This window comes from Arachis hypogaea, chromosome 20 (genome assembly GCF_003086295.3).
Source record: "Arachis hypogaea cultivar Tifrunner chromosome 20, arahy.Tifrunner.gnm2.J5K5, whole genome shotgun sequence".
Taxonomy (NCBI): Eukaryota; Viridiplantae; Streptophyta; class Magnoliopsida; order Fabales; family Fabaceae; genus Arachis; species Arachis hypogaea.
This window is the reverse complement of record NC_092055.1, coordinates 111219508-111291596: the sequence shown is the minus strand read 5'-3', so window position 1 is coordinate 111291596 and position 72089 is coordinate 111219508. Positions and strand designations below refer to the sequence as shown.

Genomic DNA, 72089 nt, shown 5'->3' with positions numbered 1-72089 from the left:
GAGGTGAGCGAACAGCCACCAAGGTCTTCCAATGTAGCTTCTATTGGCCCACACTCTATAAAGATTCCCGAGAGTTTGTACATAACTGTGACAGTTGCCAAAGAGCTGGCAATCTGCCTCATGGTTACGCCATGCCTCAACAAGGAATCTTAGAGATTGAGTTGTTTGACGTATGGGGAATTGACTTCATGGGACCTTTCCTACCATCATACTCAAACACTTATATTCTGGTGGCAGTTGATTATGTATCAAAATGGGTTGAGGCCATTGCCACACCCACCAATGATACTAAGACAGTGCTGAAGTTCCTTCAAAAACATATCTTTAGCAGATTTGGTGTCCCTAGAGTACTAATCAGTGATGGGGGCACTCACTTCTGCAATAAATAGCTTTACTCTGCCATGGTTCGGTATGGAATTCGCCACAAGGTGGTTACTCCATATCATCCACAAACTAATGGGCAAGCTGAAGTCTCTAACAGAGAATTAAAGAGAATCCTAGAACGGACAGTAAATACCCGTAGAAAGGATTGGGCACGGAGCTTGGATGATGCTCTGTGGGCTTACAGAACAACATTCAAGACCCCTATAGGGACCTCTCCATACCAACTGGTGTATAGTAAGGCATGTCACCTGCCCGTGGAACTGGAACATAAGGCCTACTGGGCAACCAGATTTCTAAACTTTGATGCCAAATTAGCAGGAGAAAAAAGATTGCTCCAGCTAAATGAGCTAGAGGAGTTCAGATTCACAGCTTTTGAAAATGCCAAGCTTTATAAAGAGAAATAAAAAAAGTGGCATGACAGAAAGCTGTCATCTAGAATCTTTGAACCAGGACAGAAGGTTCTGCTGTTCAACTCTAGACTCAGGCTATTCCCCAGGAAATTGAAATCCCGGTGGAGGGGACCATACGTGATTACAAGCGTATCACCATATGGTTATGTAGAGCTTCAAGATATTGACTCTGACAAGAATTTCATTGTTAATGGACAGAGAATCAAGCACTATCTTGAAGGCAATGTTGAGCAAGAGTGCTCAAGGTTGAAGCTAGATTAAAAGCTCAGCAAGGTCCAGCTAAGGACATTAAAGAAGCGCTTGTTGGGAGGCAACCCAATTTTTATTTATTTTCATGGTTTTTCATGTTTTATTAGGTTCATGATCATGTGGAGTCACAAAATAAATATTAAAAATTGAAAACAGAATAAAAAATAGCAGAAGAAAAATCACACCCTAGAGGAAGCACCTGTCTGGCGTTCAACGCCAGAACAGAGCATGGTTCTGGCGCTGAACGCCCAAAATGGGCAACATCCTGGCGCTGAACGCCCAGAACAAGCATGGTTCTGGCGTTCAACGCCAGAAATGGCTAGTAAATGGGCGTTGAACGCCCAAAATGGGCACCAACCTGGCGATGAACGCCCAGAGTTGTGTGCAAGGGCATTTTGCATGCCTAAATTGGTGCAGGGATGTAAATGCCTTGACACCTCAAGATCTGTGGACCTCACAGGATCATTTCAAGATCTGTGGACCCCACAGGATCCCCACCTTCCCTCCTCATAATCCTAGTTTTTTTTTCCACATCTTCTTCTTCATCTATTCCTTCTTCTTTTGCTCGAGGGCGAGCAACATTCTAAGTTTGGTGTGGTAAAACAATTATGTGAAGGATCTATAGCTCAGTGGTAGAACATGTGGCTGCAAATCAAGAGATCTCTGAGATACCTTAGGGGATGCACTTCCCTCCACATAATTATTGGAAGCAACTGAGGATAGAAATACCAAAAATCACTAGGAATCAAGCCACAAAGGCAAGGAAGAGACATAAAAGAGCTCAAGAACATCATTGGTTCCTCAAGAAGGAAATGCCATCATCACTAAGCTGGACTCGTTCCTTGTTCTTACTTTCTCTGTTTTTTGTTTTCTCTATGTTAAGTGCTTATCTATGTTTGTGTCTTCATTACATGATCATTAGTAGTAATTAGTGTCTATTTTGATTTTATCCCCAATTAAGTTATAGTCTATTTTTCTCATCATCAGCAAACATGAATAAAATAGTAGATCTTTTGAATAAGAGGCAATAAAATTTTGAGTTTTTAATAAGAAAAATTCTAATTAGTAACATGTGGTGGCAATGCTTTCTGTCTTCTGAATGAATGCTTGAACAGTGCATATGTCTTTTGAATTTGTTGTTTAAGACTGTTAAATATGTTGGCTCTTGAAAGAATGATGAACATGAGACATGTTATTGATAATCTGAAAAATCATAAAAATGATTCTTGAAGCAAGAAAAAGCAGCAAAGAACAAAGCTTGCAGAAAAAAAAAATATATATATATATATAATAAAATAGGCGAAAAAAAAAATAGAAAGAAAAAGAAAAAGCAAGAAGAAAAAGCCAAAAGCTCTTAAAACCAAAAGGCAAGAGCAAAAAGCCAATAACCCTTAAAACCAAAAGGCAAGGGCAAATAAAAAGGATCCCAAGGCTTTGAGCATCAGTGGATAGGAGGGCCTAAAGGAATAAAATCCTGGTCTAAGCGGCTAAACCAAGCTGTCCCTAACCATGTGCTTGTGGCGTGTAGGTGTCAAGTGAGAACTTGAGACTGAGCGGTTAAAGTCAAGGTCCAAAGCAAAAAGAAGAGTGTGCTTAAGAACCCTGGACACCTCTAATTGGGGGCTTTAGCAAAGCTGAGCCACAATATGAAAAGGTTCACCCAATTATGTGTCTGTGGCATTTATGTATCCGGTGGTAATACTGGAAAACAAAGTGCTTAGGGCCACGGCCAAGACTCATAAAATAGCTGTGTTCAAGAATCATCATACTGAAATAGGAGAATCAATAACACTATCTGAATTCTAAGTTCTTATATATGCCAATCACTCTGAGCTTCAATGGATAAAGTGAGATGCCAAAACTGTTCAGAAGTAAAAAGCTGCTAGTCCCGCTCATCTAATTAGAATCTGAGCTTCACTCAAAAACTCTGAGATATTATTGCTTCTCAACCTATTAGTCTTCTATTTTATTTGTCTAGTTGCTTGAGGACAAGCAACAGTTTAAGTTTGGTGTTGTGATGAGCGGATATTTTATACGCTTTTTGGAGTTAATTTCATATAGTTTTTAGTATGTTTTAGTTAGTTTTTAGTTTATTTTCATTAGTTTTTAGGAAAAATTCATATTTCTGGATTTTACTATGAGTTGTGTGTTTTTTGTAATTTCAGGTATTTTTCTGGCTGAAATTGAAGGAGCTGAGCAAAAATCTGATTCAGGCTGAAAAAGGACTGATGATGCTGTTGGATTCTGACCTCCCTGCACTCAAAGTGGATTTTCTGGAGCTACAGAACTCGAAATGGCGTGCTTCCAATTGCGTTGGAAAATAGACATCCAGGGCTTTCCAGCAATATATAATAGTCCATATTTTGCTCAAGGATAGACGACATAAACTGGCGTTCAACGCCAGTTCTCTGCCCAATTCTGGCGTCCAGCGCCAGAAAAGGATTAAAAGTTGGAGTTCAACGCCAGAAATGGATCCAAACCTGGCGTTGAACGCCCAAAATGGCCTTATGCATGTGAATTACTTAAATCTCAGCCCCAGCACACACCAAGTGGGCCCCAGAAGTGGATCTCTATACCATCTGCTATAGTTTACTCATTCTCTGTAAACCTAGGCTACTAGTTTAGTATTTAAACAACTTTTAGAGACTTATTTTATATCTCATGACATTTTTAGATCTGAACTTTGTACTCTTTGACGGCATGAGTCTCTAAACTCCATTGTTGGGGGTGAGGGGGGCTCTGCTGTGCCTCGATGAATTAATGCAAGTATTTCTATTTTCTATTCAACATGCGTGTTCCTATCTAAGATATTCATTTGCACTTCAACCTGAATGTGATGAACGTGACAATCATCATCGTTCCCTATGAACGCGTGCCTGACAACCACTTCCGTTCTACTTTAGATTGAATGAGTATCTCTTAGATCTCTTAACCAGAATCTTTGTGGTATAAGCTAGATTGATGGCGGCATTCATGAGAGTCCGGAAAGTCTAAACCTTGTCTGTGGTATTCCTAGTAGGACTCTGGGATTGAATGACTGTGACGTGCTTCAAACTCGTGAGTGCTGGGCGTAGTGACAGACGCAAAAGGATAGTAAATCCTATTCCGGTACGATTGAGAACCTGCAGATGATTAGCCGTGCGGTGACAGCGCACCCGGACCATTTTCACTGGAAGGATGGATGGTAGCCATTGACAATGGTGATCCACCAATACACAGCTTGCCATAGGAGGACGTGCATGCGTGAATAAGAAGACAGAGGAAAGCAGAGATTCAGAAAACAAAGCATCTCCAAAACTCCAACATATTATCCATTACTGCATAACAAGTAACCTTTAATTTATGCTCCCTTGGTTATTCGCAATTCAACTGATAAACATAATTGACTTCCTGACTAAGATTTACAAGATAACTATAGATTGCTTCAAACCAACAATCTCCGTGGGATTCGACCCTTACTCACGTGAGGTATTACTTGGACGACCCAGTGCACTTGCTGGTTAGTGGTACGAGTTGTGAAAAGTGTGATTCACAATTCGTGCACCAGCTCACTTATCCCAAATAAGCCTACCCTTTCAATCACCTTTGTTAGCCACTTTGAGCCTTTTTATCCCCATTTATTCTATAACCACATCACTAACCTTAAGCAGAAAAACAATTAAATATCCCAATTGAATCTTTAGTTAGCTTAAGATAGGAATTGTGTAACAATTAAGTGTGGAAAAACTGTGGGAACATGGGTTAATAAGGGAATGTGTTATGTTTTTACAATTGATAAAATATTCAGAATTTGGGTACCTACTCATGTGAGACTAGAAAAATTAAAAATTCATGTGCATTGATAAGTTATGTTTATTTTTTTATTTAAAAAAAATCCAAAAAAAATATTCAATAATTAAGTAAATAAATAAGGGGACAAAATTACCCCAATATTAAGTTTAATAAAAGATTAATGCATTTGTGATAAAATTAAAGAAAAGTTGATACATAAGTATGTGAAATATACAAAAGTGGGAATTTTGGGTAGCCAAGCATGATTTTAGAGTTATATAGACTATGTGTGTATGTTAGGTGAAAGCTTAGGTTAATTAAAGATTCATATTTCAGCTCACTTGGCCATATATATATCCTCATCCTTACCTTGGCCCCATTACAACCTTGAAAAGACCTCATGATGTTTGCATTGGTATACTAAATATTTGTTGATTGGTTAGATGAAGAACAAAGTTTAGAAAGCATGATTAGAGAAGAGTAGAGAGATTAACCCTAGACACTTGAGAGTTAGAGTGATATACACCATCAGTGAGGGTTCAATGCTTGATTCTATGTTCCCTGCTTTCATGAGCTGTCTTCTTGCAAGTTTACTTGTACTTTATTTTGTGATTTGAATTAGTGAAATTCAGTTCATATTTGTTCTTAAAATATTTATTTACTTTTAACCAAGTAGGTAGAAATATTTTTGCATTTAGTTGCATTCACATAGATAGGTTGCATTTCATACATTCTATCATTCCTCTTCACTCTCTTATAACTTCTCTTGAGCTTAGCATGAGGACATGCTAATGTTTAAGTGTGGGGAGGTTGATAAACCACTATTTTATGGTTTATCTTGTGTTCAATTGAGTGGTTTTTATCAACTCTTTACTCACTTATTCATATTAATTGCATGGTTTTATATTTTCCTTCCTGATTTTGTGCTATGATTGAAAACATGTTTCTTTGGTCTTAAAATTACTAATTAATAATCATCTCTTATTACCATTCGATACATTGATATGTGTGTTAAGTGATTTCAGGATTTACAGGACAGGAATGGCTCAGAGGATGGAAAGGAAGCATGCAAAAATAGAAAGAATACAAGAAGTTGAAGAAATTGCTAAGCTGTCCAACCTGACCCTCTCGCACTAAAACGATCATAACTTGAGCTATAAAGGTCCAAATGAGACGGTTCCAGTTGCGTTGGAAAGCTAACATCCGGGGCTTCGATTTGATATATAATTTGCTATAGTGGCCATATAGCTAGGTGACGCGAACGCGTGCTTGTTCGCGTCTCCTCGCGGACGCGTCGTAGTGACGAAAATCAGCGTGTTTGAATTCGCAACCAGCGAATTCTGGGCTGTTTCTGACCCAGTTCTCGGTCCAGAAAACCCAGATTAGAGGCTATAAAGTTGGAGAATGCATCCGAACAACACACCATACATTCGTAATACATAATTTTAGGATTAGATGTAGTTTTTAGAGAGAGAGGTTCTCTCCTCTCTCTTAGGATTATGATTAGGATTTCTCTCAATTTTAGGACTGCTTATCTTCATTACAGGTTCAATGTTCCTTTTATTTATTTTATCAATATAGTTTATGAACTCTTTATGTTTAGATTGATTTTCTATTATTAATGCAATTGAGGTATTTCAGATTTATGATTTTTATTTAGCCTTTTATATTCTTGGCTTTAATTGATTAATTGGAGACTCTTGAGTTATCAAACTCATCGTGATTGGTAGTTGTTATTTTTGCTAATTGATTTGAATTCCAATAACTCTAGTCTTTCCTTAGGAATTGACTAGGACCTGAGGATCAAATTGATTAGTCCACTTGACCTTCCTTTGTTTAGCAAAGGTTAACTAAGTGGGATTAAAACCCAATTCTCATCACCGTTGATAAGGATAACTAGGATAGGACTTCTAATTCTCATACCTTGCCAAGAGTTTACTTTATAATTATTTATTTATTTTTCTTGCCATTCAAATTACTTGTTCCCTATTTTAAAAAACCCAAAACACATCTTTTTACATAACCAATAATAAATCATACCTCCTTGCAATTCCTTGAGAAGACGACTGGAGGTTTGAATACTTCGGTTATTTATTTTTATTGGTTTGCTTTAGTGACAAACAAAACTTTTGTACGAAGGGATTTTTGTTGGTTTAGAAACTATATCTACAACGCGATTATTTTTATAAAATTCTTTACCGATAGAAAATCCGATCGTCACAACTTCAACAAGTCAACGAGGAACTCCCAAGTTGTCTCATCTCTAGTGGCCCCTTCCCAATCCACCAATACTTGAACTCAATTTCCCTCCGGAGCTGAAATAGAGCGGCGACCCAAGATTGCCAATGGCCGTGGCTGCAAGGATGGAGGCAGCTCGGGAGATGCAGGAATGGTGAGGGGTGGCTCCCCATTGAATGGCTTCAGCACAGAAACATGAAAGATGGGATGTAAGGCGCACGAAGGGGGCAGATGCAAACGGTGTTCCACTTCTCCCACTCTCTGAGTAATCTGATATGGCCCATAAAAACGCTTCTGCAGTTTATTGTTTGAGTTGTGTGTGAGGGAACGCTGCCGATAAGGATGTATCTTAAGAAGGACCCAATCCTCCACCTGAAACTGCCGTTCACGGCGATGCAAATCTGCTTGTTTTTTCATCTTCTTCTGAGCTTGTTGTAGTAAAAAATGCAACTCTCTATGCAAAGCTTCTCTTACCTTCAAAAATTCATCCACAACAATAACCATAGTCATTCCGGGTTGATAACCAGGTAGGGTGCGCATTGCGAACCCATAGAGAGCCTCATGAGGTGACATTTTTAGGGAGGAATGATAGGAACTATTGTAACATAGTTCTGCCCAGGACAAATAACAAGACCAGTTTTGTGGGTAGGAATGGGTGAAAACACGAAGGTATTGTTCCAAAGTCCTGTTCACCACCTCAGTTTGGCCATCACTCTGAGGATGGTAGGCCGTGCTATAATGCAATTTAGTGCCACTAAGTTCAAACAAGCTCTTCCAGAATTTACCAAGGAAAATAGGATCCCGATTGGATACCATTGTCATAGGGAAGCCATGAAGTTTATCCACTGAATTAATAAAAACCCGAGCAACCTCTCTTGCTGTAAATCCTGGTTTTAGGGTCGAAAAATGTCCTACTTTACTGAAACGGTCTACCACCACCAAAATCGCAATGAATCCGGCAGATTTGGGGAGTTGAACAATAAAATCAAGAGAGATTTCTACCCACGGTCTCTCCGGTATCGGAAAAGGCTGTAGCAGCCCGTGGGGCTTGGTAGGCACATACTTAGTGAGTTGACAATCTGTACATTGTTCAACAAAGCGTTGGACATCAGTTCTCATCCCTGGCCAAAAGAAGAGATCCGCTAATGATTTGTAGGTCTTAAGGATGCCACCATGACCCCCTCGAACTGAAGCATGAAATTCCTGTAAGAGTAGCTCTCTCACCCCACCATAATCAGGAACCCATACCCTTCCGCGATACATTATTATCCCATCTTTCTCTGCATAATCTGAGCTGAGTTTTCCATCCCTGAATTGCTTGTGAAGTTCCTGCATCTTGTCACAATTTTCATTAGCCTCCTTAAGAGACTGTAAGAGTGAGGATTGGACCGTTGAGAAGCTTTGGAGTACCCCCTGAGACTGTATAACAGGATACCGGGAAAGAGCATCCGCTGCCTGGTTAAGGCGGCCCGCTCGGTACTCAATCTCGAACTCGTATCCTAATAATTTGGTAAGGTAGTATTGCTGGTCAGGGGTTAGCACCACCTGAGTCAATAGCTCACGCAGCCCTTGATGGTCTGTCTTAATAATGAACTTCCTACCCAAAAGATAGTGGCGCCATTTAGCTACTGCCTGGGTGATTGCATAGAGCTCTCGGATGTACGCGGAAGCAAGAGTCATCTTTATGGTTAACTTCTTACTAAAATAGGCAATTGGGTGGCCCTTTTGGGACAGCACTGCCCCAATACCTCGATGAGACACATCGGTCTTTACTGTAAATTGCTGTGAAAAATATGGTAGTGCTAAGACAGGTGTTTGCATCATTGCAGAATTGAGGCAATGAAAGGCTTGCTCCGCTTCCGTTCCCCAATGAAAATTGTTCTTTTTGAGAAGCTCAGTCAAGGGGTGAGCAACTTGGGCGTACATAGCAACAAATCAACGATAGTAACCCGTAAGTCCTAAAAACCCCTTCTACTGTTTCAGCATTGAAGGTCTTGGCCATGTTCGGATTGCCTCAATTTTAGACGGGTCCACCTTGACCCCTTCCACACACACAATGTGTCCCAGGTAATTCACCTGATTTTGGCTGAAAAGACACTTAGAGCGCTTAGCAAATAGTTGGTGTTTAGCCGAAAGGGCCAAGGTAAGTCGACGGTGGTCTAGGTGCTCCTCACGGGTTTTGCTGTAGATGAGGATATCATCGAAAAAAATAGCAATAAACTTCTGGAGATAGGGTTGAAAGACTTTGTTCATAGCGGCCTGAAATTTAGATGGGGCATTAGTGAGGCCAAAAGGCATCACTACAAACTCATAGTGCCCTTGATGTGTGCGGAAAGCTGTCATGGGAATGGAGGATTTAGTCATCCGAATCTGGTGGTACCCCGATCATAAATCGATCTTGTAGAAATACTCCGCTCCGAACAATTCATCTAATATCTCATCAATAGTGGGGAAAGGAAAATTGTCGTGGATGGTAATGGAGTTAAGGGCGCGATAGTCAATGCAAAAGTGCCAGCTGCCATCTTTCTTCTTCACTAATAGTACAGGGCTAGAGAACGCACTTTGGCTCTCTCTAATTACTCCGGAGTCTAACATCTCAGCCACCAAACGCTCAATCGCTTCCTTTTGAAAGTGAGGGTAGTGGTAAGGTATCACACTAACTGGCTGGAAACCCAGCTCCAAGTTAATTGTTTGATCAATGGTACGGTGAGAAGGTAGTTGAGTTGGTTCATCAAACACCTGAGCATACTCTTCAAGGACCTCTTGTACTTCAGCCACAATAGGTGTTGGAGCTTCCTTTTCGGGCTCTACTAGCTTGAGATGATAAAGGTTCGTTACTGCTGCTGCACTCATCATTTTCTGCAACATGCGGTTACTGATGGCCTCGCTCTGGAGTAAGCGATCCCCTTGCAACTTAATTTGTCGCCCATCAATTTCAAACTCCATGGTCAATAACCCATAGTGAGTGGTCACATAGCCCAAACACATCAGCCACTGCACCCTTAAAATAATGTCCGTACCCCGTAAATCCAAGACAAATGTGTTGATATTAAATTGATAGCCTTGCATCACAAGAGGGAGATTTTTGCATGAAGCTTTACACCCAATAACTTCTCCATTACCCACCAACACTTGCAACGGATTAGTTTGTTTAATTGGAAACCTCAGCTTCTCGGCTACACTTGTTTTCACAAAATTGTGAGAACTTCCCCCATCAATTAACACCATCACAACATTCCCTTGGTATGTCCCTTTCAATCAAAAGGTTGTGGGTTGGTACTATCCCACCATGGCATTAAAACTGATCTCAGGTTGCACCGTAGCCACCTCCACCGAATTCGCCTCGTCAGGGGTTTGCAGCACTGCTGGCTCCGGTTCCTTAAGTATTTCTTGCATTTCTTCATCTCCAATTAACAGGTAGCAAGAGGTTTTACACCTATGACCAGGTGCCCATTTGTCTTCACAATAATAGCATAAACCTTTGTGCCGCTTTGCTTTAATTTCTACTATCGATAATTTCTTAAAAGGTGGATTGGTCATGGTTATTTTTTGATTGGAATGGGTGATATATGAGGATTGCAGAGGTACAGGGGACGGGCTGGGTTTGAGCAGAGGGTTATGATTGTTAGTAGAAAGGGGATGAGTAATTGGGTGATTTGGTTTTGGGGTATTAGCAAGGGGTTTGTAAAATGAGATAGTAGCATGTTTCTGTTCATGTAGTTTTGCTAATGAGACTGTAGTAACATAAGAAGTGGGTTTGGCTAGCAACAATTCACATTTCAAATAATCTTGGAGACCAGCTACAAACAAGGAAATTAACCATTCTTCACTTAACCCGGTTACATGGTTTGTGAGCTTTTCAAATTGGCTGTGATACTCTGCAACGGTGCTGATTTATTTCAGTTCTTTAAGAGCGGCTTTGGGATCGTAAAATTGGTGCTGTCTGAATCGCTCAAGCAGCGCATCCAAGAAACCCTCCCAAGTGTATGAAATGTGGTTGTTGACCCCCAATGGTACCACGAATAAGCCGCTCCAGTGAGATAGAAGGAGATCATTTGGATCCTCATGTCTACAGGCACATCAAACCACTCAAAGTATTCTCGCGCCTTGAACACCCACTCTTCCACTTTCTCACCGTCAAAGCTCGCAAGCTCTACCTTCATTCCTCATCTCCCCTGGAAAATCGGTTGAGCGGTGTGGCTGAATGAAGAGTGTTGCAACTCCTTGTCCTCAGAGTCACCTGCTACCTTCTTTAATTTCAAGGCATCCTTTAGCATCCCACGGATCTCACGTAAAGACCCTTCTAGACCTTCCATGTGATCGTTTATGGTGGAGATTTGGCTAGCGATCTCCACATGGCTTCTCTGTAACGCGGCAACTTCAGCTTGGTGGCGGAGTTTATCGGGATTCACCATGCTCTCTCAACGAGAGCACCAATTGTTACACCAAAATTTGCATATCAACTTTTTTTAAAGAAAAAATGATAGAAAAGTCAATTTAAAAAAGATGATTATTATATAACCAATAATAAATTGATTACAAATTTTCAGTGTGTAAGTGTTACACCAGAATTTGCATATAATGGAACAGTAGAAGAATGTACTGGGTAGAAATAGAAGAAGAGAGTTTGTTATTGAATGATAAAAAGAGATTCAAGTATAGCCCCTTTTCGAGTAAGGGAAAACTCCTTTAAGACTCACATCTCAATTCTTCTCTACGTAGCATATGAAAATGACTCTTTCCACTATATACTTTTTCACACTCTCTAACTAACTTCTCCACCTCAACAGAGTAATAATTCTCTGATTCACACTCTCACTTAGACTAATAGTCCCTCATCCAAGTGGGAGCTTTCCTATTCCTAGCCAATCTGGGCTCTCTTTCTCTTGCTAGCCCAACCCCTTGATCCTCATCATTTACTGAATTCTCCTCTGGACTTAGTTTTGATGGCTTAATATTGTCTGAACTAGATGGAGATCTATCAGTAAGTTGAGTTTTGTTGAATTGATTCGTTTTATGGTTGTTATGTTATATTGTTAGTTTTGTTAATTTTTTTAATTGTTCAAATATAACATATATTATCTACGAATGTCCATCAAGAATGAGAATGGGATGAAAGAAAAGAATCTGCTCGCTCCCACAGTATCTATTATTCTGTTGTGATAAAGATGATAATATGGATGATTATGTATGATTTGAATGGCTTAGGTTTTTTATAGTAAAGTGCTATATTACCAAAGAAATTATATTTAATAAAAAAAGAAAAAGAAGATTCTGTACATGTATAAATATGAGGTTAAGCCTCCGTTGATTACTACTATAATCAACAATAAAATCACTTTCACCTTCTTCATATACTATTTTTCTCTCTCTTTTACTAATAAGTTGCTACATATATTAGTAGATAAATATATATAAACTATCTCTATTATATTGAGATAATTATATTGGTGAATATTAATACTAGAGTTATTTATTTATAACTCTTTATTTTATATCTATTACATCTTCCTTATTTATTTATTTTACAACACGTTATCAGCACGAGACTTTGATCAAATTTTAGGAAGACTCAGAAAACAAATTTTCATTATGTCGAAACTCTCTTATCTTGAATTTAATGCTCTTGATATATCTGGAAACAACTATTTATCATGGATACTAGATGCTAAAATCCAACTTGATTCAATGGAACTTGGAGATACCATTAAGGCTGAAAATAATACATCCCAAAAGGATAAAGCCAAAACCATGATTTTCCTTCGTCGTCATCTTGACGAAGGATTGAAAAATGAAAATCTCACATTAAAAGATCATGCAGATCTGTGGAAAGACCTTGAAAAAAGGTACAATTATCAAAAGACGGTGATACTTCCTCAAGCTCGATATGAATGGACGCACTTGTAACCCCCGCTAAAATTAGTAAATAATTAGCCAATAAATTGAATTTTAATTAGGAAAATTAAAAATATAAAACTAATATCAAAATAGGATAGAGATCTTTAAAATGAGAATTTTGATACCAATTTCAAAAAATTTGGCTCAAAATTAGATCGGATGGGCCGAATCGGTTGAACCGGGTCCAAAACCGCGTCCGTGGGTCTAACCGGACCCATAATATAAAAGGAGTAGAAGCTCCTTCTCCCCCATTCAGCAACAACAGCAACGAACAGAATTGAGGAGAGGAGAACTGTTGAGTTGAGAAATCAACCAAATTAATTATTGATGACAAATATTATTTTTGGGCACTTATCTAACTAATGTTAATTATATGTGATTAAGTGTTGCAGGCCAAAAATTAATTCAGCAGCCCAAACTAAATGAAAATAAAAACAGGGCTGATGGGCTGATAACACGGACGAAGCCCATAAGGAAACAAGGCTGGAAAAACCAACAGGCCAAATAAAGTGATCCGATCCAAGCCCGGTTACCTCTCTCAGTTCAAACGCTTTCCAATTAGCTTTCACCAAAAGCAACATTTATCTGCTCCCTTATGGTCAAAACTCAGAAAAAGTAAGAAAGAGAGCTTAGTTCCTAAGCAAGTCATAGAAGAAGAAGAAAAGAGAAGGTTAAGCAAGAAAGGGTAAGGTCTAATCAACCATTTGAAACCACATCAAGAAAAGGTCAGAAGCTAAAAGGTAACCCATTTTCTTATGCATGCATCATATGTTCTTCTCCTCTTCCCAACTCTCTGCTCAGTCCGAAATGGAATACAAAAGAAAGTTAATTTCTGTTCTTCACTGCTGTGTATCTACGGTCACAAGTGATTCTTGGGGACCAAGTAGCTTCTCAATGGCTCAGATCCGATTTACCATTAGAAGACTTTTGTGGTTGCTGTTGGCTTTTGGTCAACAAGAGGAGGTCAGAACAAAAGTTTCTATTCTGAGAATTAATGGAAAAAAGTGAGTTGGTGGGTTGGTGAAGCACACTGCTCAAGAAGTTGACCTAGGGAGAACAACCCAGCAACATACAAGGAGATAAAAGAAGATTTTTCTTCATTCTGAAGACAAGGAGAGATAACCTAGTGTATTGAAGTTTTGTTCTGTGAAGAAGTTCTTTGAAGAAGTTCCTCTACTTGGACAGTGCTTTCTTTCAAAGAAGCATTCCGCCAAAAATGAAGAACTGAATCAGAGACATGCAAATCTGGTTTATCACATAGCAAAGAGGCTGTTGATGTAGTCAATCTCCTTCATATTTGTTACAGATTGTATTTACTTTTCTATGTTTATCTTTCTGTAATTTCTTGAGTGAAAAGACATATTGTGAGAGCTCAAGTAAAAGCCAATGAGTTGAAAAAGGCTGAGTGATACACTTGAGAGAGAAGCCTAGAGTTATTTTCATATTTCTTTAGGTAAGTCTGTGTCTTGTATATTGTACCTGTGAGTTACCCCTTTCTTAGTTGGGTAAGTGATGAGATGGACTTTCGACGGTTTAGAGTTTCACAAAGGAAAGCTTGTTGCAATATAGTTTCTAAATCAACAATAGTCCTTTCATGCAAAAGATTGTTTGTCACTAAAACAAACCCCTAAATTTATAAACCGAAGTATTGAACCTCGGGTCGTTCTCCCTAGGAATTGCAACAAAGTGTCTTATTATTGGTTATGAGTTGTATTTTGGGGTTTTGAGGTTTTAAACAAGAAATGTAAATGGAAAAGAAAATAAACTAACAACTATGAAAAGCTCTTGGCAAGGTTATGAGAAATGGAAGTCCCATCCTTGTTATCTTCCTCAATTGTGACCAAAATCGTCCATTGCTACCACTTAGTTAACCTCTAATCATGGAGGGAAGTCAAATGGATGAATTAACTTGATTCCACAAGTCCTAGCCAACTCCCAAGGGAAAAACTAGCTTTAGTGGTATCCAAATCAATTAGCAGCTTCTAATTATCAATCAACAAAGGAATTAGATAACTCAAGCGTCACTAATTACTCCACCTAGGCCAAGAGGGATAAAAATCTATACTAAAATCCAACCAAGTATTTCATCAAATACTTGGAAGGCACAAAAGAAAAGCATAGTAAATTGGCAACTAGAATAGAATCTAACAACAATTGAGTGTAAGAGATCAACAACAACAATCAAAGAAAACAAGATCTACATGTATTACCTCAAATTGCATTAAAAGAAAATAGAATGAACAAAAGTAGATCTACAAATAAAGTAGAAGAAAGTAATAACAACAATAGAAGAATGATGAATGTAACAACAAGGAATTAAGAAGAATGAGTAGAATAGAGCCTGAATTAAAACCTAAATCTAAGAACTAAACCTAATCATATTCCTAATTCTAGAGAGAAGTGAGAATTTATCTCTCTAAAATTCAACTAAACTAGCCTCATCTGTGTGTATTTCTCTATATCCCCCTTTCCCTTCATTCCTTGGTCTTTTTAGTCTTTTCCCGCCAAAAACCCAGCTCCAAATGGGGCTGGAAACCCTCCAAAATCGCCAGGCACGTTTTCCTCTTTAAAAAATCACGTGTGGTCATCGGCGCATGTGCGCACAGTGTGCGCACGCCCCTGGAGAATTTCGCAATCTGCGCGTAAGCGCATAGTGCGCGTGCGCGTCCATGGGCTTTTCCAAACTTTTGGCTTTTCATGATTTCTCCATTTTGTATGCTTTCCTTTCACTCCTTTGATCCCTTCCTAGCCCTTTTCAACCTGAAATCACTAGCAAACACATCAAGGCATCTAGCAGAAATCAAAGGCAAATCAAAATTATCAAATTAAAGGTTTAAAAAGCATACTTTTACATCTAAGCACAAGTACGGAGACAATCACAAAATTATGCTATTTCCTTGAATAAATGTGAGGAAAGGTTATCAAAATGCTCTAAATGCAACACAAGATAAACCCTACAAAGGGGTTTATCAACCTCCCCACACTTAAACCAAGCATGTCCTCATGCTTAACCAAGAATGAAGCAAAGGGTATGACATTTATTCAATGCAACTAAACTACCTATATGCAACTATCTAATTGAGTGCAACTAACTATATGAGTGCTAATTCTCGGTCAAAACAAATCAAAGTCCAAGAGAATACATGTAAGCACAAAGGGCTCAAACAATGGAAATTGAATCCAACCCACAATTGTATTGAATTATCATAGGAATTTACAAACTTGCATGGACATAGATGATAGTGGTGAATACATGTAATTTGAGCAATTGAAGCCTCACCGGATGTGTGTCCGCTCTATTCACTTAAGTGTTTAGGGGTTGATTCACTCAATTCTCTCCTAATCATGTTTTTCAAAATTTGTTTTTCATCTAACAATCAACATATATTTCATTCATGCATACAAGTATCATGAGGTCTTTTCTTTAGGTTGTAATGGAGCTAGGGTCAAGGTAAGGATGCATATTTGGTCAAGTGAGCTTGGAATTTGAATATTTGATAAGTTTAGACTTCCCACCTAACCTATGACATCCTATACAATTCAAAACTAACCTAACTACCCATTTCTTACTTTTTCACATACTCATGCATTTTTTTTTGTTACCACACATATGCATTGATTTTTATTATTGAGCTTCACTTGGGGCATTTTGTCCCCTTTTTATTTCTTTCTTTTCTTCTTTTTTTTCTTTTTTTTTTCTTTTTCTATATTATTTATTTATTTATTTATTTATTTTATATACAAGATCATCAATGCATAAGGTTCTACATTCATTACACATGAGCATGTACCCAATTCCCAATATTTGCAACAAAAATACAAAACTACCCTTTTATTCACCCAATGTCCCAATATTTTCCACAATTAAATAACACACACACACACACTAGCCTAAGCTAATCAAAGATCCAAATTAAGGACTTTTATTATTTTCTGCTTTAAGGCTTGTAATGTGCTAAAATTATGAACAAAGTGGGTTAAGCATAGGCTCAAATTGGCTAACAATGGAAGATAAAAGGTAGGCTATTTGGGTAAGCGAGTTATTTGAAAGTGTGGCCTCAATCATATAAATGCATGAATATACAAAATAATGGACATAAAGAATCAAACAAATCAAAGATCACAATCATAGAAAGAGAATAATACATACAAGAAGGAAAATAAGTGGTTATAAGAAGTAACCACACCATTAGGCTCAAAACTCACAAGCTTGTGTTCTTAGCTCAAAAACATGATTCACAAAAGTATGAATTTAAGCAAGTTCCACCAAAAAATTTTCCAATTAATTGGGGCGGTGCCCTCTAAATAAATTCTTTTTAGAAATTCTTTTATTTTGATGAAGCCTATCCTAAATGCAATGTTGTGATTAAGAATTTCTCAAATTCCTTAGTTTACCCTCTTTTTCAATCAAAACAACTTCTTTTGTGCACAAAAGGGGTTAGCTAAGTTTTTCAACAATTCAAAACATTTCCAAATCACAACCACAATGCTAAAATGCAATATATACAATAAGAGTGTGCAACAGTCAAAATAAAAAGTATCCATGCTAGCAAGTATATACAATAATCCCAAAATAGTGAAAAATAAAGTAAAGTAAGAGAAACTAAGTGATAATGTCCAAAAAAAATGTCAAAAAAAATGTTCACCAAATTCACCGATGACGACGGTGACCTCCCCACACTTAAGATGAAGCATCGTCCTCGATGCTACTGATCGGGTACATGGTGAGGGTCAATAGTCACATCTACGTCCTGCTGGATCTCAGAATGGGGCATGGGCTCTGACGAACGGGTTCCTACCGGTAAAGAATGTTTATAAAAATAATTGCGTTGTAAGTATAGTTTCTAAACCAACAGAGAATCTTTTCGTACAAAAGTTTTGGTTGTCACGTAAGCAAACCCAATAAAAATAATAAACCGAAGTATTGAAACCTTGGGTCGTCTTCTCAAGGAATTGCAGGGAAGTATGATTTATTATTGGTTATGGAAAAGGTGTATTTTTGGGTTTTTGAAATAGAGAACAAGTAATTTAAATGGCAAGAAAGATAAATTAATAATTATAAAAATCTCTTGCAAGGTATAAGAACTGAAAATCCTATCCTAGTTATCCTTATTAGGTGTGATGAGAATTGGATTTTGCTCCCACTTAGTTAACCCTTACTAAATAAAGAAAAGTCAAGTGGACCAATCAATTTGATCCTCAAGTCCTAATCAACTCCTGCGGAAAGACTAGCTTTAGAGCGATCCAAATCAATCACAATTCCCAATTTTCAATCAACTGCTGAGTCTGATAACTCAAGTGTTACCAATTACTTAACCAAAGTAAAAAGGTAGAAAATCTACTCGAATAAAAATGCCTTCAGATTGGAAGCAGCAGTAACATAAATAAAAGAAAGAAATCTTAAATCTGAAATATCTCAAATTATATTAAATAAAGAAATCAACTCTAACATGAAGTTCATAAGCCAAATTGAAAAGATAAATAACAATTAAAGTAATAGAATAAATAAAAGTAGAAAATAAATTAAAGAAACATTAAAACTGTGATTGAAGAGAAGTAGCCTAATCATAATAGAAATCCTAAATCCTAATCCTAAATCCTAAGAGAGAGAGGAGAGAGCCTCTCTCTCTCTCTAAAACTACATCTAAAAACCTAAAATTGTGTATTATGAATATTGTCTTCGTTGTATGAATACATTCCTCACTTTATAGCCTCTAATCTGTGTTTTCTGGGCCGAGAACTAGGCCGGAAACAGCCCAGAAATCGCTGATTGCGAATTCTGTCACGCTGATTTTCGCAGATGCAATGCGTGCGCGTGATGCACGCGTCCGCGTCATTTATCCTCAGGGCAACTATAGAAAATTATATATCATTTTGAAGCCCTGGATGTTAACTTTTCAACGCAACTGAAACCGCCTCATTTGGATCTCTATAGCGCAAGTTATGGTCGATTGAGTGCAAAGAGGTCAGGCTGGACAGCTTAGCAACTCCTTCAACTTCTTGTATTCCTTTCACTTTTGCATGCTTCCTTTCCATCCTCTAAGCCATTCCTGCCCTATAAACCCTGAAATCACTTAACACACATATCATGGCATCGAATGGTAATAAGAGAGGATTAATAATTAGTAAATTTAAGACCAAAGAAGCATGTTTTCAATCGTAGCACAAAATCAGGAAGGAAAATGTAAACTCATGCAAATCATATGAATAAGTGAGTAAAAAATTGATATAAACCACTCAATTGAGCATAAGATAAATCATAAAATAGTGGTTTATCAACCTCCCCACACTTAAACATTAGCATGTCCTCATGCTAAGCTCAAGAGAAGCTATAAGAGAGTGAAGGGGAATGGTAAATACTTATGAAATGCAACCTATCTATATGAATGCAACTAAATGTAAAATGCTTCTACCTACTTGGTTAAAAGTTAATAAGTTCTTCAATGACAAAAATAACTCAAATTCCACTAATTCAAATTATACAGTTAAAACAAGTAAACTTGTAAGAAGACAGCTCATGAAAGCAGGGAACATAGAATCAAGCATTGAACCCTCACTGGTAGTGTATATGCACTCTAATCTTTCAAGTGTCTTGGGTTAATTCACTCTACTCTTCTCTAATCATGCTTTCTAAACTTTGTTCTTCATCTAACCAATCAACAAAAATTTAATGTACCAATGCAAACATCATGAGGTCTTTTCAAGGTTGTAATGGGGCTAAGGTAAGGGTGAGGATATATGTATGGCCAAGTGAGCTATAATATGAATCTTTAATTAACCTAAGCTCTTCACCTATACACACACTCTATGTACTTCTAAAATCATGCCTAGCTACCCAAAATTCCAATTTTTGCATATCATACTCATGTATCAACTTTTCTTGAATTTTATCACATATGCATTGATCTTTTCCTTAACTTAACTTAGCATTGGGGTGATTTTGTCCCCTTATTTATTTACTTATTTATTGAATATTTTTTGGATTTTTTTCTTTTTTTCTTTTTTTAATTATTTTTTCTTTTTTTTTAATGAAAAAGTAAACCATAACATTTCAATGCACATGGATATTTGATTTTTCTGGTTTCACATGAGTAGGTACCCAAATTCCCAATATTTTATCATTTAAACACCGTACACTTTCATTAACCCAAGTACCCACAGTTTTTCCACACTTAGTTAACACACTATCTTAAGCTAACCAAAGATTCAATTGGGGCTTTTAATTTGTTTTTCTGCTTAAGGCTAGTGATGTGGTAAAATATAGAACAAGGGGGATAAAAAGGCTCAAGGTGGCTAATAAGGGTGACATAAAAGGGTAGACTATTTGGGATAAGTGAGCAAAAATAAGTAATGGCCTCAATCATATGCAAGCATGTAAATACACTAAATAGTGGACATATAGAATGGAACAAAATAAAGATCACAATTATAGAAAAGTAAACACACAAGAATAAAATATTATGGTTAAATAATGTAACCATGTAATTAAGCTCAAATCTCACAGGTTGTGTGTTCTTTAGCTATAATTCATGTTCCAATTTACAATCTTCAAACAAGTTTTAACACAAAAAAATTTTTTTGTTCAATTTAAATTAGTGAAATATTATAAAATAGAGTCTTGAAAAGAAATTTATTACTTTAACCAAGTAGTAACTAAATGCATAAAATCAAACAAACATGCAATTAAACATGCAAATGCAACAAACAAAGAAAATAAAATATTAGTGTTGAGAAGAAGGTAACTAACCCACAGAAGTCGATATCGACCTCCCCACACTTAAAGATTGCACCATCCTCGGTGCATGCTGAGATGTGCAAGTGGACGGGTTACTCAAACTGATGCTCTTCTCCAAAGAATGTGCGTAGGAACTTGTGTGTCTCTCCCATGTAAACATCTTCCGGTTCCCTTCCTGGTGGCCATCCTTAAAGAAAAAGGGAAGAAAAGCAACCCAGGAATAAAGAGAAGAAAATAAATAAAGTATGGGTGGGTTAATGCCAAATAATAGGGGTCTCAATTATATGGTAGCTACAACATGCAAGTGAGAAAATAATAGAAGCACATGGCATACCAGTGGTGCAAAATTTGTAACAAAGAGGAGGAGTGTGGGTAATGAAAGATAGTGTAAGTTCATATCAATGCAAGAGGAGTACAAGTATCATAAAAGATTAGCATTGATTTAAATAATATTATCCAATCAAAATAAAACAAGTCATGAAATACCAGGATAATGCAAGAGAAGATGCAACAGTTAAATAAGAAAATTTAACACCAATGGAAAAATAATAAATTTAGAAAAGAAAATAAAAATATGCACAAAATTAAAATGCAATGAATGAAAGTATGCAAATGCAATAGGAAAAATAGAATGAAAGAGAATAATGATGAGAAGGTAAATAAACGAAGAAAAAGAAAGTAAGAAAGGAGGAAGAAAGAATAAGAAAAGATAGAAGAAAGAAGAAAGAATGATAACAGAAAGATAAGTAGGATTGGAGAAGAAAAGATAGGAATTCTGGCGCTGATCTGGATAAACTGTGCGTTGCATGCGACGCGGACGCGTGGAGTACGTGATCGTGTGGTGTGTGATATTTTCCAGCTGACGCGGACGCGTGGGTCACGCGATCGCGTGGCTTGATTTGTGCGATTGGCGCGAGTGCAGCCGTGCGTTTGTGCAACTTTTTGTTTTATATTTATTTTGCCAAATTTCAGGGTGACGCGTTCTTGTGGGTCACGCGATCGCGTGAATGGCCATATTTTGAAAATGACGCGGATGCGTAAGGCACGCGTTCGCGTGATAGGGCTTGTGCTTCTAGCACCATTCCAGCCCAGCTCCATCATAATTTGCTGCCATACACCTCTTACGTCGATTTTGCAGGGTCACGCGGTCGCGTGGGTGACGCGGACGCGTGGGGCTGATTTCGCAAACGATGCGAGCGCGTCAGCGACGCGGTCGCGTGGGCATATTTGTGCCTAAGGCACGCCTCCAGTCACGCTTTCGTGTGACTTTCTGTTCAATTCTCTTTTCTTCAGAACGCACCTATGACGCGGACGCATCAGCGATGCTTACTCGTTGCGTGCATTTTTTTTATGCAGTATGCAAATGCGAATGCAGGCTATATGCAGAGATTATGAGAAGAGTCATTAACAAAAATAAAAATAGAATAAAGTAAAATAAAACTAAGACTGAAACGGAACGATCATACCATGGTAGGTTGTCTCCCACCTAGCACTTTTAGTTAAAGTCCTTAAGTTGGACATTTGGTGAGCTCCTTGCCATGGTGGCTTGTGCTTGAACTCGTCTTGAAACTTCCAACAATGCTTGGACTTCCAATAAGTTCTATCAATACCAAGTAAATTTCTCAAGCTTTGATGGAGTTCTTCACAAGCTTTGAGCTCCCAAATTTGATCCTCATATATTTCTGGATCCTAAATCTTGATTCTACACTCGTCTTCAAGTTGATCATCATGATTCCATCCGGGTGGTAAGCAATCTGAATTCTCACTAAGGCATCCAAACAGCTTCCTAGACCCATTCGGTTGAGCTTTACACCAATACTTGCATTTCAACTTAGAGTGTGCAACCGTATTGAACCTTGCAGGGCAACTCCTACCGCTAACTATTTTCCTCTTACTCTTAATGCCACAAAGAGCTCTAAGTTGACCATCTGTCTCAAGTAAACCATATTCAAGTGGGATGAGAAAGCTAAGGGATATGAATTTTACCCACTTGAATGTTGTGAAGGATGATGGTGACTTAGGCGGAGAGGTCTCCAACAACTTTGGCAAGGTGATTTCAAGCTCCACTTCCTTGTGCTCTTCTTTGACAACTTCCACCTCTTTGCAAGCTTCTTCAATTCCAACCTCTTCCTCTTGGTAGCTTTCTTCCAAATCAAACTCTTCTTTATGGCTTACCAAGGGCATGAGAGGTTGTGCTTCTTCTTCTTTAATCTCCATCTCTTGATCAACCTCTTCAAAGTCTTTAGCCATGATATGCCTTGGAGGTTGTACACCCCCTTCAACATCAAATTCAAACGTCTTGGAAGGAAGTTCTAAGACTGGACTTTCCCATGGAGGTTCTGCATCTCCTAAGTGTTCAACCACTTCTTCTTCTTCAATAATTACTACTTTGTCCAGTTGTTTTAGTATAAAATCATACTCATCCTTGATGATTTTCTTTCCATGATAACTCCTTTCAACTATTCCTTCATCTTCAAGGGTCTCTCCTATCTCCACATTTTGGGCCTCCTCTTGCTCTAAGACAAAATCAGACTCCTCCTTGATGTCTTCCTTCACTAATTCTTCCACCGCTTCTTCGATTTTAAGGGTCTCTACTACCTTCATCTGTAGAGCCTCCTCTAGCTTCTTATGAAGTATGGCTTCGCGAAGATGATTCCTTCTTTCTTGTTCCATATCAATAGCATAAATGGGATCATCTTGCTCTTGGATCGATGGATGTGGGTGCGCTTCCATGGAGGGTGATGATGGGAAGGGAAGATTATTATATGGTTGAAAAGGAAGCACACTGAAGCTTGAGGGTTGAATATTGGAGGTAGAGGGTCGGTCTATGCGGGATATAAGATTTTGGAGTGTAGAGGTGAGACTAGTGATAGAGGAAAGTGTGGTATGAAGCTCTGTTTGCCCTTGGTGAATAACACCAATGGTGTTGTCATCCAGTGGAGGTTGGGGTGGATATGGGTTAGGGTCATATGGAGGTGAATGGTGTAAAGGGCTTGTGAGTATGGTAGTTCAAAGGTGTGTTACGAAGGTGGTTCATAAGCATATAATGGGGCTTGTTGGTAACTACAAGGGGATCCACCATATCTATCATCTTGATATGCACCTCGGAATGGTTCTTGACCATAGTAATTTGGTGGATGTTGGTTGTCATGAAGGGGTCCACCATATCTAATGTCTAGGCATGCATTGTAGGATGGTCGTTGTCCATGGTATCTTGGAAGGTGTTGTTGCCGAAAGGGTTCATCAGATCCTCGTGGCTCCTTCCATCTTTGATTGTTCCGACCTTGATGTATGTTCCTGTTATAGCTTCCATTCCTTCCAACAACATTAGAACCAAACTTGAAACCAGAGGTGTGAGAATTCATAGTAGCAAAAGAAAATAAAAACAAAAACTAATAAAAAAATTAATGAAAATAAACTCATAAAACTAGAAACACTGACAACAATATAAGATAAAGATTTGAAAAAGGTTTAAATTTTGAAAAATTTGATTTTTAAAATTTTAAATTTAAATTTTGAAATTTGAATTTTGAATTTTGGAATTTAAATATTGAAATTTGAAATTTGATTTTGAAATAAGATAAGATAAGATTTTGAAAAAGATATGATTTTTGAAAAAGATATGATTTTTGAAAAAGATTTGAATTTTGAAATTTAAAACTAAGATAAGATAAGATAAAAATTTTAAAATAAAAATCTGAATTTTTTTTGTAAGTTTCAAAAAAATCAATTAAAATAAAGAGAAAAGATATTTTTGAATTTAATGAGGAAAGAGAAAAACAATAAAATGACACCAAACTTAAAAATTTTTAGATCAAAACGAAGAAAACAACCAAGAGCAACTTGAAGGTCAAGATGAACACGAAGAACAACTTGAAAATCAAGAAAGAACAAGGAACATTATTTTCAAAATTTTAATAACTAAATAAAAACCAATAACCTCTTAATTTACGAAAAAGCAAAAATAAAAACAAAAATAAAAACAAATAAACAAGCAAAAAGCAAATATTTACAATAACCAATAATATGGCACACGTTTGCGATTCCCCGGCAACGGCGCCATTTTGACGATTAGATTCTTGCTGGTAAAGAAATTTATAAAAATATAATCGCGTTGTAAGTATAGTTTCTAAACCAACAGAGAATCCTTTCGTACAAAAGTTTTGGTAGTCACTTAAGCAAACCCAACAAAAATAATAAACCGAAGTATTGAAACCTCGGGTCGTCTTCTCAAGGAATTGCAGGGAAGTATGATTTATTATTGGTTATGGAAAAAGGTGTATTTTTGGGTTTTTGAAATAGGGAACAAGTAATTTAAATGGAAAGAAAGATAAATTAATAATTATAAAAATCTCTTGCAAGGTATAAGAACTGGAAATTCTATCCTAGTTATCCTTATCAGGTGTGATGAGAATTGGATTTTGCTCCCACTTAGTTAACCCTTACTAAATAAAGGAAAGTCAAGTGGACTAATCAATTTGATCCTCAAGTCCTAATCAACTCCTGTGGAAAGACTAGCTTTAGAGCGATCCAATTCAATCAGCAATTCCCAATTTTCAATCAACTGCTGAGTCTGATAACTCAAGTGTTACCAATTACTTAACCAAAGCACAAAGGGAGAAAATCTACTCGAATAAAAATGCCTTCAGATTGGAAACAGCAGTAACATAAATAAAAGAAAGAAATCTTAAATCTGAAATACCTCAAATTATATTAAATAAAGAAATCAATTCTAACATGAAGTTCATAAGCCAAATTGAAAAGATAAATAACAATAAAAGTAATAGAATAAATAAAAGTAGAAAATAAATTAAAGGAATATTGAACCTGTGATTGAAGAGAAGTAGCCTAATCATAATAGAAATCCTAAATCCTAAGAGAGAGAAGAGAGCCTCTCTCTCTCTCTAAAACTACATCTAAAAACCTAAAATTGTATATTATGAATGTTGTCTTCATTGTATGAATGCATTCCCCACTTTATAGCTTCTAATCTGTATTTTTTGGGTCGAGAACTGGGCCGAAAACAACCCAGAAATTGCTGATTGCGAATTCTGTCACGCTGATTTTCGAAGATGCGATGCGTGCGCGTTATGCACGCGTCCACGTCGTTTATCCTCAGGGCAACTGTAGCAAATGATATACTATTTCGAAGCCCCGGATGTTAGCTTTTCAACACAACTGGAACCGCCTCATTTGGACCTCTGTAGCTCAAGTTATGGTCGATTGAGTGCGAAGAGGTCAGGCTGGACAGCTTAGCAACTCCTTCATCTTCTTGTATTCCTTCCACTTTTGCATGCTTCCTTTCCATCCTCTAAGCCATTCCTGGCCTATAAATCCTGAAATCACTTAATACACATATCATGGCATCGAATGATAATAAGAGAGAATTAATAATTAGTAAATTTAAGACCAAAGAAGCATGTTTTCAATCGTAGCACAAAATCAGGAAGGAAAATGTAAACTCATGCAAATCATATGAATAAGTGAGTAAAGAATTTATATAAATCACTCAATTGAGCATAAGATAAACCATAAAATAGTGGTTTATCAGGCTCCTCGACATGCTGTGGGGTATCCTGGGTAGCCTGAGTCTCTGGAGGTGCCTCCTGACGAATCGGCTCCTCAACATGCTCGGTCTCATGCTCTGCCCCGTGCTCCTCCTCATGATCTGGCTCGTCGGAAATGGGAGAGTCGGGGAGAGGGGGTAGCTCAATGCCCTGGGTGACAAACACCTGGTCGATGCGGCCGAGACGTCGCAGGATACGACGCTCGCTACGCTCCATAAAGTGAAATAGGCGCTGGACTAGCATGTAAGTCGGCTCGGGTGCTGGTGGTGGCAGTGATACTGCTGCTGGTGTTGTAGAAGAAGATGGTCCTACTGCTGCTGTGGAAGATGAGGGTCTAGCTGCCTCGACCACTGCTCTGGCTCAGGAGTGGCAGCTGGAAGGGGGCTTCTCGTGCACCCACCCACCCCACGGACCAGTAACTTCCTTCTCGTCCTCGTTTGGGGTTGGTGGAATCGCATCATCATCCCTCCATGGGGCGCCAGCCAACTCAACCATCCTAGTGACCATGGTGGGAAATGGCAGAAGGCCACAGATGTGAGCGCGCCACATGCTTCTCCTGATCAGCTGGGGGAAATATACCTCCTTTCCCTCCATGACACAGCCAATCAGAAGAAGCATATCCATCGGAATCTCAGAAAAGTGTGTAGTGGGCAAGACATAGTGCGCGAATATCTGCTACCAGGTCCTGGCCTCCCTAGTCAGATAGGTGAATAGCATCCCCTTGGGCCTTGTGTTGGTAGACTCCATCACCCAAAGGGCGTCCGGCGTGGCAATAACGCTCTTCAGTGCCTCATAATCAAAATTCATAGTGTTTACTGTAGTCTCTGCCTCCTGATATGCACAAATATCACCAGTCCGAGGTAGGCACTGTAAAACACTCTCAATAGCTGGCTCAAGGATCGAGATCTGCCCACCTCGTAGGTGCACCAAATCCAGAGTAGGGTAGGGCCAATAAAGCCAAGGCCCAATTCCTGAATACGGGCCTCAATGGGTTCTTTCAGATCGTCGGGTAGGGCCAGTTTCTTCTCAATATTCAGGTTCGTCTTCCGATAGGTGGGAAAACGGAGCTCACAGTAGAGATTTGGGAACATGTATGTATCGGTGGGCAGTTTCAGCTGATTCTCCTTATCCACTTTACTAATTGGATTCTTGGCACAATTGGCATAAGGGAAGAGGGTAAGATCTTGAGATTTCTTCCTCTTTTTTGAGGTAGTGGCTGTTTCTATTCCTCTCTCGGACATCCTGAAAAACATAATAGAGTAGAATATAAGCAATTAAACACGTAGCAGGAAGCAAGGAAGAACATATTTAGGGTGTAAAATGAATGACAAGTAATCATGATGTGAAGTAAAATTGAAAACTTGGAATGCAAGTAAGCATCGAAGACATATGCATAAACCAAGAATTCAAACATTTCAAACAATGTAACACAATGTTTGTGTATTAGGCATAGTAATCATCATAACTCAAAAGAATGGTTAAAAAGTTAAGTAAAATGAGAAATGAAGTCAGTAGGTTAGACAAGTTAGTGAATTAAAAAGTGAGATTGAAAATTAGTGGTATGATGAAGAATGGCCTAATTAAAAGGGAGTCGCAAAATGTATACAATAATCATGTTCACACTCATAAGAATGTAGGAATGCCAAAAGCATGTGATAATCGACTCGCAATAATTGGTGTTATAAGCAATAGACTGCGTTTGTGTAACTCATGAAAAGGTGAAGACCAAATAGAGTGAAAAAGAGAGTTACACTATGGGGATACACCAATTATTGTGAAAGAATGAACATCGTGTAAGGAAATTGTAAATTATGGTTCAATAAAATGTTTAAGCAATTCCTTAAGTTCATGTAGTCACTGCTAATCACAGGGAACAAAATAAGAACGGAAAAGCTAGCCCAAATGTCCCTGGAGTTGAACTTGGTGTGAGTTGGGCAAAGGATAATTTGAAAATGCCAAGTTCAATCCTAGGCAAGATTTGAAGGTTAAAACAGTTTTTGGAAAAATTGGGCAGCATCCCGACTGTAATTTGGATGTTCCCGGATAGCCAAAAATAGTAGGAGAGTGATATGAATCCAAAAGGCAAGAAGCATAATCAATCAGTAGCCAAAAAAAATCAATAATCATGATGAAAAGTGGATTGCACACAACCAGGCAGCAGCACATAATCACAGAAAAGAAATGCAGCAGGAAGCAGAATATGAAGAGTACCTCATGGAAAAACATGATCAATACCACACAGCAATCAATCAATATGTGCTCAATTAGGTAAACAAATACGGCAAAATTATCAGGCCTAGAATCCTCTATCCAGAACCTAACTACCTAACAGCAGATATCTCTATCTATCCTAACATGCAAAAATCAAATTCTAACTAACTAGAACTAACAATAAACTAATGGAAAATAAAACAAAGGAAACAGAATGGGAGCAGAGGCAGGGGAGTAACATGGGAGCAGGGTGTAATGGAATGGGGGAAAATGAGAAAAGGAAGGGGGGAAAATGGAGGCCTGCGACAGTACTGCAGCGCACGCCGGCGGTGAAAGGTGGCGGCGCTCGGTTCAGGTTGCGGTAGTGAGAAAGGGGGGACGAGAGAGGAAGGATGAGTGAGAAGGAGAGAGAGAGAATAGGGGTGATGGTGAGAGAAGAGAGGGGTGACGGCGGTGGTTGGAGGCCGGCGGGTGGTGGTCGGAGTTGTTATTGGGAATAAGGGAGGAGGCAGGAGGACGTTGGAGAAGAAGGAGGGGGCTGGGGGTGGGTCTGTGCGAGTTCTCGTCGTGCCCTAGGGTTATCCCATTTTTGGAATCGACCAGGCGCATACAGCGTGCGGCTGCGTGCAATGATGAATTTAGGGATGGACGCGGAAGCGTCCTGTGCGCTCACGCGTGACTGGGAAAACTAGTGAAGACGCGTGCGCGTACTATACGCATCCGCGTGCTACGAGTTGGGCTGAAGGCCTAGTGCTGGCCCAACGCCAGCATAACTCTCTGGAAAAAGTATGGGCTGGTGCCAACAGCTTAGGGACGCGTGCGCGGGACGTACGCATCCGCGGGCATGGCCATCTAGTCTAGCGGCGCGCAAGCGCGATGTGCGCACTCGCGTGCCTTCCCTTAAAGGTGCATGGACGCGCACGCATGCTGTGCGCGACCGCGTGGGTCGAGAGATAAGAGTATGGGCGCTGACGCGTACCCTGCGCATCCGCGCGTAATGAGTTGGGCTAAAGGCTCAAAGCTAGCCCAGAGCTGGCACAAGTCTCGGGTCCTTGGCCTGGGAATGATTTTGGGTGAATGGGCGCGCACGCGCCATGTGCGCGGGCGCGCGCATATGCAAAAGAAGGGCATCGACGTGGAAGCGCGCAGTGCACGCTCGCGTACACGCGTTGGCCCTACCAAGCATTTCATCAAACACTTGGAAGGCACAAAAGAAAAGCATAGTAAATTGGCAACTAGAATAGAATCTAACAACAATTGTGTGTAAGAGATCAACAACAAATTAATTCCTTGAGGCTCCTCCCATCTTTGTTAGTTCCATCCATAATGAGTGTCATCGTTGAAGTTCACTTTCCTACAACACAATTAGGACCAAACTCATAGCCAAAGTGAGAATTCATAGTGGACAAACAAAATAAATCTAACAAAAACTAGTAAACAAACAAAAGATAAACCTATGCACCCTATTCACATATATACAATAACCAATAACATAACACCATTACAAATCCCCGGCAATGGCGCCATTTTGACTTGATAGACTTTCGACGGTTTAGAGTTTCCCAAAGGAAAGCTCGTTACAATATAGTTTCTAAACCAACAATAGTCCTTTCATGCAAAAGAGTGTTTGTCACTAAAACAAACCCCTAAATTTATAAACCGAAGTATTGAACCTCGGGTCGTTCTCTTTAGGAATTGCAACATAGTGTCTTGTTATTGGTTTTGAGTTGTATTTTGGGGTTTTGAGGTTTTAAACAAGAAATGTAAATGGCAAAGAAAATAAACTAACAACTATGAAAAGCTCTTGGCAAGGTTATGAGAATTGGAAGTCCCATCCTTGTTATCTTCCTCAATTGTGATCAAAATCGTACATTGCTACCACTTAGTTAACATCTAATCATGGAGGAAAGTCAAATGGATGAATTAACTTGATTCCACAAGTCCTAGCCAACTTCCAAGGGAAAAACTAGCTTTAGTGGTATCCAAATCAATTAGCAGCTTCTAATTATCAATCAACAAAGGAATTAGATAACTCAAGCGTCACTAATTACTCCACCTAGGCCAAGAGGGATAAAAATCTATACTGAAATCCAACCAAGTATTTTATTAAATACATGGAAGGCACAGAAGAAAAGCATAGTAAATTGGCAACTAGAATAGAATCTAACAACAATTGAGTGTAAGAGATCAACAACAACAATCAAAGAAAACAAGATCTACATGAATTACCTCAAATTGCATTAAAAGAAAATACAATGAACAAAAGTAGATCTACAAACAAAGTAGAAGAAAGTAATAACAACAATAGAAGAATGATGAATGTAACAACAATGAATTAAGAAGAATGAGTAGAATAGAGCATGAATTAAAACCTAAATCTAATAACTAAACTTAATCCTATTCCTAATTCTAGAGAGAAGTGAGAACTTCTCTCTCTACAATTCAACTAAACTAGCCTCATCTGTGTGTATTTCTTTATATCCCCCTTTCCCTTCATTCCTTGGTCTTTTTAGTCTTTTCCCGCCAAAAACTCAGCTCCAAATGGGGCTGAAAACCCTCCAAAATCGCCAGGCATGTTTTTCTCTTTAAAAATCATGTGCGGTTATCGGCGCGTGCGCGCACAGTGCACGCGCGCGCCCCTGGAGAATTTTGCAATCTGCGCGTAAGCGCATAGTGCGCGTGCACGCCCATGGGCTTTTTCAAACTTTTGGCTTTTCATGATTTCTCCATTTTGTATGCTTTCCTTTCACTCCTTTGATCCCTTCCTAGCTCTTTTCAACCTGAAATCACTAGCAAACACATCAAGGCATCTAGCGGAAATCAAAGGCAAATCAAAATTATCAAATTAAAGGTTTAAAAAGCATACTTTCACATCTAAGTATAAGTACGGAGACAATCACAAAATCATGCTATTTTCTTGAATAAATGTGAGGAAAGGTTATCAAAATGCTCTAAATGCAACACAAGATAAACCTTACAAAGGGGGTTTATCAGTAAGCACTAAGAGTGAAGAGTTAGGTATTAGCATAACCAATGTCAAGTTAGGTTAGAACTTGAGTGTGAGAGGATTGGGTCAATCCTGTGGAATTGGTGTATGTAATACTTTTAACTATAGTGGAAATTCCTCCATTGTTGTGGAGGAGACTGGACGTAGGTTGCATAGCACATGACAACCGAACCAGGATACATGATGGTGTTAGCTTCTCTCTTCTCTGCCATGTTCTGTTTTCTGATATTCATGAGACAAAAATAAATTGTCTCATAAATTTTTGCTGTTGAGTTCAAATAGAATCAGAATTGCAAGTTTAATTAAAAAGGGGTTATTTCAGAAAGAACAAGACAGCCATAGATTCAACCCCCCCTTCTCTAAGCCTACTACAACCTTCAATTGGTATCAGGAGCTAAGGTCTCAAGTATCAAGCTTAACCGCTTGGAGCAAAGATCCAATGGCAAACAACTTGGGCACAACCACAGTTGCCTACACCCTCACTGAAGTCCAGTCAAACAACCGGCCACCTTTCTTCAACGGAAAGAAAGGATGATGATCTTCATCCAATCCATTGACTACAACATATGGAAGATTGTTATGAGTGGTCCCAAGATTCCAACAAAAACAAGTGCTGATGGAGTAGTGACTCCAAAAGAAGAAGCTGAATGGAATGAGGACGAAAAGAAGAAGATGGAGCTGAATGCTAAAGTCATCAACCTTCTTCACTGTGCTATCAGCTTTGAAGAGTACCGAAATGTATCTAGATGCAAGACAACCAAAGAAATCTGGGAAAAACTCTAGGTTACACACGAAGGCACTAAACAGGTCAAAGAAATGAGGATTGATATGCTGCGAAAAGAATACAAGATGTTCAACATGAAGGATGGAGAAAGCATTGATGAAGCGTTTGAGAGATTCTCAATCATAATCAACAACCTTGATGCTATGGGTACAAACTACTCAGAACAAACCCTAGTGAAAAAACTCCTTAGAAGCCTCACAAAAGAATGGGAAACAACTGCCACTGTCTTAACCGAGAGCAACAACCTAAGCCCTATAACCTATGATGAGCTGAGAGGAAAACTCCGTGCCTATGAAATCACACACACAAAATTGGACTAAAAAAAAAAGGGAATAGCCCTCAAGTCAAAAATAGAACCAAAAGAGAGTGAGCCTAGTGATGGTATTTCAGATGATGAACTTATGTTTTTTGCTAGGAGATTTAGAAGGATGATGAAGAACAAGGGCAAATACAAGGGTTCAAGCTCAAAGGAACACAATATGGACTTGAGCAAGGTGACGTGTCATCATTGCAAGGAGGCTGGACACTTCAAGCTAAACTGTCCAAAGCTCAAGAAGGAGGACAAAGGAAAGAGAGACAAGAAGAGAGTACTCATGACAGCTTGGGAGGATCTTGAGAACGACTCCAATGAGGAAGAAGATTCTGAAGGTGAAGATAAAGACTGCTTCATGGCTGAAAACAATAATGTTGATGAGGTAAATTACGTTGACTTGTCTATGGATGATTTACATGCTATTATTGATGATCTTACTTTAAACATCTCAAAACTTCTAGACAAGTACAATGAGTGCAGATCTGAAAGAGATGTGTTAAGAGCTGAAAATGATTTTTTAAAAGAAAAAGTGAAGGAAACTGAATGTGCTTTGGACATCATTGAAGAAAACAGATTTCTAAAATCTGAACTTGAAAAATTAAAAGAAAAGCACATTGTGGATCCTTCTTATGAGTTAATTGCTGAAAACGAAAGATTAAATGATATGATTAAAAGACTTAATAGTGACTTAGCAAAATTTGCTCAAAGTTCTAGTAACTTGGACAGATTACTTGCAAGCCAAAGACCATTATTTGAAAAATTTGGTTTAGGTTATATAGCCAAGAAAAGTGCAGTTTTCAATGATTCCTCTATAAAATTTGTGCCATCTTCATCAAAAACTAAATCCACACCAAACAAATCTGGTATTGGATATGTTCCAACATTTGAAGAAAAATTTGATGAAGTATACACAAGTGAAACTGAGCCTTCACCAAGAACCGAACCTAATTCAAACAGGCCAGGTTTGGGGTACATTTCGAAAAATGAGGTTGCTTTCAAGAAACCACCAATTCACAACAAAACCTCATATTCAAAAAGTCCAAAAGTTTAAAAAAATTCTGGTGAAAATGCTTTTGCAAAGAGGAACAATTTTAATAAAAATCAGTTTGTCAAAAGAAATGCACCTCTTCCAAAAATCAGAAAATTTCAACACTTTAATCATTTCCAGCCAAACAACTCACCTCAATTTCAGTGATACACATAAGAAAATCATTGTGTTAATTGCAAGAAAATTGGTCACTCATATGCACAATGTTTCATTGAAAAGAGAGTTGTGGGAAACAAAGTTTACAATGTTGTTTGTGATTTCAATGCACTTGGGCAACCAAGATGGATTAACTTCAAAGGATCCAAATGAATTTGGATACCTAAGGTTATTTGAAGCTTTTCATGCAGATTTGTCTAGCATCCAAGAACAAAAAGGATATGTGGTACTTGGCTAGTGGATGCTCAAGGCACATGACTGGAAGGTCAACTTACTTCATCAAACTAAACAAGTATGATGGAGGTTTTATGACCTTTGGAGATGATGGTAAAGGTAAAATAATTTCTGTTGGAAAAGTAGGTAATGAACAATCTACTTTCATTGATGATGTATTTTTGGTATGTGGTTTGAAGCACAATCTTTTGAGTATAAGTCAGCTGTGTGACTTAGAATATTTAGTGATTTTCAAAAGGCATGAATGCTGTGTTGTAAATGAAAAGACAAATGAAGTACTTTTTGTTGCCAAGCATTGTAATAATGTATATGGACTTACCCTTGATGAACTAAAGGATCAAAATGTAGCTTGTTTTCATTCTAAAGAATCTGAAAAGTGGCTATGGCACAAGAGATTAGGCCATGCAAGTATGTTTCAAATAAACAAACTTGTAAAGAAAGAGTTAGTAAGAGGTCTTCCTTTGATAAATTTTGACAAAGACATCACTTGTGATGCTTGCCAAATGGGAAAACAAACAAAATGTTCATTTAAACCAAAGGAAGACATCTCTACTAAAAGGCCACTTGAGTTGCTACACATTGATTTATTTAGTCCAACAAGAACTCAAAGCCTAAGTGGTAAACATTATAGTTTAGTGATTGTGGATGACTATACTAGGTTTGGTGGGTTTTATTTCTTGCACACAAAAATGAAGCCTTTTCAGACTTTGAACCTTTTTGCAAGAAAATTCAAAATAAAAAAGATTTGAAGATCTCTTCTATAAGAAGTGATCATGGAACTGAATTTGAAAACAATTTATTTGAATCCTTTTGTGAGGAATTTGGAATATCTCACAACTTCTCTTGTCCAAGGACACCACAACAAAATAGTGTGGTGGAAAGAAGAAATAGAAGCATACAAGAAATGACAAGAGCTATGCTTTGTGAGAGCAATGTTCCAAAATTCCTTTGGGCTGAAGCGGTTAACATAGCTTGCCACTTTTTTAATAGAACAATCATAAGAAAATTTTTGAAGAAAACCCCTTATGAACTTTGGAAAGGTTACCCACCAAACTTAGACTACTTGCACATCTTTGGATGCAAATGTTTTGTTTTAAATAACAAGGACAATTTGGGTAAATTTGATCCAAAGGCGTATGAGTGTTTGTTTGTAGGATATTCCACAACTAGTAAAGCATATAGAGTTTATCATTAAGATGCTAGGATTATTGAGGAGTCCATACATGTTACATTTTGTGATACTAACTTGGTGCAAAGTATTTTGGAAGATTGTGATGCAGGAAATCAAGCTCAAAAGGACGTTGAAACTATGCAAAATCAAGAAAATGGAAATTCTATTCAAGCTGAACCAGAAACTGCTGTTGCTGAAAATTCAAGAGACAATTCCATTTTGTCTCATGAATCTGAAGGAAATCCTGAAGCATGCAGCACCCAGAATCGTTTGGTATTTGAATCTGCCTCTAAGTCCACCAGACCTCGTGAATGGAGATTCTTGAAGAATTATCCTGAGGAATTTGTCATTGGGGACATCTCTCATGGAGTTAGAACTCGGTCTTCAACAAGAAAGGAAAATGAAGGAACAAACATTGCCCTTCTCTCTCAAATGGAGCCTTAAAATGTTAAGGAAGCCCTTGGTGACCTTTCTTGGGTAAAGGCAATGGAAGATGAGTGATGAGCGGATAATTTATACGCTTTTTGGCATTGTTTTTAGTATATTTTGGTTAATTTTTATTATGTTTTTATTAGTTTTTAAATAAAAATCACTTTTCTGGACTTTACTATGAGTTTATGTGTTTTTCTGTGATTTCAGGCATTTTCTGGCTGAAATTGAGGGACCTGAGCAAAAATCTGATTCAGAGGCTGAAAAAGGACTACAGATGCTGTTGGATTCTGACCTCCTTGCACTCAAAGTGGATTTTTTGGCGCTACAAAAGCTCCATTGGCGCGCTCTTAATTGCGTTGGAAAGTAGACATCCTGGGCTTTCCAGCAATATATAATAGTCCATACTTTACGTGAGATTTGATGGCCCAAACAGGCGTTCCAAATCAGCTCAAGAATTCTGGCGTTTAACACCGGAACTGGCACAAAAGCTGGCGTTTAACTTCAAGAAAAGTCTCTACACATGGAAGCTTCAATGCTCAACCCAAGCACACACCAGGTAGGCCCGGAAGAATATTTCTGCATTAATTACCTATTTCTGTAAACCCTAGGTTACTAGTTCTCTATAAATAGGACCTTTTGCTATTGTATTTTCATCTTTTGATCATCTTGGAATCATGTTTTGATGATTGAACCCTCTTTGGGAGGCTGGCCATTTGGCCATGCCTAGACCTTGTTCTTATGTATTTTCAATGGTGGAGTTTCTACACACCATAGATTAAGGTGTGGAGCTCTGCTGTTCTTCATGAATTAATACAAAGTACTATTGTTTTTCTATTCAACTCAAGTCTATTTCTTCTCCAAGATATTCATTCGCACCCAAGAACATGATGAATGTGATGATTATGTGACACTCATCACCATTCTCACCTATGAACGTGTGACTGACAACCACTTCCATTCTACATGCAAACAAGCTTGAATGTGTATCTCTTGGGTTTCTAATCTCAGATTGGAACCTTCGTGATATAGGCTAGAATTATTGGCGGCCATTCCTAAGATCCAGAATGTCTAAACCTTGTCTGTGGTATTCTGAGTAGGATCTGGGAAGGGATGAATGTGACGAGCTTCAAACTCGCGATTGTTGGGCGTGTGACAGACGCAAAAGGATCAATGGATCCTATTCCAGCATGATCGAGAACCGACAGATGATTAGTCGTGCGGTGACAGCGCATTTGGAACGTTTTCACTAAAAGGAAGGGAAGTAGCCATTGACAACGGTGATGCCCAACATAAAGCTTGCCATAGAAAAGAGTGTGAATGATTAGAAGAAGGCAATAGGAAAGCAGAGGTTCAGGAGGAACAAAGCATCTTCATACGCTTATCTGAAATTCCAACCAAAGAATTACATAAGTATCTCTATCTTTATTTTATGTTTTATTTAACTTTTAATTATCATTTCTTCATCACCATCTGAATTCGCCTGACTGAGATTTACAAGGTAACCATAGCTTGCTTCAAGCCGACAGTCTCCATGGGATCGACCCTTACTCACGTAAGGTATTACTTGGACGACCCAGTGTACTTGCTGGTTAGTTGTGCGAAATTATGACAAAGTGTGATTCATGTTTAAGAGCTCCAAGTCCTTTGGCGCCATTGTTGATGATCACAATTTCGTGCACCAAGTTTTTGGCACCGTTGCCGGGGATTATTCGAGTTTGGACAACTGACGGTTTATCTTGTTGCTTAGATTATGTACTTTTCTTTTTATTTTTCATAATTTTTAAGAATGAATTCTAGAGTTTCAAGGTGATGTTCTTATCATCACAAAAGCTGATTGATCCTCATCAATTTAGCTGCTGAATGTAATTTCCTACGGAAGCTTGGCCAACCATGTCTAATCTTTTTAGACTGAAGCTTTAGACTAACATTGCATGATTCCTGGAATTCTTATTAAAAGTTTTGATTCTCCTTATTTTCTTTTCTATATAAGTTTCGAAAATCACAAAAAAAAAATTTATAAAATCATAAAAATAAAAAATATTTTATGTTTCTTGTTTGAGTCTAGTGTCAATTTTTAAGTTTGGTGTCAATTGCATTCTCCTTGCATTTTTCGAATATATGCATTATGTTCTTCATTAATCTTCAAGTTGTTATTGATGATTTCATTGCTCTGATCTTTAAATTCTCTTGTTTTGTGCGTTTTGTTGTTTCTCATATGCATTCTCAATTTGTTAGTGTCTCTTATATGAAAATTTTTAAGTTTGGTGTCCTGCATGCATTGTTTGTTTGATTTGAGTTTCCTAAGATTAATTATATTTTGATTATTTCTCATCATTAAAAATTCAAAAATATTTTCAAAAATTGTGTCTTTTCAAGTCAATAATACAGAGAATTGAAGATTCAGAACATTCAGCAGAGGAATCAAACAGAAAAAGCTGGGCGTTCAAAACGCCTAGTGAAGAAGGAAAACAGGCGTTTAAATGCCAGCCAGGGTACCTGGCTGGGCGTTTAACGCCCAAAAGTGTAGCATTCTGGGCGTTTAATGCCAGAAGGACACTAGAGGGAAGATTTTGTTTTTAATTCAATTTTTTTTCAAATCTTCATAATTTTTCAAAATCAAATCTTTTTCAAATCATATCTTTTCAATCATATCTTTTCAAAATCAATTTCTTTTCAATTTTTTTATTTATTACTATTTTCAAAAATCCTTGCTACAATTAATAATTTAATTCAAGATTTTCTAGTTGTTACTTGCTTATTAAGAAAGAATCAAAAGTTTTAATTCTAGAATCATATCTTCTAATTTCTTGTTAGTCAAGTAATCAACTTTAATTTTAAAACTTTCTCTTTTTAATTTGATTTTCAATCATATCTTCTCAATCATATCTTTTCAATCACATCTTTTTCAAAATTAACTCTCAATCATATCTTTTTGATTTCTAATTTCAAAATCTTTTTCAAAAATCACTTAATTTCTTTCCCAATCTTAATTTTCAAAAATCCTTTACCAAATTTTCAAAATTTCTTTTAATTATTTCAAAATCTTTTACTTTAAATTTCGAAAATTCTTCCCCTCTTCTCACAGCCTTCTATTTAAGGGACTAACACTCCTCCTCAAGGTACAATTCGAACTCTATCCCTCTTGATAAGTTCGAATTCTCTTCTATCTACCTCCTCCTTCTATTCTTTTTTTCCTTTGACACCTCAAGGAATCTCTATACTGTGACATAGAGGATTCCCTACTTTCTTGTTCTCTTCTCTTTCATATGAGCAGGAACAAAGATAAAGGCATACTTGTTCAAGCTGATCCTGAACCTGAAAGGACCTTGAAGAGAAATCTAAGAGAAGCTAAAGAACAATTCTCTTTAGAGGGCCTAACAGAGCTTTTCAAGGACGAAGAAACCATGGCAGCCAAAAACAACAATGCCAACAATGTAAGGAAGGTGCTTGGTGACTTTACTGCACTTACTCCCGACTTCTATGGGAGAAGCATCTCAATCCCTGCCATTGGAGCAAACAACTTTGAGCTTAAGCCTCAATTAGTTTCTCTAATGCAACTGAATTGCAAGTTTCATGGACTTCCATTAGAAGATCCTCATCAGTTCTTAGATGAATTCTTGCAAATCTGTGACACTGTCAAGACCAATGGGGTTGACCCTGAAGTCTACAGACTTATGCTTCTTCCTTTTACTGTAAGAGACAAAGCTAGGACATGGTTAGATTCACAACCTAAAGAAAGCCTGAACTCTTGGGAAAAGCTAGTTAATGCCTTCTTGGCAAAGTTCTTTCCACCTCAAAAATTAAGCAAGCTTAGAGTGGAAGTCCAAACCTTCAGACAGAAGGAAGGTGAATCCCTCTATGAAGCTTGGGAAAGATACAAGCAATTGATCAGAAGGTGCCCTTCTGACATGCTTTCAGAATGGAGCATCATAGGTATTTTCTATGATGGCATGTCTGAACTATCCAAGATGTCATTGGATAGCTCTACTGGAGGATCTCTTCATCTGAAGAAGACGCCTGCAGAAGCTCAGGAACTCATTGAAATGGTTGCAAATAACCAATTCATGTACACTTCTGAAAGGAATCCTATGAATAATGGGATAGCTCAGAAGAAAGGAGTTCTTGAGATTGATACTCTGAATGTCATATTGGCTCAGAATAAAATATTGACCCAACAAGTCAATATGATTTCTCAGAGTCTGTCTGGAATGCAAGCAGCAACAAGCAGTACTAAGGAAGCTTCCTCTGAAGAAGAAGCTTATGATCCTGAGAACCCAGCAATGGAAGAGGTGAATTACATGGGAGAACCCTATGAAAACACCTATAATCCTTCATGGAGAAATCATCCAAATCTCTCATGGAAGGATCAATAGAGACCTCAACAAGGTTTCAACAACAATAATGGTGGAAGAAACAGGTTTAGCAATAGCAAACCTTTTCCATCATCTTCTCAGCAACAGATAGAGAATTCTAAGCAAAGCCACTCTGACTTGGCAACCATTGTCTCTGATCTAATCAAAACCACTCAAAGTTTCATGACTGAAACAAGGTCCTCCATTAGAAATTTGGAGGCACAAGTGGGTCAGCTGAGTAAAAAAATTACTGAACTCCCTCCTAGTACTCTCCCAAGCAATACAGAAGAGAATCCAAAAAGAGAGTGCAAGGCCATAACCACAACCCATACAGCCGAACCTGGAGAGGAGGAAGAGGCAGTGATCTCCATTGAGGAAGACCTTAATGGACGTCCACTGACCTCCATGGAGTTTCCTGATGAGGAACCATGGAAATCTGAAGCTCACACAGAGACCATAAAGATTTTATTGAATTTACTTCTGCCATTCATGAGCTCTGATGAATATTCTTCCTCTGAAGAGGATGAAGATGTTACTGAAGAGCAAGTTGCTAAGTACCTTGGAGAAATCATGAAGCTAAATGCCAAGTTGTTTGGTAATGAGACTTGGAAGGATGAACCTCCATTGCTCATCAAAGAACTGGATGACTTGACTAGGCAGAGATTACCTCTAAAGAGACAAGACCCTGGGAAATTCCCAATCCCTTGTACCATAGGCACCATGAGCTTTGAGAAGGCTCTGTGTGACCTAGGGTCAAGCATAAACCTCATGCCTCTCTCTGTAATGGAGAAGCTAGGGATCATTGAGGTACAAGCTGCAAGAATCTCACTGGAGATGGCAGACAATTCAAAGAAACAAGCTTATGGACTTGTAGAGGATGTCTTGGTAAAGGTTGAAGGCCACTACATCCCTGCTGACTTCATAATCCTAGAGACTGGGAAGTGTATGGATGAATCCATCATCCTTGGCAGACCCTTCCTAGCCACAGCAAAAGCTGTGATTGATGTTGACAGAGGAGAATTGATCATTCAAGTGAATGGAGACTCCCTTGTGTTTAAAGCTCAAGGATATCCCTCTGTCACCATGGAGAGGAAGCATGAAGAGCTTCTCTCAATACAGAGTCAAACAGAGCCTTCACAGTCAAACTCTAAGTTTGGTGTTGAACTCCCACATTCAAACTCTAAGTTTGGTGTTGGGAGGTTCCAACATTGCTGATGCGCATAAACTTGTTATGCTACGATTTAGGAAATTGCACGATCGGCAAAATTCCTTCCGGCAAGTGCACCGGTTATCGTCAAGTAAAAACTCACAATAGAGTGAGGTCGAATCCCACAAGGATTGGTTGAGTGAGCAATTCAGATTAGAAGTGTGTTCTAGTTGAGCGGAATCAAGATTTAGATGAGAATTGCGGAATGTAAAATTGGCGGGAAAAGTAAATGACAAGAAATTGAAATGGCGGAATCTTAAATTGCATGAATTAAAGAGCAGAATGTAAATTGCTGAAATTAAAAGGGAATGGGGGTGATTGCAAGAATTGAGTTGCAGAATGTAAAGAGAAATTGGAAATCAGAAATGGGGAATTCATTGGGTGTTAGGAGATATTGAGATCTCCGAATCAAAACATGTATATCTCTTCCTCAACCAATGCGTTCATTAAATTTTGCTTGGCAATCTTATATGATTGGATCCCAATCCCTTGGCTCACCAATTCTCTCTAAAAACAAACAAATTCCCAATCCCTTGGTTTAAATGTTCATAAGAAGAGATGATGCTCGATCACTGATTATACCACACAGTTTCATGAACCACAATTTGGTAGGATTACATGTCACAATATCCATCCAAACCCCAATCCAATTCACTGTGAGAAAGCTTCTCTAGCATGAATCCTCCATTCCTTTCCCAAGGTTCCGAAGGATTCCAATTATGGGTAGTTTCTTTCCCAAGACAACTACCCAATGGAATTAGAACGAGAAACTTTCTAACAAAATTCAAGAGAAAAGATTGAAGAAGAAGATAAACTATTATTGATTCATTGAATTACAATAGAGCTCCCTAACCCAATGAAAGGGGTTTAGTGAGTCATAGCTCTGAATTCAACTACAAAGATATGAAAACTAGCTAAAAATGAAAAGGTAAAAAAGTTCCAAAAGTCCCCCTCTAACTTAAATTCTATCCTATTTATACACTTTCTATATTGAGCTTCTGTTGTGTTTCTTGGGCTTTGAGGCCTCTCCCTGCTTTCCTTTTGCTTTGGGTTTATGATCCATAATCTTGATGAGGCTGCTGATCCAAATTCTGTAACATTCATTGAGCCAACTTAGTGATAATCAAATAATGACACATGACTCAACAAATTGAAATTTCAGACTCATCAATCCTTCAGGCCCAGTCCCATAAACCATGATATTCAATTGGGTTTCATGCCAGAGTAAGTTTAAGTTAATGTTTGTGCTCAAAGACTAACTTAAACCGCAATATTTTTGGCCCAGAAACCCTTTCCAAGAGTGGCGTTTAAGTTGCAGTTTAAGCTTAAACTACAGCTTAAACGCCAGACACTTCCAGTGAAGCCTTTTGTAGAAGCACGTTTAAGCTTCAGTTTAAGGTTAAACTGAAGCTTAAACGTGGAAATGGAAGAAGGCAGCCCTGGAGAGTCATGTAGTCGAACACGTTTAAGCTTCAGTTTAAGGTTAAACTGAAGCTTAAACGTGGAGATAGGAAGGGCAGCCCTGGAGGTCGAACACGTTTAAGCTCCAGTTTAAGGTTAAACTGGAGCTTAAACGTGGAAGAGGAGAAAGGTAGCCCTGGAGGTGTCGAACACGTTTAAGCTCCAGTTTAAGGTTAAACTGGAGCTTAAACGTGGAGGAGGAGAAAGCCATCCTGGAGGTCGAACACGTTTAAGCTCCAGTTTAAGGTTAAACTGGAGCTTAAACGTGGAAGAGGAGAAAGGTAGCCCTGGAGGTGTCGAACACGTTTAAGCTCCAGTTTGAGGTCAAACTGGAGCTTAAACGTGGAAATGGAGAGAGCAACCCTGGAGGAGAAAACTTGGTCGAACACGTTTAAGCTCCAGTTTAAGGTCAAACTGGAGCTTAAACGTGGAAATGGCTCCCTGGTGCTTTTCCCCTTTCTGGCGTTTAACCTCCAGTTTAAGGTTAAACTGGAGGTTAAACGTGGAACTACCCCCCTTGGTGCCCTTCTCACTTCTGGCGTTTAACCTCCAGTTTAAGGTTAAACTGGAGGTTAAACGTGGAAATGCTTCTTTGATGAGACTTTCATTCTGGCGTTTAACCTCCAGTTTAAGGTTAAACTGGAGGTTAAACTTCAATTTCAGCATTTCTTAGCCTTCCTGATTCTGGCGTTTAAGCTCCAGTTTAGGCTTAAACTGGAACTTAAACTCCACATGTGATATTCAAGCTTCCTTTATTGATTTTGTTGCTTCCTTGCTTAGCCTCTTCTTCCCTGAAATCATCCAAACAATTGCATCAAAGTCTTGCAAAATTTCATGAGACATCTTCCATTAATAGCATTCAAGTAATATAACTAAAAACTCATGGAATTTGCATCAAAATCATACTGTTTGGATGGTTCATTGCTTTGTTCTCATTTTAACCATTCTTGGTTACTTTAAGCTCAAGAAAATGCATAAAACAACTAAAACTAACAGAAAAATGCTAGTGAAACTAGCCTAAGATGCCTTGGCATCAATTGCTCTGAACATTTGTGAGGCTCCATGAGAGCCACTGTCAAGCTATTGACATTAAAGAAGCGCTTGTTGGGAGGCAAACCAATTTTTACTTATCTATGTTAAATTTTTATTTTCTTTTGTTATTTTATGTTTTCTGTAGGTTGATGATCATGTGAAGTCACAAAAACAATTGAAAAAGAAAAAACAAAAGGAAAACCAGAATGAAAAAATAGAACACCCTGGAGGAGAAACTTACTGGGGTTTAAACGCCAGTAAGGGTAGCAGAATGGGCGTTAAACGCCCATTCTGGCACCATTCTGGGCGCTTAACGCCAGAAATAGGCACCAGACTGGCGTTTAACGCCAGGAATGGGCAAGAAGCTAGTGTTAAACGCCAGAAATGGGCAGCAGCCTGGCGTTTAACGCCAGGATTGGCAGCAATGGGCGTTTTGCACGCCACATGGTGCAGGGATGAGAAATCCTTGACACCTCAAGATCTGTGGACCCCACAGGATCCCCACCTACCCCACCTCTCTCTCTCTTCTTCACCCATTCACCAATCACCTCAATACCTCTTCCCCAAAAACCCCTCACCTATCAAATCCCACCATTCTCTTCACCACTCACATCCATCCTTCATAAAACCGCACCTACCTCACCATTCAAATTCAAACCAATTTCCCACCCAAACCCACCCATAATGGCCGAACCATACACCCCCTCCACTCCTATATAAACCCATCTTCACTCCTTCATTTTCACAAAATATACACACTACTTCTCCCCCTTGGCCAAAACACTAAGCCCACTCCATTTCCTCTATTTCTTCTTCTTCTACTCTCTTCTTTCTTCTTTTGCTCGAGGACGAGCAATCTTCTAAGTTTGGTGTGGTAAAAGCTAAAGCTTTTTATGTTTTTCCATAACCATTAATGGCACCAAAGGCCGGAGAAACCTCTAGAAAGAGGAAAGGGAAGGCACAAGCTTCCACCTCCGAGTCATGGGAGATGGAGAGATTCCTCTCAAAGGTGCATCAAGACCATTTCTATGAAGTTGTGGCCAAGAAGAAGGTGATCCCCGAGGTCCTTTTTAAGCTCAAAAAGGGCGAATATCTGGAGATCCGACATGAGATCCGAAGAAGAGGTTGGGAAGTTCTCACCAACCCCATTCAACAAGTCAGAATCTTAATGGTTCAAGAGTTCTATGCCAATGCATAGATCACCAAGAACCATGATCAAAGTGTGAACCCGGACCCCTAGAATTGGCTTACAATGGTCCGAGGGAAATACTTAGATTTTAGTCCAGAAAATGTAAGGTTGGCATTCAACTTGCCCATGATGCAAGGAGATGCACACCCATACACTAGAAGGGTCAACTTTGATCAAAGGTTGGACCAAGTCCTCATGGACATCTGTGAAGAGGGCGCTCAATGGAAGAGAGATTCAAGAGGGAAGCCGGTTCAACTAAGAAGGCATGACCTCAAGCCCGTGGCTAGGGGATGGTTGGAGTTCATCCAATGCTCAATCATTCCTACTAGCAACCTATCTGAAGTTACTATAGATTGGGCTATCATGATTCATAGCATCATGATTAGAGAGGAAGTAGAAGTTCATGAGGTTATATCCCAAGAACTCTACAAGGTGGCGGATAAGTCCTCTACTGTAGTAAGGTTAGCCTTCCCTCACCTCATTTGTCACCTCTGCAATTCAGTTGGAATTGACATAGAGGGAGACATCCTTATTGATGAGGACAAGCCCATCACTAAGAAAAAGATGGAGCAAACAAGAGACCCCACTCATGGACAAGAGCATGAGGAAACTCCTCATCATGAAATTCCTGAGATGCCTCAAGGGATGCATTTTTCTCCACAAAACTATTGGGAGCAAATCAACACCTCCCTAGGAGAATTAAGTTCCAACATGGGACAACTAAGGGTGGAGCACCAAGAGCATTCCCTCCTCCTCCATGAAATTAGAGAAGACCAAAGAACCATGAGAGAGGAACAACAAAGGCAAGGAAGAGACATTGAGGAGCTCAAGCACTCCATAAGATCTTCAAGAGGAAGAACAAGCCGCCATCACTAAGGTGGACCCGTTCTTTAATTTTCTTGTTCCTTATTTTCTGTTTTTCGAATTTTTATGCTTTATGTTTATTCATGTTTGTGTCTTTATTATATGATCACTAGGGTCTGAGTGTCTATGCCTTCAAGCTATGAAAATGAATCCATCACCTTTCTTAAATGAAAAATGTTTTTAATTGAAAAAGAAAAAGAAGTACATAAATTTTGAATTTTAAAACAGTTTAATTATTTTGATGTGGTGGCAATACTATTGTTTTTCTAAATGAATACTTGAACAGTGCATATTTTTTAATTTGATTGTTTATGAATGTTAAAATTGTTGGCTCTTGAAAGAATGATGGGAAAAGGAAAAATGTTATCTGATGATCTGAAAAATCATAAAACTAATTCTTGAAGCAAGAAAAAGCAGTGAAAAGCTTGCAGAAAAAAAGGATATATGCGAAAAAAAAAAGAGAAAAGAAAAAGAAATAAAAAAAGGAAAAGCAAGCAAAAAAAGCCAATACCCCTTTAAACCAAAAGGCAAGGGTGATAAAAAGGATCCAAGGCTTTGAGCATCAGTGGATAGGAGGGCCCACAGGAATAAAATCCTGGCCTAAGCGGCTAAACCAAGCTGTCCCTAACCATGTGCTTGTGGCGTGAAGATGTCAAGTGAAAACTTAAGACTGAGCGGTTGAAGTCGTAGTCCAAAAGCAAAAAGAGTGTGCTTAAGAGCTCTGGACACCTCTAATTGGGGACTCTAGCAAAGCTGAGTCACAATCTGAAAAGGTTCACCCAGTTATGTGTCTGTGGCATTTATGTATCCGGTAGTAATACTGGAAAACAAAATGCTTAGGGTCACGGCCAAGACTCATAAAGTAGATGTGTTCAAGAATCAACATACTTAACTAGGAGAATCAATAACACTATCTGGATTCTGAGTTCCTATAGAAGCCAATCATTCTGAACTTCAAAGGATAAACTGAGATGCCAAAACTATTCAGAAGCAAAAAGCTAAAAGCCCCGCTCATCTAATTAATACTGATCTTCATAGATGTTTTTGGAATTCATTGTATATTCTCTTCTTTTTATCCTATTTGATTTTCAGTTGCTTGGGGACAAGCAATAATTTAAGTTTGGTGTTGTGATGAGCGGATAATTTATACGCTTTTTGGCATTGTTTTTAGTATATTTTGGTTAATTTTTATTATGTTTTTATTAGTTTTTAAATAAAAATCACTTTTCTGGACTTTACTATGAGTTTGTGCATTTTTCTGTAATTTCAGGTATTTTCTGGCTGAAATTGAGGGAGCTGAGCAAAAATCTGATTCAGAGGCTGAAAAAGGACTGCAGATGTTGTTGGATTCGGACCTCCCTGAACTCGAAGTGGATTTTCTGCAGCTACAGAAGCCCAATTGGCACGCTCTCAATTGCGTTGGAAAGTAGACATTCTGGGATTTCCAGCAATATATAATAGTCCATACTTTGCCTAAGATTTGATGGCCCAAATAGGCGTTCCATGTCAGCTCAAGAATTCTGGCGTTTAACGCCGGAACTGGCACAAAAGCTGGAGTTAAATGCCCAAACTGGCACAAAAGCTGGCGTTTAACTCCAAGAAAAGTCTCTACACATGGAAGCTTCAATGCTCAGCCCAAGCACACACCAAGTGGGCCCGGAAGAAGATTTCTGCATTAATTCCCTATTTCTGTAAACCCTAGGTTACTAGTTCTCTATAAATAGGACCTTTTGCTATTGTATTTTCATCTTTTGATCATCTTGGAATCATGTTTTGATGATTGAACCCTCTTTGGGAGGCTGGCCATTCGGCCATGCCTAGACCTTGTTCTTATGTATTTTCAACGGTGGAATTTCTACACACCATAGATTAAGGTGTGGAGCTCTGCTGTTCTTCATGAATTAATACAAAGTACTATTATTTTTCTATTCAACTCAAGTCTATTTCTTCTCCAAGATATTCATTCGCACCCAAGAACATGATGAATGTGATGATTATGTGACACTCATCACCATTCTCACCTATGAACGCGTGACTGACAACCACTTCCGTTCTACATGCAAACAAGCTTGAATGTGTATCTCTTGGGTTTTTAATCTCAGATTGGAACCTTCGTGGTATAGGCTAGAATTATAGGCGGCCATTCCTGAGATCCGGAACGTCTAAACCTTGTCTGTGGTATTCTGAGTAGGATCTGGGAAGGGATGACTGTGACGAGCTTCAAACTCGTGATTGTTGGGTGTGTGACTGATAAACCACTATTTTATTGTTTATCTTGTGCTCAATTGAGTGGATTTTATCAACTCTTTACCCACTTATTCATACTATTTGCATGGTTTTACATTTGCCTTCCTAATTATGTGCTTTGATTGAAAACATGCTTCTTTGGTCTTAAGTTCCCTCTGTTTAAATCCTCTCTTGTTACCATTAGATGCCTTGATATGTGTGTTAAGTGATTTCAGAGATTACAGGGCAGGAATGGCTTGGAGGATAGAAAGGAAGCATGCAAAAGTGGAAGGAATACAAGAAGTTGAAGAAGTTGCTAAGCTGTTCAGCCTGACCTCTCTGCACTCAAACAGCTATAACTTGAGCTATAGAGGTCCAAACGACGTAGTTCTAGTTGCGTTGGAAAGCTAACGTTCGGGGCTTCGATTTAATATATAATATACCATAGTTGCCCTAACGCTGGGTGACGCGATCGCATGACCCATGCGGCTGCGTCGCAGTGACGAAAATCAGCGTGTTTGAATTTGCAACCAGCGAATTCTGGGCTGTTTCTGACCCAGTTTGCGGCCCAGAAAAACACAGATTAGAGACTATAAAGTGGGGGAATACATCCATTCATAAACAAGCTTTCACATTCACAATTTTAGGAGTAGATGTAGCTTTTAGAGAGAGAGGTTCTCTCCTCTCTCTTAAGATTAGGATTTAGGACTTCTCTTAGTTTTAGGAGTGACTCTCAATCCCAGGTTCAATGTTCTTTTACTTTATATTTATCTCTTACTCTCAGATATTTTAATGCTTATATTAGATATGTTGCCTATTTGGCTTATGCTACATTCATGTTATGATTTTCTTAATTAATATTATTTGAGGTATTTCAGATTTATGATTGCTTTCTTTTATTTATATAAATAATTTAGATTTTTCCCTTTTGGCTTTGGTTGATTAATTGGTGACTCTTGAGTTATCAAACTCATTGTTGATTGAAAATTGGAATTCTTCAAGAAGTAATTTGAGTTCCAATAACTCTAGCCTTTCCCAAGGAAAGACTAGGACTCGAGGAATCGAAATTAATTCATCCACTTAACTTACCTTCATAGTTAGAGGTTAACAAAGTGGGAGAAAAATCCAACTCTCATCATAATCGATAAGGATAACTAGGACAGGACTTCCAGTTCTCATACTTTGCCAAGAGTTTATTTTACAATTATTATTATTTTATTTTACTTGTCATTCAACTAACTTTTTACCTTAATCCAAAACCCCAAACATATCCTTGCATAACCAATAATAAGAACATACCTCCCTGCAATTCCTTGAGAAGACGACCCGATGTTTAAATACTCGGTTATTAATTTTAAGCGGTTTGTTACTTGTGACAACCAAATGTTTGTATGAAAGGACTTTTGAAGGTTTAGAAACTATACTTGCAACGAGGATTTGTCCACAAAATTCTAGACCACGCAAAAGTTCTCTCATCAGTGACAGACGCAAAAGGATCAATGAATCCTATTCCAGCATGATCGAGAACCGACAGATGATTAGTCGTGCGGTGACAACGCATTTGGAACGTTTTCACTGAGAGGACGGGAAGTAGCCATTGACAACGGTGATGCCCAACATAAATCTTGCCATGGAAAGGAGTATGAATGATTGGAAGAAGGCAATAGGAAAGCAGAGGTTCAGGAGGAACAAAGCATCTTCATACGCTTATCTGAAATTCCAACCAAAGAATTACATAAGTATCTCTATCTTTATTTTATGTTTTATTTAACTTTTAATTATCAATTCTTCATCACCATCTGAATTCGACTGACTGAGATTTACAAGGTGACCACAGCTTGCTTCAAGCCGACAGTCTCCGTGGGATCGACCCTTACTCACGTAAGGTATTACTTGGATGACCCATTGCACTTGCTGGTTAGTTGTGCGAAATTGTGACAAAGTGTGATTCATGTTTAAGAGCTCCAAGTCCTTTGGCGCCATTGTTGATGATCACAATTTCGTGCACCAATGAGCTCCAAGAGTTTGAGAAGAACCAAGTTTGGACATTAGTTCCTAGGCTAAATGGAAAGAAAATGACTGGAACCAAGTGGATTTTTCGGAACAAGCTAGGAGAGGATGGTAGCATTGCAAGAAACAAGGCAAGGCTGGTGGCACAAAGATATGGCCAAGAAGAAGGAATAGACTTTGATGAATCCTTTGCCCCTGTTGCTCGAATGGAAGCCGTAAGACTTCTCTTAGCTTATGCTGCATTTTTTGGTTTTAAATTATATCAAATGGATGTGAAATGTGCATTTTTAAATGGTGTGATAGATAGGGAAGTGTATGTGGAGCAACCACCAGGTTTTGAAAATAAAGAGTTTTCCAACCATGTTTTCAAATTATCTAAAGCTCTCTATGGTTTGAGACAAGCTCCTAAAGCTTGGTGTGAGAGACTTAGTACCTTTCTTTTGAAAAATATTTTTTCAAAGAGGCACCACAGACACTACCCTCTTTATCAAAAATTCTAATGATTCCTTCATTTTAGTCCAAATATATGTTGATGACATTATTTTTGGACCAGCCAATGAATCCCATTGTACTGAATTTGGAAAACTCATGACAAGTGAATTTGACATAAGTATGATGGGTGAACTTAATTTTTTCTTTGGGCTACAAATTAAAAAAACTAAAGAAGGTATTTTCATTCATCAAGAGAAGTATGCCAAGGAATTAGTTAAAAAATTTGGTATGGAAAATGCCAAACCCATGGGAACTCCCATGCACCCTAATTCAAAACTAGATAAGGGAGAAACTGAGAATGATGTAGATGAGACTAGGTATAGAGGAATGATTGGTTCTCTTATGTACTTAACTTCCTCTAGACCCGATATTGTACAAAGTGTTGGATTGTGTTCAAGGTTCCAATCCAAACCAAAAGAGTCACATCTTTCTACAGTTAAAAGGATAATTAGATATATTCATGGCACATCCAATTTTAGTCTTTGGTATCCTAAGATTGATGATTTCTCTGCAGTTGGTTATTGTGATGTAGATTTTACCGGTGATAGAGTTGATAGGAGAAGCACTTCAGGCTTACGTTGCTTTCTTGGAAAGTCTTTGAATGTTTGGTCAAGTAAGAAGCAGCCAATAGTGGCTTTATCCACGGCAGAGACTGAGTATATAGCTGCTTCCTGGTGCACAAAAATTGTGATCATCAACAATGGCGCCAAAGACTTGGTGCTCTCAAACATGAATCACACTTTGTCACAACTTCGCACAACTAACCAGCAAGTGCACTGGGTCGTCCAAGTAATAAACCTTACGTGAGTAAGGGTCGATCCCACGGAGATTGTCGGCCTGAAGCAAGCTATGGTCACCTTGTAAATCTCAGTCAGGCGGATTCAAATGGTTATGGTGAATTGATAATAAATATAAATAAAATATAAACTAGGATAGAGATACTTATGTAATTCATTGGTGAGAATTTCAGATAAGCGTATAGAGATGCTTTCGTTCCTTCTGAACCTCTGCTTTCCTGCTGTCTTCATCCAATCATTCCTACTCCTTTCCATGGCAAGCTGTATGTTGGGCATCACCATTGTCAATGGCTACATCCCGTCCTCTCTGTGAAAATGGTCTAATGCGCTGTCACTGCATGGCTAATCATCTGTCAGTTCTCGATCATACTGAAATAGGATTTACTATCCTTTTGCGTCTGTCACTACGCCCAGCACTCGCGAGTTTGAAGCTCGTCACAGCCATCCCTTCTCAGATCCTACTCGGATTACCACAGACAAGGTTTAGACTTTCCGGATCTCAGGAATGGCCATCCATGGGTTCTAACTTATACCACGAAGACTCTAATATCTCGGACTTGGTCCTCTGTATTAGATATCTAAGAGATATTTATTCCAGCTTGTTTGCATGTAGAATGAAAGTGTTTGTCAGGCACGCGTTCGTAAGTGAGAATGATGATGAGCATCACATAATCATCACATTCATCATGTTCTTGGGTGCGAATGAATATCTTATAATAGGAATAAGCTTGAATTGAATAGAAAAACAATAGTACTTCGCATTAATACTCTAGGAACAGCAGAGCTCCACACCTTAATCTATGGTGTGTAGAAACTCTACCGTTGAAAATACATAAGTGATAATGAAGTTCATTGGTCTCGGCCACAGAGGGGAACCGGAGTAACCAAGACTTCGAATACAATAATAAAAAGTCCTATTTATACTAAACTAGTTACTAGGGTTTACAGAAATGAGTAAATGATGCAGAAATTCACTTCTGGGGCCCACTTGGTGTGTGCTTGGGCTGAGCATTGAGCTTTACACGTGTAGAGGCTTCTCTTAGAGTTGAACGCCAGTTTGTAACCTGTTTCTGGTGTTTAACTCCACTTTGCAACCTGTTTCTGGCATTTAACTCCAGAATGCAACATGGAACTGGCGTTGAACGCCAGTTTGCGTCATCTAAACTCGGGCAAAGTATGGACTATTATATATTGCTGGAAAGCCCTGGATGTCTACTTTCCAACGCAATTGAGAGCACGCCATTTGGAGTTCTGTAGCTCCAGAAAATCCACTTTGAGTTTAGGGAGGTCAGAATCCAACAGCATCTGCAATCCTTCTTCAACCTCTGAATCTGATTTTTGCTCAAGTCCCTCAATTTCAACCAGAAATTACCTGAAATCACAGAAAAACACAAAATATCATAGTAAAGTCCAGAAATGTGATTTTTATTTAAGAACTAATAAAAATATATTAAAAACTAACTAAATCATACTGAAAATTATGTAAAAATAATGCCAAAAGCGTATAAATTATCCGCTCATCACAACACCAAACTTAAATTGTTGCTTGTCCCCAAGCAACTGAAAATCAAATAGGATAAAAAGAAGATAACATACTATAAATTCCAAAATATCAGTGAAGCTTAGCTCCAATCAGATGAGCGGGACTAGTAGCTTTTTGCCTCTTGAATAGTTTTGGCATCTCACTTTATCCTTTGAAGTTCAGAATGATTGGCATCTATAGGAACTTAGAATTCAGATAGTGTTATTGATTCTCCTAGTTCAGTATGTTGATTCTTGAACACAGTTACTTTATGAGTCTTGTCTGTGGCCCTAAGCACTTTGTTTTCCAGTATTACCACCGGATACATAAATGCCACAGACACATAACTGGATGAACCTTTTCAGATTGTGACTCAACTTTGCTAAAGTCCCCAATTAGAGGTGTCCAGGGTTCTTAAGCACACTCTTCTTTTTTGCTTTGGACCTTGACTTTAACTGCTCAGTCTCAAGTTTTCACTTGACACCTTCACGCCACAAGCACATGGTTAGGAACAGCTTGGTTTAGCCACTTAGGCCAGGATTTTATTCCTTTAGGCCCTCCTATCTACTGATGCTCAAAGCCTTGGATCCTTTTTATTTACCCTTGCCTTTTGGTTTTAAGGGCTATTGGCTTTTTGCTCTTGCCTTTTGGTTTAAAGAGCTTTTGGCTTTTTCTGCTTGCTTTTTCTTTTTCTTTTTTTTTCGCTATTTTTCTCTTTTTTTCTTTTTTTTTCGCAAGCTTTTGTATTCACTGCTTTTTCTTGCTTCAAGAATTATTTTTATGATTTTTCAGATCTTCAAATAACATTTCTCCTTTTTCTTATTCTTCAAGAGCCAACATATTTAGCATTCATAAACCACAATATCAAAAGACATATGCACTGTTCAAGCATTCATTCAGAAAACAAAAAGTATTGTCACCACATCAAAATAATTAAACTAGTTTCAAGGATGAATTCGAAATCATGTACTTCTTATTCTTTTGTTTTTAGAACATTTTTTCATTTAAGAAAGGTGATGGATTCATAGGACATTCATAACTTTAAGGCATAGACACTTAGACACTAGTGATCATATAGTAAAGACACAAACATAAATAAAACATAAAGCTCAAAAATCGAAAAACAGAAAATAAGAACAAGGAGATTAAGGAATGGGTCCACCTTAGTAAGGGTGACGTCTTCCTTTTCTTGAAGAACCAATGGTGCTCTTGAGTTCCTCTATGTCTCTTTCTTGTCTTTGTTGCTCCTCCCTCATAGCTCTTTGATCTTCTCTAATCTCATGGAGGATGATGGAGTGCTCTTGGTGCTCCATCCTTAGTTGTCCCATGTTGGAGCTTAATTCTCCTAGGGAAGTGTTGATTTGCTCCCAATAGTTTTGTGGAGGGAAGTGCATCCCTTGAGGCATTAGTGGTTATGGAAAAACAAAAAAAACAATGCCTTTTCCACACCAAACTTAAAATGTTTGCTTGTCCTCGAGCAAAAGAAGAAAGAAAGGATGAGAAAAAGAAGAGATGGAGAAGATGGAGGTGTGTGAATGGTTCGGCCAGGGGGGTTTAGGTGGTAATGATGTGTGAAAAAGAAAGAGTGATGGTTTGAATTTGAGTGGGTGGGTATGGGTGGGTTGTATGATGGTTTTGGAGGAGTAATGGAGGTGATTGGTGAAGGGTATTTGTGGAAGAGAGTTATGAAAAGGTGTGAAGAGGAGAGAAGAAGTGGTGGGGATCCTGTGGGATCCACAGATCCAGTGGGGCCAAGGACTTAACATCCCTGCTCCAATTAGGCATGTAAAACGCCCTTGTTGTGCAATCATGGCGTTTAACGCCAGACTGCTGCTTGTTTCTGGCGTTAAACGCCCAAATGTAGCCTATTTCTGGCGTTTAACGCCAGGTAGATGCTTGTTTCTGGCGTTAAACGCCAGCTTGGTGCTTGTTTCTGGCATTAAATGCCAGATAGATGCTTGTTTCTGGCATTTAAACACCAGAATGCTCCTCCTCCAGGGTGTGCTATTTTTAATGCTATTTTTCATTCTGTTTTTGATTTTTCAGTAGTTTTTGTGACTCCAATGATCATCAACCTAATAAAATATGAAATAAAAATAAAAATATAATTAAATATAATTAAATAACATTGGGTTGCCTCCCAACAAGTGCTTCTTTAATGTCAATAGCTTGACAGTGAGCTCTCATGGAGCCTCACAGGGAATCAGAGCAAGGTTGGAACCTCCCAACACCAAACTTAGAGTTTGAATGTGGGGGTTCAACACCAAACCTAGAGTTTGGTTGTGGCCTCCCAACACCAAACTTAGAGTTTGACTGTGTGGGCTTTGGTTGACTCTGCAGTGAGAGAAGCTTTTCATGCTTCATCTCCATGGTTACAGAAGGAGAACCTTGAGTTTTAAACACAAGGTAGTCCTCATTCAATTGAAGGACCAATTCTCCTCTGTCCACATCAATCACAGCTCTTGCTGTGGCTAGGAAGGGTCTTCTAAGGATGATGGATTCATCCTCATCCTTCCCAGTGTCTAGTATTATGAAATCAGCAGGGATGTAAAGGCCTTCAACCTTTACTAACACGTCCTCTACTTGTCCATAAGCCTATTTTCTTGAGTTGTCTGCCATCTCTAATGAGATTCTGGCAGCTTGCACCTCAAACATTCCAAGTTTCTCCATTACAGAGAGTGACATTAAGTTTATTCTTGACCCCAGGTCACACAGAGCCTTCTCAAAGGTCATGGTACCTATGGTACATGGTATTAAGAATTTACCAGGATCCTGTTTCTTTTGAGGTAGAGTTTGTTGATCCAAGGCATTTAGTTCCTTGATGAGCAATGGAGGTTCATCCTCCCAAGTCTCATTGCTAAATAATTTGGCATTCAGCTTCATGATTGCTCCTAAATATTGAGCAACTTGCTCTTCAGAAATGTCTTCATCTTCTTCAGAAGATGAATAGTCATCAGAGCTCATGAATGGTAAAAGGAGGTTCAATGGAATCTCTATGGTCTCTAGATGAGCCTCAGATTCCTTTGGTTCCTCAAAGGGAAACTCCTTATAGGTCAATGGACGTCCCAGGAGGTCTTCCTCACTAGGATTCACGTCTTTCTCCTCCTCTCTGGGTTTGGCCATACCAAGTAAGGTTATGGCCTTGCACTCTCTTTTTGGATTCTCTTCTATATTGCTTGGGAAAGTACTAGGAGGAGTTTCAGTGACTCTTTTACTCAGCCGGCCCACTTGTGCCTCCAAATTTCTAATGGAGGACCTTATTTCATTCATGAAACTTAGAGTGGCCTTAGATAGATCAGAGACTATATTTGCTAAGCTAGATGGATTCTACTCAGAATTCTCTGTCTGTTGCTGAGTGGATGATGGAAAAGGCTTGCTATTGCTAAACCTGTTTCTTCCACCATTATTAAAGCCTTGTTGAGGCTTTTGTTGATCCTTCTATGAGAAATTTGGATGATTTCTCCATGAGGGATTATAGGTATTTCCATAGGGTTCACCCATGTAATTTACCTCTGCTATTGCAGGGTTCTCAGGATCATAAGCTTCTTCTTCAGAAGAGGCCTCTTTAGTACTGTTGGATGATTTCTTCAATCCATTCAGACTCTGAGAGATCATATTGACTTGCTGAGTCAATATTTTATTCTGAGCCAATATGGCATTCAGAGTATAAACTTCAAGAACTCCCTTCCTTTGAGGCGTCCCATTATTCACAGGATTCCTTTCAGAAGTGTACATGAACTGGTTATTTGCAACCATGTCAATGAGTTCTTGAGCTTTTGCAGGCATTTTCTTTAGGTGAATGGATCCACCTGCAGAATGGTCCAATGACATTTTAGATAATTCAGACAGACCATCATAGAATATATCCAGGATGGTCCATTCTGAAAGCATGTCAGAAGGACACTTTTTGGTTAGTTCCTTGTATCTTTCCCAAGCTTCATAGAGGGATTCACCTTCTTTCTGTCTGAAGGTTTGAACATCCACTCTAAGCTTACTAAGCTTTTAAGGAGGAAAGAACTTGGTTAAGAAAGCCGTGACCAGCTTATCCCAAGAGTTCAGGCTATCCTTAGGTTGAGAGTCCAACCATATTCTAGCTCTGTCTCTTACAGCAAACGGGAAAAGCATAAGCCTGTAGACCTCGGGATCAACCCCATTGGTCTTAACAGTATCACAGATCTACAAGAATTCAGTTAAGAACTGAAAAGGATCTTCTAATGGAAGTCCATAAAACTTGTAGTTCTGTTGCATCAGAGAAACTAATTGAGGTTTCAGCTCAAAGTTGTTTGCTTCAATGGCAGGGATTGAGATGCTTCTTCTATGTAAATTGGAATTTGGTGCAGTAAAGTCACCAAGCATCTTTGGTGCACGAAATTGTGATGTCCAGGCTCGAACAATCCCTGGCAACGTGAGCAACTTGGTACGCGTAATCGTGATTACACTTTAATGATGTAAAATTCATGGCTCTTTCTTTCCCTGGCAATGGCGCCAAGAACATGGTGCCAATACCATGGTTCACAACTTCGATACAACTAACCAGCAAGTGCACTGGGTCGTCCAAGTAATACCTTACGTGAGTAAGGGTCGAATCCCACGGAGATTGTCGGTATGAAGCAAGCTATGGTCACCTTGCAAATCTCAGTCAGGCAGATATAAATTGATAATGATGTTTTCGAATAATGAATAATAAAAAAGGGATAGAGGTACTTATGTAAATCATTGGTGAGAATTTCAGATAAGCGAATGGAGATGCTTTCGTTCCTCTAAACCTCTGCTTTCCTGCTATCTTCATTCAATCAGTCTTACTCCTTTCCATGGCTGGCTTTATGCAAGGGCATCACCGTTGTCAGTGGCTACATTCCCTCCTCTCAGTGAAAAATATGCTCACATGCTCTGTCACATCATGGCTAATCATCTGTCGGTTCTCGATCATGCTGGAATAGGATTCACCCTCCTTTTGCGTTTGTCACTAACGCCCAGCACTCGCGAGTTTGAAGCTCGTCACAGTCATTCAATCATTGAATCCTACTCGGAATACCACAGACAAGGTTTAGACTTTCCGGATTCTCATGAATGCCGCCATCATTCTAGCTTACGCCACGAAGATTCTGGTTAGGAGATCTAAGAGATACTCATTCAATCTAATGTAGAACGGAAGTGGTTGTCAGGCACGCGTTCATAGGGAATGATGATGATTGTCACGTTCATCACATTCAGGTTGAAGTGCGAATGAATATCTTAGAAGCGAAATAAGATGAATTGAATAGAAAACAGTAGTACTTTGCATTAATCTTTGAGGAACAGCAGAGCTCCACACCTTATTCTATGGAGTGTAGAAACTCTACCGTTGAAAATACATAAGTGAAAGGTCCAGGCATGGCCGAGATGGCCAGCCCCCTTAAATGTGATCAATAGTCTCCTAAGATGAACAATGGATTAAAACTGAGGCCAAAGATGTCTAATACAATAGTAAGAGGTCCTATTTATAATAAACTAGTCACTAGGGTTTACAGAAGTAAGTAATTGATGCATAAATCCACTTCCGGGGCCCACTTGGTGTGTGTTTGGGCTGAGCTTGAGTGTTTCACGTGTAGAGGTCCTTCTTGGAGTTGAACGCCAGTATTTGTGCCAGTTTGGGCGTTCAACTCTGGTTTTGGCTCCTTTTCTGGCGCTGGACGCCAGATTTGGGCAGAAAGCTGGTGTTGAACGCCAGTTTACGTCATCTATTCTTGGCCAAAATATGGATTATTATATAATTCTGGAAAGCCCTGGATGTCTACTTTCCAACTCAATTGGAATCACGCCATTTCGAGTTCTGTAGCTCCAGAAAATTCACTTTGAGTGCAGGGAGGTCAGAATCCAACAGCATCAACAGTCCTTCTTCAACCTCTGAATCTGATTTCTGCTCAAGTCACTCAATTTCAGCTAGAAAATACCTGAAATCACAGAAAAACACACAAACTCATAGTAAAGTCCAAAAATGTGAATTTAACATAAAAACTAATGAAAACATCCCTAAAAGTAACTAGATCCTACTAAAAACATACTAAAAACAATGTCAAAAAGCGTATAAATTATCCGCTCATCACAACACCAAACTTAAATTGTTGCTTGTCCCCAAGCAACTGAAAATCAAATAGGATAAAAAGAAGAGAATATACTACAAATTCCAAACTATCAATGAAACAGAGCTTCAATCATATGAGCGGGACTTATAGCTTTTTGCCTCTTGAATAGTTTTGGCATCTCACTTTATCCATTGAGGTTCAGAATGATTGGCATCTATAGGAACTTCAGATTTCGAATAGTGTTATTGACTCTCCTAGTTCAGTATGATGATTCTTGAACACAGCTATTTTATGAGTCTTGGCCGTGGCCCTAAGCACTTTGTTTTCCAGTATTACCACCGGATACATAAATGCCACAGACACATAACTGGGTGAACCTTTTCAGATTGTGACTCAGCTTTGCTAAAGTCCCCAATTAGAGGTGTCCAGGGTTCTTAAGCACACTCTCTTTTTTTTTTTTTTTTGCTTTGGACTTTAACTTTAACCGCTCAGTCTCAAGTTTTCACTTGACACCTACACGCCACAAGCACATGGTTAGGGACAGCTTGGTTTTGCCGCTTAGGCCAGGATTTGATTCCTTTAGGCCCTCCTAACCACTGATGCTCAAAGCCTTGGGATCCTTTTTATTGCCCTTGCCTTTTGGTTTTAAGGGTTATTGGCTTTTTCTGCTTGCTTTTTCTTTTTCTTTCTATTTTTTTTTTGCCTATTTTTTTTCTGCAAGCTTTGTTCTTTGCTGCTTTTTCTTGCTTCAAGAATCATTTTTATGATTTTTCAGATTATCAAATAACATGTCTCCTAGTCATCATTCTTTCAAGAGCCAACATATTTAACATTCTTAAATAACAACTTCAAAAGACATATGCACTGTTCAAGCATACATTCAGAAAACAAGAAGCATTGTCACCACATCAATATAATTAAACTAAGTTCAAGGATAAATTTGAAACTCATGTACTTCTTGTTCTTTTGAATTAAAACATTTTTCATTTAAGAGAGGTGATGGATTCATAGGACATTTATAACTTTAAGACAAAGTTACTACTACTAATGATCATGTAATGAAGACACAAACATGGATAAGCACATAACATAGAAAACGAAAAACAGAAGAAATAAGAACAAGGAATGAATCCACCTTAGTGATGGTGGCGTTTCCTTCTTGAGGAACCAATGATGTCCTTGAGCTCTTCTATGTCTCTTCCTTGTCTTTGTTGCTCCTCCCTCATTGCTTTTTGATCTTCTCTTATTTCATGAAGCATGATGGAGTGCTCTTGATGTTCCACCCTTAGTTGTCCCATATTGGAACTCAATTCTCCTAGGGAGGTGTTGATTTGCTCCCAATAGTTTTGTGGAGGAAAGTGCATTTGAGGCATTTCCGGAATCTCATGGTGATGAGCTTCATACGCCTCTTGAGCTCCATGAGTGGGCTCTCTTGCTTGCTCCATCTTTTTCTTAGTGATGGGCTTGTCCTCTTTGATAAGGATATCTCCCTCTATGTCAATCCCAGCCGAATTGCATAGGTGGCAAATGAGGTGAGGAAAGGCTAACCTTGCCATGGTGGAGGACTTGTCAGCCACCTTGTAGAGTTCTTGAGGTATGATCTCATGAACTTTCACCTCTTCTCCAATCAAGATGCTATGGATCATGATGGCCCGGTCTATAGTAACTTCAGACCGGTTGCTAGTGGGAATGATTGAGCATTGAATAAACTCCAACCATCCTCTAGCTACAGGCTTGAGGTTCAATCTTCTTAGTTGAACCGGCTTGCCTTTGGAGTCAACCTTCCATTGAGCTCCTTCTACACATATGTCCATAAGGACTTGGTCCAACCTTTGATCAAAGTTGACTCTCCTTGTGTAGCGGCGTGCGTTCTCTTCCATGTTTGGCAAGTTGAACGCCAACCTCACATTTTCCGGACTAAAATCCAAGTATTTCCCCCGAACCATTGTAACATAGTTCTTTGGATCTGGGTTCTTACTTTGATCATGGTTCTTGGTGATCCATGCATTAGCATAGAACTCTTGAATAATTAGGATGCCGACTTGTTGGATGGGATTTGTTAGAACTTCCCAACCTCTTCTTTGAATTTCATGTCGGATCTCCGGATACTCATTTCTTTTGAGTTTGAAAGGGACCTCGGGGATCACCTTCTTCTTGGCCACAACATCATAGAAGTGGTCTTGATGGGCTTTGGAGATGAACCTTTCCATCTCCCATGACTCGGATGTGGAAGCTCTTGTCTTCCCTTTCCCTTTTCTAGAGGATTCTCCGGTCTTAGGTGCCATCAATGGTAATGGAAAAACAAAAAGCTTATGCTTTTACCACACCAAACTTAGAATATTGCTCGCCCTCGAGCAATAAACAAAAGAATAGAAGAAGAAGAAGAAGAAATATGGAGAGGGAGAGGGAAATGTGGTTTCGGCCAAGAGGAGTGTAGAAGGGTGTGTTGTGTGAATTTGATGAAGAATGGAGGGCTTTATATAGGGAAGGGAGGGGGGGAAAGGTTTCGGCCATATGGGTGGGTTTGGGTGGGAAATTGGTTTTGAATTTTTGAAGGTAGGTGGAGTTTATGAGAGTGGATGGATGTGAGTGGTGAAGAGGTGATGAGGAAGAGAGTTTGAGGTGATTGGTGAAGGGTTTTTTGGGGAAGATTGTTTATGGGGTTGTGTGAAAGAGAGTGGTGAGAAGAAGTGAGTGGAGGTAGGTGGGGATCCTGTGGAGTCCACAGATCCTGAGTGGATCCTGTGGGGTCCACAGATCCTGAGTGGATCCTGTGGGGTCCACAGATCCTGAGGTGTTCAAGGATTTACATCCCTGCACCCATTAGGCATGTAAAAATGCCTTTGCATACAACTCTGGGCGTTCAGCGCCAGGTTGGTGGCCATTTTGGGCGTTCAACGCCCATTTGTGTGCCATTTCTGGAGTTGAACGTCAGAACCATGCCTGTTCTGGCGTTCAGCGCCCAGAAGCTGCCTATTTTGGGCGTTCAGCGCCAGAACCATGATCTGTTCTGGCGCTGAACGCCAGACAGATGCTCCTCCAGGGTGTGATTTTTCTTTTGCTGTTTTTGATTCCGTTTTCAATTTTTATATTTATTTTGTGACTCCACATGATCATGAACCTACAAAGACATATAACTAAGAAAAAAATATAGTTAGATAAATAAAAATTGGGTTGCCTCACAACAAGCGCTTTTTTAATGTCAATAGCTTGACAGTGGGCTCTCATGGAGCCTCACAGATGTGCAGAGCTTTGTTGAGACTCTCCAACACCAAACTTAGAGTTTGGATATGGGAGTTCAACACCAAACTTAGAGTTTGGTTGTGGCCTCCCAACACCAAACTTAGAGTTTGACTGTGGGGGCTTGGGTTGACTCTGCTTTGAGAGAAGCTTTTCATGCTTCCTCTCCATGGTTGCAGAGGGAGATCCTTGAGTTTTAAACACAAGGGAGTCCTCATTCCATTGAAGGACTATTTCACCTCTGTCAACATCAATCACAGCTCTTGCTGTGGCAAGGAAAGGTCTTCCTAGGATGATGGATTCATCCTCTTCCTTTCCAGTATCCAGGACTATGAAATCAGCAGGGATGTAAAGGCCTTCAACCTTTACTAACACGTCCTCTACTTGTCCATAAGCCTATTTTCTTGAACTGTCTGCCATCTCTAATGAGATTTTAGCAGCTTGCACCCCATAGATTCCCAGTTTCTCTATTACAGAGAGGGGCATGAGGTTTATTCCTGAACCAAGGTCACATAGAGCCTTAAAGATCATGGTGCCTATGGTACAGGGTATTATGAACTTTCCAGGATCCTGTCTCTTCTGAGGCAATGTCAGTTGATCCAGATCACTTAGTTCATTGATGAACAAGGGAGGTTCAACTTCCCAAGAATCAATGCCAAATAATTTGGCATTCAGCTTCATGATTGCACCAAGAAACTTGGCAGTTTGCTCTTCAGTAACATCCTCATTCTCTTCAGAAGAGGAATACTCATCAGAGCTCATGAAGGGCATAAGGAGGTTCAATGGAATCTCTATGGTCTCTAGATGAGCCTCAGAGTCCTTTTGTTCCTCAGAGGGAAGCTCCTTATTGATCACTGGACGTCCCAGGAGGTCTTCCTCCTTGGGATTTGCGTTCTCCACTCCCCTTGTGGGTTTGGCCATGGTGTTTATGTCAATGGCCTTGCACTCTCCTTCTGGGTTCTCTTCTGTATTGCTTGGGAGAGTACTAGGAGGGATTTCAGTGATCCTTTTACTCAGCTGGCCCACTTGTGCTTCCAAATTTCTAATGGAAGACCTTGTTTCATTCATGAACTTTACAGTGGCCTTAGACAGATCAGAGACTAAGTTTGCCAAATTAGAAGTATTTTGTTCAGAGTTCTCTGTCTGTTGCTGAGTGGATGATGGAAAAGGTTTATTATTGCTAAACATGTTTCTTCCACCATTATGAAAGCCTTGTTAAGGCTTTTGATCCTTCCATGAGAAATTTGGATGATTTCTCCATGATGAGTTATAAGTGTTTCCATAAGGTTCACCTAAGTAATTTACCTCTGCTATTGCAGGGTTTTCAGGATCATAAGCTTCTTCTGCATAAGAAGCCTCTTGAGTACTATTGGATGCAGCTTGCATTCCATTCAGACTCTGAGAGATCATATTGACTTGCTGAGTCAATATTTTGTTCTGAGCCAATATGGCATTCAGAGTATCAACTTCAAGAACTCCCTTCTTCATAGGCATCCCATTACTCACAGGATTCCTTTCAGAAGTGTACATGAACTGGTTATTAGCAACCATGTCAATGAGTTCTTGAGCTTCTGCAGGCGTTTTCTTTAGGTGAATGGATCCATCTGCAGAAGTGTCCAGTGACATCTTTGATAGCTCAGATAAACCATCATAGAATATATCCAGGACGGTCCATTCTGAAAGCATGTCAGAGGGACACTTTTTGGTCAAATGTTTGTATCTTTCCCAAGCTTCATAGAGGGATTCACCTTCTTTCTGTCTGAAGGTTTGAACATCAGCTCTAAGCTTGCTCAGCTTCTGAGGAGGAAAGTACTTGGCTAAGAAAGCCGTGACCAGCTTATCCCAAGAGTTCAGGCTGTCTTTGGGTTGAGAATCCAACCATAATCTAGCTCTGTCTCTTACAGCAAAAGGGAAAAGCATGAGCCTGTAGACTTCAGGATCTACTCCATTAGTCTTAACAGTATCACATATCTGCAAGAATTCAGTTAAGAACTGAAAAGGATCTTCAGATGGAAGTCCATGAAACTTGCAGTTCTACTGCATCAGAGAAACTAATTGAGGTTTCAGCTCAAAGTTGTTTGCTCCAATGGCAGGAATGGAGATGCTTCTTCCATGTAAATTGAAATTAGGTGCAGTAAAGTCACCAAGCATCTTCCTTTACATTATTATTATTATTTTCGGCTGCCATCTCCTGTTCCTGTTCGAAAATTTCTGAAAGGTTATCTCCGGATTGTTGTAATTTAGCTTCTCTTAATTTTCTCTTCAGAGTCCTTTCAGGTTCTGGATCTGCTTCCACAAGAATATTCTTATCCTTGCTCCTGCTCATATGACAAAGAAGAAGGTACAGAAAAATAATAATAATAATAGAGATCATTTATGCCACAGTATAGGGATCCCTTTGTGAGTGGAAGAAAAGAGGGAGACAAAGAGTGTGATGTAAAGAAAGAAACACAACTGTGAGGATGGTAGAGATGTGAGATGAGATGTTAGTAGATGAGTAAATAAATAGAATAGGATGGGGGAGGGATAATTTTCGAAAAATATTTTTGAAAAAGAGTTAGTGATTTTCAAAAATGGTTTTTTGAAAAGTGTTAATATTTTTCGAAAATTTTTTTAAAATAAAAAATAAAAAAATAAGAATAATTAGTTAATTAAAAAGAAATTTTTGAAAAAGAGGGAAGATATTTTCGAAAATTAGAGAGAGAGAGTTAGTTAGGTAGTTTTGAAAAAGTTAAGAAACAAACAAAAAGTTAGTTAGTTAGTTGAAACAAATTTTGAAAAGATAAGAAGTTAGGAAGTTAGAAAAGATATTTTGAAAAGATATTTTTGAAAAAGATAAGATAAGAAGATATTTTAGAAACTAATTTTGAAAAAGATTTGATTTTTAAAATCTCAATTAATGACTTGATTCACAAGAAATCACAAGATATGATTCTAGAACTTAAAGTTTGAATCTTTCTTAAGTAACAAACTTCAAATTTTTGAATCAAAACATTAATTGATTATGTTATTTTCGAAAATTTGATATAAAAATAAGAAAAAGATTTTTGAAGAATATTTTTGGAATTTTCGAAAATAACTAAGAATTTTGAAAAGGATTTGATTTTTGAAAAAGATTTTGAAAAAGATAAGATTTTCAAATTGAAAATTTGATTTGACTCATGAGAAACAATTTGATTTTAAAAATTTTTGAAAAAGTCAACTCAATTTTCGAATTTGATGAGAGAAAAAGGGAAAGATATTTTTTTGATTTTTGAAATTTTTATGAAAAACATGAAAATTATGCAATGCATGAAACTTTTAGATCAAAACAATGAATGCATGCAAGAATGCTATGAATGTCAAGATGAACACCAAGAACACTTTGAATGTCAAGATGAACATCATAGACACAATTTTGAAAAAATTTTAATGCAAAGAAAACATGCAAGACACCAAACTTAGAATTCTTTAATGCTTAGACACTAAGAATTCAAGAATGCATATGATAAACATGAAAAGACACAAAACAAAAAATCATCAAGATCAAACAAGAAGACTTACCAAGAACAACTTTGAAGATCATGAAGAACACTATGAATGCATGATATTTTCGAAAAATGCAAGATGCATATGCAAGTGACACCAAACTTATGACATGACTCAAGACTCAAACAAGAAACAGAAAAATATTTTTGATTTTTATGATTTTCTAATTTTTTTGGATTTTTATTTCGAAAATTATATGAAAAAGAAAAAATAAGGATTCCAAAATTTTTAACATGAATTCCAGGAATCTTGCATTCTTAGTCTAAAGCTTCAGTTCAGGAGTTAGACATGGCTCAATAGCCAGCCAAGCTTTCAATGAAAGCTCCGGTCCAAAACACTAGACATGGCCAATGGCCAGCCAAGCTTTAGCATGTAAATCAGGAACAGCAGCAGGTGGATTAACAACAACTAGCTTGCTCTTGATAACAAATTGCTGCCTCAGTCCAAATAAATTTAGACATGGCTTTACAGCCAGCCAGGCTTCACATGCTTCATGAAATACTAGAATTCATTCTTAAAAATTTTGAATCTAAAATTTTTTTCGAAAACATTTTTATTTTTTTTTGAAAACAGATGAGAAAATTTTAGAAATATTTTTCAAAATAAAACAAAAAGAAAATTACCTAATCTGAGCAACAAGATGAACCGTCAGTTGTCCAAACTCGAACAATCCCCGGCAACGGCGCCAAAAACTTGGTGCACGAAATTGTGATGTCCAGGCTCGAACAATCCCTGGCAACGTGAGCAACTTGGTACGCGTAATCGTGATTACACTTTAATGATGTAAAATTCATGGCTCTTTCTTTCCCTGGCAATGGCGCCAAGAACATGGTGCCAATACCATGGTTCACAACTTCGATACAACTAACCAGCAAGTGCACTGGGTCGTCCAAGTAATACCTTACGTGAGTAAGGGTCGAATCCCACGGAGATTGCCGGTATGAAGGAAGCTATGGTCACCTTGCAAATCTCAGTCAGGCAGATATAAATTGATAATGATGTTTTCGAATAATGAATAATAGAATAGGGATAGAGGTACTTATGTAAATCATTGGTGAGAATTTCAGATGAGCGAATGGAGATGCTTTCGTTCCTCTGAACCTCTGCTTTCCTGCTATCTTCATCCAATCAGTCTTACTCCTTTCCATGGCTGGCTTTATGCAAGGGCATCACCGTTGTCAGTGGCTACATCCCCTCCTCTCAGTGAAAAATATGCTCACATGCTCTGTCACAGCATGGCTAATCATCTGTCAGTTCTCGATCATGCTGGAATAGGATTCACCCTCCTTTTGCGTTTGTCACTAACGCCCAGCACTCGCGAGTTTGAAGCTCGTCACAGTCATTCAATCATTGAATCCTACTCGGAATACCACAGACAACGTTTAGACTTTCCGGATTCTCTTGAATTCTGCCATCATTCTAGCTTACGCCACGAAGATTCTGGTTAGGAGATCTAAGAGATACTCATTCAATCTAATGTAGAACGGAAGTGGTTGTCAGGCACGCGTTCATAGGGAATGATGATGATTGTCACGTTCATCACATTCAGGTTGAAGTGCGAATGAATATCTTAGAAGTGAAATAAGATGAATTGAATAGAAAACAGTAGTACTTTGCATTAATCTTTGAGGAACAGCAGAGCTCCACACCTTATTCTATGGAGTGTAGAAACTCTACCGTTGAAAATACATAAGTGAAAGGTCCAGGCATGGCCGAGATGGCCAGCCCCCTTAAATGTGATCAATAGTCTCCTAAGATGAACAATGGATTAAAACTGAGACCAAAGATGTCTAATACAATAGTAAGAGGTCCTATTTATAATAAACTAGTCACTAGGGTTTACAGAAGTAAGTAATTGATGCATAAATCCACTTCCGGGGCCCACTTGGTGTGTGTTTGGGCTGCGCTTGAGTGTTGCACGTGTAGAGGTCCTTCTTGGAGTTGAACGCCAGTATTTGTGCCAGTTTGGGCGTTCAACTCTGGTTTTGGCTCCTTTTCTGGCGCTGGACGCCAAATTTGGGCAGAAAGCTGGCGTTGAACGCCAGTTTACGTCATCTATTCTTGGCCAAAGTATGGACTATTATATATTGCTGGAAAGCCCTGGATGTCTACTTTCCAACGCAATTGGAAGCACGCCATTTCGAGTTTGGTAGCTCCAAAAAATTCACTTTGAGTGTAGGGAGGTCAGAATCCAACAGCATCAGCAGTCCTTCTTCAACCTCTGAATCTGATTTCTGCTCAAGTCCCTCAATTTCAGCCAGAAAATATCTGAAATCACAGAAAAACACACAAACTCATAGTATAGTCCAGAAATGTGAATTTAACATAAAAATTAATGAAAACATCCCTAAAAGTAACTAGATCCTACTAAAAACATACTAAAAACAATGTCAAAAAGCGTATAAGTTATCCGCTCATGAGATGCTTCTTCTATGTAAATTGGAATTTGGTGCAGTAAAGTCACCAAGCATCTTCCTTCCAGATTTTCTCCTGAGAGTTGTGCTTTAGCTTCCCTTAGCTTCCTCTTCAGAGTCCTTTCAGGTTCAGGATCAGCTTCAACAAGAATGTTCTTATCCTTGTTCCTACTCATATGAAAAAGAAGAGAACAAAAAATATAGAATCCTCTATGTCACAGTATAGAGATTCCTTATGTAAGTATAAGAAGAGAATAATGGAGGAAGGAAAAGATAAGAATCCAAACACAAGGGAGAGGAATGAGTTCAAATTTTTGGGTGAAAGAGGGGTGTTATAGATGAATAAGTAAACAGAAGGGGATGAGAGATGAGAGAATTTGAAAATTAAATAAATTAAAATAAAAGTATTTTTGTTTTTAAATTGAATTTAAAATAAAAATTCGAAAATTTAAAAAGAAAAATAAAATTAAATCAAATTAAAATTTAAAACAAATAGTTAATTAAAAAGAAATTTTGAAAAAGAGGGAAGGTGATTTTCGAAAATTAGAGAGAGAGTTAGTTAGGTAGTTTTGAAAAAGATATGATTGAAACAAAAAGATAGGATTAGTTGGAAAGGATTTGAAATTTAATTTTGAAAAGATAAGAAGTTAGAAAATATTTTGAAATTAATTTTGAAAAAGATATGATTGAAACTTATTTTGAAAAAGATTTGAAAAAGAAATTTAAAAAGATTTGATTTTTGAAATCAAAGTTGATTACTTGACTAACAAGAAACTAAAAAGATATGATTCTAGAGTTTAAAGATTGAACCTTTCTTACTAGGCAAGTAACAAACTTAAAATTTTTTGAATCAATCACATTAATGGTTAGTAAAGATTTTGAAATTATGAACAAGATAAGAAAAAGATTTTTGAAAATCAATTTGAAATTTTCGAAAATCATAAAAGAAAAAATGAAAAAGATTTTATTTTTGAAAAAGATTTGAAAAAGATAGAATTTTTAAATTGAAAATTTGACTTGACTTATAAGAAACAACTAAATTTTAAAAAGTTTTGAAAAAGTCAACTCAAATTTTCGAAAATTTATGAGAAAATAAGGAAAAGATATTTTTTTTATTTTTGAATTTTAATAAGGAAAGAGAAAAACATCAAAAAGACTCAATGCATGAAAATTTTGGATCAAAACACACAATACATGCAAGAACACTATGAATGTCAAGATGAACACCAAGAATACTTTGAAGATCATGATGAACATCAAGAACTTATTTTTGAAAATTTTTAAGAAAAGAAAAACATGCAAGACACCAAAGTTAGAAATTTTCAAACTTTAGACACTAACAAATTGAAAATGCATATGAAAAACAAGAAAAGACACAAAATAAGAAAATATAAAGATCAAACAAGAAGACTTACCAAGAACAACTTGAAGATCATGAAGAACATCATGCATGAGTTTTCGAAAATTTTAATGAAATTCAAAATATGCAATTGACACCAAACTTAAAAATTGACACAAGACTCAAACAAGAAACATCAAATATTTTTGGTTTTATGATTTTATTAAATTTTTTTTGGTATTTTTCGAAAATTATTTGGAAAAGGAAAATAGGGATTTCAAAATTTTCAATAGGAATTCCAGGAATCTTGCAATGTTAGTCTAAAACTCCAGTCCAAGAATTAGACATGGCTTACTAGCCAGCCAAGCTTTCAGTGAAAGCTCCAGTCCAAAACACTAGACATGGCCAATGGCCAGCCAAGCTTCAGCATACATAGTTCAAGCATGTGAAGAAGAAGCCTCAGTCCAAAAGAATTTAGACATGGCTTTACAGCCAGCCAGGATTCAACATATCCATGAAATTCCAGAATTCCTTCTTAAAAATTCTGAAGAACATAAATTAAATTTTTTTTTGAAAAACTATTTATTTATTATTATTATTTTTTTTGAAAATATTTCAAAAATAAAAAAGAATAACAACAAAAACTTAAAATTAAAATAAAATTACCTAATCTGAGCAACAAGATGAACCGTCAGTTGTCCAAACTCGAACAATCCTCGGCAACGGCGCCAAAAACTTGGTGCGCAGAAATTGTGATCATCAACAATGGCGCCAAAGACTTGGTGCTCTCAAACGTGAATCACACTTTGTCACAACTTCGCACAACTAACCAGCAAGTGCACTGGGTCATCCAAGTAATAAACCTTACGTGAGTAAGGGTTGATCCCACAGAGATTGTCGGCCTGAAGCAAACTATGGTCACTGATGAGCGGATATTTTATACGCTTTTTGGGGTTAATTTCATATAGTTTTTAGTATGTTTTAGTTAGTTTTTATTTTATTTTCATTAGTTTCTAAGCAAAATTCATATTTCTGGACTTTACTATGAGTTTGTGTGTTTTTCTGTAATTTCAGGTATTTTCTGGCTGAAATTGAGGGAGCTGAGCAAAAATCTGATTCAGGCTGAAAAAGGACTGCTGATGTTGTTGGATTCTGACCTCCCTGCACTCAAAGTGGATTTTCTGGAGCTACAGAACTCCAAATGGCGCGCTTCCAATTGAGTTGGAAAGGAGACATCCAGGTCTTTCCAGCAATATATAATAGTCCATACTTTGCTTAAGGATAGATGACGTAAACTGGCGTTCAACGCCAGTTCCATGCTGTAATCTGGCGTCCAGCGCCAGAAAACAAGTTACAAAGTGGAGTTCAACGCCAGAAAAGGATCCAAAGCTGGCGTTGAACGCCTAAAACAGCCCTATACACGTGATTAGCTTAAGTCTTAGCCCCAGCACACACCAAGTGGGCCCCAGAAGTGAATTTCTGCACCATCTATCATAGTTTACTCATTTTCTGTAAACCTAGGTTACTAGTTTAGTATTTAAACAACTTTTAGAGATTTATTTTGTATCTCATGACATTTTAGATCTGAACTTTGTACCTTTTGACGGCATGAGTCTCTAAACTCCATTGTTGGGGGTGAGGAGCTCTGCTGTGTCTCGATGAATTAATGCAAGTATTTCTGTTTTTCATTCAAACATGCGTGTTCCTATCTAAGATATCCATTCGCACTTCAATATGAATGTGATGAACGTGACAATCATCATCATTCCTCCACGAACGCGTGCCTGACAACCACTTACGTTCCACCGTAGAATGAATGAATATCTCTTAGATCTCTTAATCAGAATCTTCGTGGTATAAGCTAGATTGATGGCAGCATTCAAGAGAATCCGGAAAGTCTAAACCTTGTCTGTGGTATTCCGAGTAGATTCAGGGATTGAATGACTGTGACGAGCTTCAAACTCGCGAGTGCTGGGCGTAGTGACAGACGCAAAAGGATAGTAAATCCTATTCCGGTACGATTGAGAACCTGCAGATGATTAGCCGTGCGGTGACAGCGCATCTGGACCCTTTTCACTGGAAGGATGGATGGTAGCCATTGACAACGGTGATCCACCAACACACAGCTTGCCATAGGAGGACGTGCGTGCGTGAATCAGAAAACAGAGGAAAGCAGAATTTCAGAAGACAAAGCATCTCCAAAACTCCAACATATTCTCCATCAGTGCATACAAGTATAATTTGTGTTCTGCCCTTTTATTCCTTGCAATCAAATTTGATAAGTGAATTATTTTATTGTTTTCCTGACTAAGAGTTACAAGATAACCATAGATAGCTTCAAGCCAACAATCTCCGTGGGATCGACTCTTACTCACGTAAGGTATTACTTGGACGACCCAGTGCACTTGCTGGTTAGTGGTACGAGTTGTAAAAAGTGTGATTTACAATTCGTGCACCAAGTTTTTGGCGCCGTTGCCGGGGATTGTTTGAGTTTGAACAACTGACGGTGAATCTTGTTGCTTAGATTAGGAAATTTTTGTCTTTTGGGTCAGAGTCTTTTATGTTCTTTTCAAAAATCTTTCAAAAATAATTTTTCTATTAAATCTCGTGCCAAACTTTAAGTTTGGTGTTTTCTTGTTGATTTTCCTTTGTTTTTCGAAAATTTTATTTTTGTTTTCTAAAAATTTTAAGTTTGGTGTTCTTTCTTCATGTTCTTGTGTTCTTGTGAGTCTTCAAAGTGTTC

General features: G+C 38.4%; 3 non-coding genes across 3 annotated transcripts; 2 read left to right on the top strand and 1 right to left on the bottom strand.

Moving 5' to 3' along the window:
* Window positions 1-39414: 39414 nt before the first annotated feature.
* Window positions 39415-39522, bottom strand: LOC112787564 (small nucleolar RNA R71). The gene has a single exon (XR_003194970.1). It is a non-coding gene; the product is annotated as a small nucleolar RNA R71 (small nucleolar RNA).
* A 17123-nt stretch (window positions 39523-56645) lies between these two features.
* Window positions 56646-56753, top strand: LOC112788649 (small nucleolar RNA R71). Its single transcript, XR_003196006.1, has one exon. It is a non-coding gene; the product is annotated as a small nucleolar RNA R71 (small nucleolar RNA).
* Window positions 56754-63745: 6992 nt separating this feature from the next.
* LOC112787500 (small nucleolar RNA R71) lies at window positions 63746-63853 on the top strand. Its single transcript, XR_003194911.1, has one exon. It is a non-coding gene; the product is annotated as a small nucleolar RNA R71 (small nucleolar RNA).
* Window positions 63854-72089: the final 8236 nt, after the last annotated feature.